This window comes from Aotus nancymaae, unplaced genomic scaffold (assembly GCF_030222135.1).
Source record: "Aotus nancymaae isolate 86718 unplaced genomic scaffold, 86718_ANA_hifiasm-v0.15.2.pri h1tg000106l, whole genome shotgun sequence".
In the NCBI taxonomy this organism is placed as follows: domain Eukaryota; kingdom Metazoa; phylum Chordata; class Mammalia; order Primates; family Aotidae; genus Aotus; species Aotus nancymaae.
The window spans coordinates 2,242,274-2,311,802 of NW_026988521.1; the positions used below are offsets into that span (position 1 = coordinate 2,242,274).

Here is a 69,529-nt window from a genome sequence, read left to right on the forward strand (position 1 = left end):
ATCCCAGGACAGAGCTGGCGCCTCGGCCCGACCAGGGCTGACAAGACTCGGGCTGTGCATTTAGCTCAGGATGGGTGGGGCAGCTCCCAAGACCCCGTGCCCTCAGCTGAGCCACCTTGAAAACCCCAGCCCCTCCAGAAGACCAGCCGGGTGTGCTGGGAAGGGGCGTGAGAGGCAAATCGTAAATAGAAACGCCAGCTCCAGCCACAATAAGGGGCTCCTGGCTGCCGGGGACCCAGCAGTCTGTGCTGCCTTATGCCAGACCCTGTTCCGAACAGGCTGTACCAAGGCCAGCAGTCACCTCCCAAACCCCAGAGGTGTCCCAGGATCGTCCCCTCCCCAGAGAGAAGCCTGCAGCCTGGAGCTGGCGTCTCCACAGGAACCCAGGAGTGGCTGTGCGCCCAGCGGCTCAGCAGCTCTGCAGAAGGCCAGCGACGGGGTGCCGGAAACCGGGTGCCAGGAAGACACCAGGTCCCTAGTCTCAGCCATGCCATGCCAGGTCCAGCAGCCGTACCCATAGGCAGGGGCTTCTTGCCACCATGCCGCACCCAGAGATGGCGGTGCGGGGGCACAGCTGATAAGGGCAGTTTGTCCGCCTCACTGCTCTGCCCACCCTGGTCTGAGCGCTCTGATGGAGCCGCAGGAGGCTGGCCTATTTCTCTTTGTACCCCTAGCTTCTGGTGAGTTGGAAGAGCCTGGGATAGAAATGATGCCCAGCCTCCGTGGGCTCCTGGGGCCGAGGCCACTGGGTCTGGCTTGGCCCCGGCAGGGCAGAGGAGTCCCCAAACGAATCCTCCCATCTGCAGGTGGAACCGCAGCTAAGGGTGTGTTCAGAGCGTGTTTGCCGACTGTCACCCCGGGAGCGTTTACAAGCCTCCCTGTAACTCTCAGCCTCCACAGAGTCACCTGGGAGTGTCGAGGTGTTGTGACCTTCCTCCGGGTAACAAAGCTAAGTGAACATGGTGTGGGTGCCGGGTGCCCGCTGCCAACCACTGCAGGTTGACCAGCCTGGGTTCTGGGCCAGTCTTGGCTGGCCAGGCCCGCTTCCCACCAGGGCCTCCCTCTCGTCACCTGTAAAATGCACAGGTGCTCTAAATGCCACGCCGGCCCTGCTGGTCTGGGATCTGAGGGTGCAGGTCTGTGAATGTCCTCCAGGAAGCAGCCCCCAGCTGTGGCTCTCAGCTGGTACAGGGACTCAGCCAGGTCCGACATTCCCAGCCCTTGAGGACAGACTTCCACCCCAAGAATGTCATGGCCAGGACAGCAGGCAAGTGAGTGCCAACTCGCTGGCAGGGGTGGCTTCCAGAAAGTTCAGTGGAGGCTGTGGGGCAGTGGGAGACTCTGCTGGCCCGGGAGGGGGTTGTGTGACTGAGGGAATGGGGCTTTCAAAGCTGCCTGGCCTGTGGACTGGTTGCAAGGGCTGCCCGTGTGACAGAACTGCAGACCCTGCTGGGGCAGGTGCTGAGCTGGCACCACCGGTGGTGGAGGGAGGGGCAGGGCCCAAGGCTTCTTCTGGAGGCTAGAGCCCTGGGGGAGGTTTGTCAACTGGCTGACGGGGTTGAAAAGGTGGCTTTGCCACAGGTGGTGGGAGACGCAGGGGCATGGGGCCAGCACAGGTACACATGGAGAGTGTGAGGGTCATGCAGAGCGGGGAGGGGTGGGCTCCTGTGGCTGAGGGAGTGCAGTGTCCCTTCTGTGGGGAGTTGCAAAGGGCCACGCTGTCCCCAAAAGGCCCCACTGGGCTAGATGCTGTGAAAGCTGCCTGTGGTGGGTGGGACGCCGAAGTGTGTCCCGGGTACTTGTGGGTGTGGCCTTGCTTGGAATCCGGGTCTTTAAGGATGTAACAAGCTCTTGGTGAGGCCATCCTGGAGTATCTGGGTGCAGGGGAGTGTCCTCGCAGGGCCTGGGGAAGGGGTGGCAGCCCAGCCTGGCCCCAGGCCTGACCTCCCGCCAGGGTGGCTGCCTGAGTGTGCTGACGCCCTTGAGGGGTTGGGGTTGGCTCCTGTAGACTCCGGACTTGCAGGATTTATAAGGGGGATGTGTTTTTCCCGTTATAAAAACAATCCCCAAGAGGCAACGTCACATGTGGTGTCCCCAAAGTCAGCCCACCCGCACATGTGGCTGCTCGCTCTGCCAGTGGCAGGTGGTGGAATTTGTGGCTGGCATCTGCTGTGTCCGTGTCTGTAGAATGGGATCAGGCCGTGCCCGGCCCACGCTCCCCGGCAGAGGTCGGCTGGTCCAGGTCACAGAGCCGGGCATGTTCACTGCTGGCTGTGATCACGATCAATGCCTTGATGGGCACATGAAGAGCAGTGGAAATTCCACTTTGTGTTTTAAAGAAACAGCGTTGGTCACCCGAAGTCCGCCACTGCCAGCGTTTCTGCACGCTGTAGCTCCCCGTGACGGGGGCTTTACCATGCCGAGGGTGCCCACCCTGCTCCCTGGCACCATGGCACCCCACTTCCCTGGGGGCTGTCACTGTCACTGTATTCCCCAGTGTGTGAGCTGCAGAGGAGGGGATACTTTCTGTCCCCATCTGCCTGTCACTTCCTCCCCGATGGATTTTTTTGTGTTTCTGTCCTGACGCAGCCAGCTTGAACCACTTCACAAACAACCCATGTTTGGTCTCAGGGCTGTGGGACCCCCTGAGGATGGAAGGAGCCATTGAGGCTTGCAGGGGTCAGTAGGTGTCGGAGCAGCCGGCCCCTGCCAGGCCTCACCAGGGTGACTTGAGGCCATCAACCCTCCGTCCTGCTGCCTGAAACCAACGCCCACCCCAGAGCTCCCACCACGCAGGATGAGCCCAAAAGCTGCCGATTCCACAGCATCTGCCGTGCACTGTGCAGCCCGGCGCCTTGCCCTGTTCTGTGACCACCGCCAGGAGCTGGGAGGAACCCCCCATGCTGCGGTAAAGCAAACCCAGGGCATAGGGACCCAGAATCATCCCATCACCCCCCAGTCACAGTGGGCTCCAGAGCCCATGCCCTTTCCCGAAAGCGCCGCAGGAAGCCGGGAAAGAACCGGGCAGGGCCCTGGCCAGCAGTCTGCGTTCGCGTCCGGACCCGCCTGTCCCGGACGCCGCGTGGACGTGGAAGCAGATAAGACGTGGCCTTTGGTGTCGGGCTTCTTTCACTTGACACGTTTCTGTGGCTCATCGGGGTTGAGGCGTGTGTGAGTGCAGCGCTTCCTTCCTCTCGAAGGCTGAATACGCCCGTCGCGCAGACGGGTCACCTGTTTACCGTTCACCGTGCAGACGTCTGGCTGTGTCTGCTCTCTGATGGCCCTGTGTGTGTGCTGGGAGCACGCGTGCGTGTGCCACCCGGGGCGTGAGCTCGTTTCTCTGGGGTGTGTTGCGTCCGCGTGTTTTCACCTACAGTGCAGCCCCCGTGGGCCCCTGGGGCCCGGTCACTCATCCATGCGCTGGGCTGTACCTGCCTCCCACGCTGCTCTGCAGGCCCCAGGACGGTCCAGACCGAGATGCAGGGTCCCGAGGGGCTCTGCTCACGCACACACCCCGCGTGCCAGCTCCCGTCCTGGGTGACGGGTTTGTCCGTTTCCTCCTGCCTCACTGTTTCTGTGTGTGAAGAGGGTGGACAGTCACTGCCATCCACCTGCCAGGCTGCATGGGGCTTAGGGATTCCCAGGTGAGGTGAGACCTGTCCATCTGCCAGCCTCCCCTCTCACACAGGACTTCCTTCCAGGCCCCGAGGACATGCAGGCAGGACAGGTCTCCACCGGAGCAGGTCTTGAATGGAGAGGCAGAGGCAGGAAACCGGCTGTCCTGTTGTAAATGCACCACCCAGGCTCCCCACCGCGAGACGGTGCCTATCGGGCCCCCGTCGGCCAGGCCGTAGGACCGAGTCGTCCGTTTCATTTCCCTGCTTCTCAGCCTCCTCATCCGTCGAATGGGAGGGAGCTAAACATCCGGGTGAAATCGGACCTCTGGGAACCCTGAGCAGCAAGTGGGGAGGGGTCGTGGTGGGGAGGCAGGGGCTTCCTGGTTTTACAGACCAGCAGCCCAGAAAGTGTCCTCTTGGACCACCCGGGCATGGCACTCCCACAGCTGTGGGCAGCCCCGTCGACTCTGGGGTGGCGCCAGGGGCCCAGTACCTTCTGCACTAGCCTGATGTGTGGCCCGGGCGAGTCAGCTTCGCCTCTTGGCCTCAGAACCTGCAGCTGTCAGCCGGGCACGGTGGCTCACACCTATAATCCCAGCACTTTGGGAGGCTGAGACAGGTGGATCACTTGAGGTCAGGAGTTCAAGACTAGCCTGGCCAACATGGTGAAACCGCGTCTCTAGTGAAAAAATACAAAAAATTTAGCTGGGCGTGGTGGCGAGCACCTGTCACGACAGCTACTCGGGAGGCTGAGGCAGGAGAATCGCTTGAACCTGGGAGGCGGAGGTTGCAGTGAGCGGAGATTGTGCCACTGCACTCCAACCTGGGCAACAGAGTGAGACTCCATCTGAAAGGAAATAAAGAAAGCAAGAGAGAGAGAGAGAAAGAGAGAGGGAGGGAGGGAGGGAGAGGGAGGGAGGGAGGGAGGGAGAGAGAGGGAGGGAGGGAGGGAGGGAAGGAGGGAGGGAAGGAGGGACGGAAGACAGAAAAGAAACTACAGCTGTAAAGTGGAGAGAAAGTGGGAAAACAGCGTGTTTGCGCTCTTGGGGTCTTTTTTGCTTCCGAGGCTTAGAATCCTCCCAGTCCCACACTGGGTAGGTGGTGGGCAGTGGGCGGGCATTCCTGCTGCCACTCATTTAGCATCCCGTGCCCAGGGAAGGACGCAAGTGCAAGGGTGGTGTGGGCACCTCGGCAAAGCGCGGGATGCATGGGCATCGCGTGTAGCGGCCCACGGAGCAAGGCATGAGCTTTCCGTTCATGGAAGGATTCCCCTGGGAGGTCAGCAAAATGGAGCCCCCCTGTCCCCTCCGCAATGGAGCCCCCCGTCCCCTCTGCAATGGAGCCCCCTTGTCCCTCTGCAATGGAGCCCCCCCGTCCCCTCTGCAATGGAGCCCCCTTGTCCCCCCTGCAATGGAGCCCCCTTGTCCCTCTGCAATGGAGCCCCCTTGTCCCTCTGCAATGGAGCCCCCCATCCTCTCTGCAACCCAGCCTGCAGTGGACCCCATTCATGCCATTTCCTGAACACCTTGGCAAGTCCTCCACCACCACAGAAGACAGACTTGGGATCCTTCTGTTTGAGACCCTCCCATTTCCTGTGCGAGACAGACTGGGGGCCCTTCTGGAAGCTCCGTTCTGAGGGGGGACAAGGAGGCTCGGGGCTGGCCTGCCTGCTGGGGCAGGAGGGGTTTCTGGAGTCCATGCCTTCCCCACTATGGAGCCACACGAGGATGCTGGACCTGAGGGTCCGTTCCCAGGAGAGTGGGAGGCGCTTGGTCAAGGGACGTTGTGCCGGGTCCTGGAGCAGTCGCCACTCAGTGTCATTCCCCGGCGCCCTCCCTGTGTCACACAGGGATGGTGACAATACTGTCTGCTGGGAGGGGGGCAGATTGGCAGCTGACAGAAGCGAAGCGCTCGAAATGGACTGGCGCGAGGCTTTACGGGCGGACTTGGTTGTTTGTGTTGTTAGGGTGGCTTTTATCCTTGTTTTTGGGGCCTCTCCGTCCGAGGCGTTGAGCTGACCTCCCCACCCCAGCCGTGCCCCCAGGGTCCGACCTGCCAGGCTCTGTGTCTTCTTGTCTGCAGTTTGTGACCCCTGACCCTTGACAGATGGCATCAGGGAAGGAGTGGCTCCGAGGTGGCCCCCTGGGCTGTCACGCCTGTGGACTGACCTGGAGCACCAGCTGCAGCCCTGCGTGGGGGGGTGGGGGTGGGGGTGGGATGCCTCACCTTGAAACACCCAGGGGCTGCCCTGGGTACCCACAGACCCTAAGGAGGGCTGGAATGGGGCGTGTGGGCAGCGGGTGGCCTTATGACCTCTCTGGTCTTGGAAACAAGGCTCTGGGTAATGTGAGCGGAGGGGAGCGGGAGCCGGGACAACGCTGCCTGTCCACTGCTGGGGTGCCACGCACCTGCGTGGGCAGAGGGTACTGCCTGGGGGCCTGGCTTACCGCAGTGCCCCTCTTTCTGCTGGGGGAGGCCCTACACGTGCAAGGAGTGTTGAAAGTGGGCTACAAGGTCAGGGCTGTGTTCCCCATCAGACCGGGACCCCTGAGTTCCCGGAAGGCCTCTCAGGAGGAAACGCCATGCTGGCTTTTCATGAGCCGCTTTGGCCCTGGCCCGGCTGTGAGCTCCATCCTGCCTGTCCAGCCCGAGGGATACGGGGGAGAGCTTGGCTGTGTCTGTCACTCCCGGCTGGCATCATTCCTGCATGGCACCGTGCTGGCCCTTCACAGAGAGCATCGCTGTGGGCTGCCCCTTCCTGAGGCACCCAGAGCTGAACCCAGCTGCTGCCCGGGGAGGCTCCGTTGCAATTATCCCCTCTCTCCTTCTGAGGACTCAACCTCTGTTAATACAGCCTGAGATGGTGGCTGCAATTTGGAGGACCTCCTTTGCAGAGAGGTGCTGCTTGGCAGACGGCTGCAGAGGCCACTCCCATGCTGCACAGCCCAGCAGTGGGCCCTGAGCCTGAGATACATGCTCTTGTGAGGCTGGCTTCTCTGAGAACAGGGGGCCACCTCTGCAGGCCTGCCAGGAGCTGCAGGGAAGAGCTCCCATTGGTGTCCTTGGACACAAGGACAGAAGGACCAACCGCAGGCCAAGCCGTGAGCGCCCCACCCCGCCACCACCTTCAGCCTCTGCGAGTGAATATACCCTGGGAGCTGGTGTTCCTTCAGGGTGCGTGGCTGGGCCACAGGGACCCCAACAGGGAAGACTGCAGTGCGGCCTGAAGGAAGGGAGGCCGGGGAGTGTCCCCACCCCTCCCACATGGCCTCCCGGTCTCCACTCACCACACGCTCCTCCAGGCTGGAAGCTTCTACCTGCCCGGCTCTCAGGCCCACTCAGCCTTGGGCCTACTGCCTCTCGGTCACCCCAAGGTCCCCAGAACAGGAACAGCTGCAGAAGGTCCCGATGGAGGTGGCATGTGGGTGGGCAGTGGGGGAGACTGAGGCTGGCTGGAGGGGTTTGGGGGAGAGTGTGGGCCTGCTGGCACCCCAGGCTCCCCACTCGGTGTCAGCAACGGCTGGTCACCCGGTCCCTGCCCTTGGCGCTCAGGTGCCCCGGGAGGCCAGAGAGAGACCTCGGTCTTGGCCCACAGCGGCCGCGTCCCCTGTTTTCTCTGGTCTTCTTCTTGGAGTTTTTGCCCACATGCCTGGCTCCTGGCTGCCCTGGAATTAGGAGGATGAGCAGGCTGGGGCCAGATGAGGACACACAGCCATGTGCCCATCTTCTCAGCCGCGTGTCCCTAGGCGGTCACGCCTAGCCGCTTCTCCCTCAGTCCCCACACCCAGAGCCCAGGAGCCTCCCCGGGAGGGCCAGGCGAGGGGCACGGGCATCACCGGGAAGAGGCCCAGGCGTGCCTGAGGACGTTCAGAACAGAGGCCAGCTCCGCGGCTTTGCAGGCGAGCGTCTGCTCCCCTGGGGGCCCAGGTTCCTGTGCTGTTTCCCGTGTGAATGCTGAGCCCCGCGTGGCAGGTTTGAGATTGCATCCACAACCCTGGCAGGCCCCTCCCTCCGGCTGTATTGCTTCCAAGTGACGGCTGCACCCCCTCACCCCTTCCCCGCCTGACCCCGCTGCCACCTGGCTGCAGCTTGCATCTGAAAATCAATCTCCTTGCCTTTGGGACAGGTGGGCGGGGTCTGGCTGGGATGTGGCGGGCCGTGCCTGCCTCAGGGACCACAGCCAGGGCCTCCTAGGGCTAGTGGGGGAGGGGTCGGCTACGGGGTGTGGGGTGGGGTGCGTACCCAGGCCAACTGACCCGGTAGCTGCTCTGAACCTTCAGTGGTGTCAGTCAGGAGACCAGGTGGACAGGGCCAGGGGACGGGCTGGCCTGGCTGGGCCCACAGGCACAGGACTCAGCTGAGGCAGCCCGGACAACACCCAGGCATGGCTCAGCGCCATGCCCTCAGCAGGGCAGGCCACTTCCTGTGCCCCTCTTGAGGTTCACCCCCTCCATGGCGGCCTTTGAAAAATGTCTCCCCAGAGGGGCGCCTGCCCTCCCCTGCACCCTCACAGCTATCTCCACAGTGCCAAGGGGATTCCAGGCACAGCGTGACCCCCAAGACCTTAGATGGGCCGTTTCCCCTCTTGGGGCCCCAGTTTCTGCATGTGTGTGTGTGATGGGGATCTCACTTTGTCACCCAGGCTGAGTGCAGTGGCGTGACCACAGCTATCAGCAGCATTGACCTCCCAGGCTAAGCGGTCTTCCCACCTCAGCTCCCGAGTAGCTGGGACCACAGGTATGTGCCATCACAACTGGCTATTTTTTTTTCAGTTTCGTAGAGATAGGATCTCGCTATGTTGCCCAGGCTGATCTCAAACTCCTAGGCTCAAGTGATCCGCCCACCTCAGCCTCTCACAGTGCTGGGATTACAGGCGTGAGCTACTGCACCCAGCCCGCTGCGTCTTTACAATGTGATGCTGACCCCTGCCCCCCACACCTCGAGAGCATTCTGAGAATCGTATCAGATGGGATAGAACACCCAAGAGGGCCTGGGGGGCTTTAGCGTCCATCCGTGCAGCAGGTGCCCTGGGAAAGCCTCTGTCCCAAGCCCCAGGGCTCCGATGCTACAGCTGAAGCGCATGCCGCGGTGCTCTGAAGAGGCTGCTGCCCCTGCAGTGGTGGTCAGGCTGCCCACATTAGCACTGGGCATTCGCTCCACCCACATACAGCAGCCTGGTTCCTTGTGCTGGTGTCTGCTCTCAGGGAGGGCATCTGTAGCTGTGGTCTCCCTGGGGTGACTCAGGAGGCCTGGGTGGCTTCCTCACAGCAGGATCCTCATGGCCACTTGCACTGGGACCTTAGCAAGTTTCTGGAATGCAAATGTATGGTATTGACATGATGGCTGCTGCCCTTTAACTGATGGCTGCTGTCCTTCCTTGGGACCCACGGACCTCTCCATCACATGTGCAAAGAACCACCTGGTTTAGGCAGAAGTATCTGTGCCGGATGTTGCTGCTGAAGGCTGGCTGCGAGCTCCTGCTTTTCTGGCCTCTGCCAATTGATGGGCACTCCAGTGGCCAGAGCCTCCTCTCCCCTCCAGTGCAGCTCGGCCCAGCCCCATCACTCGGCTGTGGGTGAGGAGGCCACACAGGCGTGGAGGGGGTTGGGGCTGGGCTCACTCTCACCTCTACAGGCGCCTTCCCCAGGGCCTCCCCGGGGCCTGGGACATCATCTCCCCTGCTCAGAGCAAGCCTTGACTTACAAACAGGGCCTGAGAGATGAATGTGGCCAGCCGAGGTCACACAGTCATTGGAGGCTGGGCTGGGCCCTTTTCCCCAGCTCTGTGGTCCCCGGGCCTCTGCAGAGGGGAGGGAGGAATTGGGCGCAGGGAGAATGAGGAGTTAGTCCCCGCTCGGTTGGATTCATTCCCAGAGCTTCAGCCTTTCCCAGAACGGAGGCAGTGTCTGCCCCTGGACGAGGCTCAGCTGAGTGTGGCCGCAGCTGATGGCTCTATGTGGCCTGACAAGGTGCCAGTGACCTTTTTTTTTACAAGAATCCCTTTATCCCAGCCTGACGGTGAGCGTCTGGGAGGGAGGCAGGGTGTGGGGAGCGCTCTGGAGGCCAGATAACCGACGGGACGGCAGCTGGGGGTGCAGGGGACCATGGGCACTGGCTCTGGGTGGGGCCCCTGAGGGGGCTGGGCTCCATGCTGCCAAACAGCTGGCCTTGGCGTGGGGTAGAGAGCATGGCCCCTCCACAGGTGTCCAGAGGCAAGCATCCTCTGGGACACAGGGCCTGCCAGGCAGGGGCAGAACCTGACCTGTTCCTCCCCTCTGCTCTGGGCTGGCACCACACAGGACCTCCTGCCCCCCAGTGGTGGGAGGGGTCTTTCATGCCACTTGTGGAAAACGGAAGGAAGAGGCTGCTCTGCCCTACACGGTAGGTGGGGGAGGGCGCGGGGGGTAAGCCCAGACAGAGCTCACTCCCTTCCTGTGCCCCCGTCTCTGTCCCCTCTGCAACTCCTAGGTGGCCCAGGAAACTCAGCAGGGTGGGAGGAAGTGGGAGCCCTGAGGAGGGGACCAGGAGGTGCCTGTGGTCAACAGGAAGGGCGGTCAAGCAGTGGCTCTGGGCGTGGGTAGGACGCTGCAGCGGGTAGGGCAGCCCCCAGGCGCTGCCACGGCTGGCGGTGTCTTAGCTGTCGCCTCAGGAGCACAGCAGCTGCATGACACCGCCATGGACCTTTGGTCCCCGAGAGCCACACGTGTCCACCTGCCCCAGGCAGCGGCAGGAGTCTGGGGCTGGCCCGAGAAGGATGCTAGGGTCTCAGGAGAGGACCTGGAAGGGGCATCCACCGCCTTGCCCAGAGGAAGGCCCCAGGAATGGCCTCTGCCCAGCTGCCACGGGTCTGGTCTGGCTCTCTGTCCCACTTGCCCCCTGGCCTTCCAGAACGTTCCCTGGTCCTCAGCAGCTCCAGCCTCTCTCAGGCCCCCTTCCAGCCACAAGTGAATTCATTCTAGAGATGCAGCATTGGGCCCTGTGTGTGCCCCGTGCCCTGCCCGACTGGGTCCAGAGTCACTTGAGTAGTCAAGGAGATTGGCGGGGCCTGTGCTCTCAGCGGAACCCACCCAGGCCAAAGTGAAGCACAGCCAGGGTGCACTTCCAGTCCCAAGAGATGGGGTCAGCTGCTCCTGAGGAGCGACTGCAGGGGAAAGGTGCCTGGGCAAAAGGGCTGGGTCTGCAAGGAAGGAGGAGCCCCTGTGGAGGGCCAGGCAGAGGCAAAAGCCCAGCTCGGGGGCTGGGGTGCAGAGAAAGGGGGGCCTTCCGTGGGCCGAGCTTCCCCGTGTGCCCCTCCAGCCTAGCGGGACCAGGGGCGAGATTGCCAGCTCTCCCAGGCTGGTGGTTGGCACAGTCCACGGACCTACACCCGGCACCCACACTCACCCCTCCCGGACCCTCGGCCTCAGCCCCTCTCTGGGTCACAGGATCACCCCCACCCCGCCCTCAAGTCCCAGCAAACCTCTGAGGAGAGCCTCTCACGCCGCCCAAGCCCAGCCTCGAGGGCTCCCGGCCCATCCCGCCTAGTGACAGAGGAGGCTCCGCTCAGAGCCCATTCTTTCTGTGGACAGTGGGTTTCCACCCCAGCCCAAGTCCGAAGTGTTCCCTTTTGGTGCCCCCCACTTTCCAAAAGGCCCAAAGAGACACAAAGTCGTGACTGAGAAGGGCGGCTGGGCAGGGCAGCCCCTAGATGGGCCAGGGACCAGCAGGGGGACGGCCTGGGGGTCAGACCTGCCTCACGTTGAGCATCACAGGCTGGCGGGTGGGGCTGGCTCACTCTGGACGAGGAAGAGCGGCCCCACCCTGGTCACCAGGTGTCCCCAACAGCTGAGCCAAACCTGGCGCTCCCCCAGGCAGGGGGCACTTGGAGAATTGGTTCCTGGGTGGCACATGCGACCCCTGTGCTCGAAGTGTGCCTGCTGGGCGGCCAGCAGATGGCAGCAGTGGCAAACGCGGCCCCTGGAGGGGCACAGGAGGCCCTTCCCATCCTGTCTGCTGGCCAGCTGGAGGCCCACGAGGCGACCCAGCACCTGACGCGATGTTGGAAGAGGAAACTTCCTCAGCCCCCGGGAGTGGAGGCTGCACGGCAGCTGGTGGCCGCTCAGGACCTGGGGTCGGGCGGTGGCTTCCAGGCTGCGCCTCTCCCTCCTCCTAGCCTTGGCCAGAGCTGGGCACTGGGGTCCACATACATCTAGTGACCACCCCCCAGCCCTGCCTTCTTCCCCAGCCGCGCCCTGTTCCCTGGCCTCCTGGCCTGGCCTCCACAGTGAGCCTCCTTGCGGTCTCAGGGCTGGGGCCCTACCAGGCAGAAACGTGACCTTTCAGACTGGAATTGCCCATGCTCCCTCTCTGGCCCCAGGGACAGTCTCACCACATGAGGGGCACTCTGGGGCTCCTTCCTCCCAGGCCCCACAGCGTCCCCTTCTGCACTTGGACATCAGGGGGCAGGTGAGACCACAGCTGGAGACAGACAGCACCGGGCACAGGGGCAGAGAAGGGTTCGGCAGCTGCAGGCTGAGGCCCAGCTGGGCACAGGTGAGCAGCGAGTCACTGGGGGTGAAGGTGCTGCTGGCATCAGGGACAGGCCAGCCCCCCAGGGCATGGAGGCTGATGACAGTGACCCTCACGTGAACCTTGGGTGGCCTCAGGCAGGCAGAATCCAGGGCCTGAGGGCTGGGCCCACAGGGTCCACCTGGAGCCCTTCGTGGCTGGAGCCTGGCCCGGGGCTTCCCTCGGGGAGTGTGGGCGTTTTGAGTTTCCCACTTGAGTGGGGTCCCAGGTCGCGTGGTCTCACCAGCATGTCTGTTTCCTTCTCCACCCATCCTTCTTTCCCTCCTCCCTCCCTCCCTCTCTCCTTCCCCTCATGGGGGGTTCCCATGGCGGGCTGTGCTCCCCGGGGCTCCCAGCCGTCAGCTTTCACTGCAGTGGGTGAAAGCCCTGCCAGCACCGAGAGGGCAGGGCCTCCTTCCTCAGCAGCTCACACCCTGCAGATGCCAACTCTCCCTTAATTCTTAGGCAATGCCTGGCGTGGCGATGGCCGGGGGATGGGAACCTCACTAGGCTTCCAGTGGAAAGCAGCCCCAAAACTAACCCTGCTCACCTCCCAGGACCGTGCCTGACCTGGAGACCTCGGGAACAGTGGGGAGGGAGGCAGGCAGCAGGTGGGTGCCCCAGGCACCTCCGCTGAAGAACGCCTGCTGCACAAGCACCCAGGGTCTCCACCCCGGGGCCGTGCGACACAGGACAGGCAGCCTGTGTGAATCCAAACACACAGGAGCACGTGCCGCGTATCCCTGCCTCGGCTGCGGGGACAGGGCTGTGATCAGTCAGACCCCGCCACCCCTCACCTGCACTGCGTCTGGTGGGGAAGAGAGTGCCTGAGGAACAAGGGAATGCAAAGTCGAGCCCGCCAAGGAATCCCAGTGCTACTGGGGAATCCAAACCAACTCCCAGGGTGGCCCAGCCCTCTGGGGAGTGACAGTTAAGCTGAGGGTGGAATTCGGGGAGGGCCCCGCCACGCGGAGATGGTGGGCAGGACTGTTCAGCAGGAACGGGCTCGGCATTTTCAGGGAACATAAAGTGGCCAGTGTGACTGGAGCAGAGTGGGTGACGGAACGGCGTGGGGAGTGGGGTGATGGGGAGGGCTTGGGGAATGGACGAGATGACACTGGATTTGTTCTAAATGCCACAGGGAACCACTGGGGAGATGTGACCTTTAAAATGAACAAGCCGGGCATGGTGGCTCACACTTGTGATCCCAGCACTTTGGGAGGCCCAGGAGGGTGGATCACCTTAGGTCAGGAGTTTGAGACCAGCCTGGCCAACATGGTGAAACTCTGTCTCTACTAAAATACAAAAATTAGCTGGATGTGGTGGCCGGCACCTGTAATCCCTACTCAGGAGGCTGAGGCAGGAGAATCGCTTGAACCCAGGGGTCAGGGGGTGGGGTGTGGGGGGTGGGCAGAGATTACAGTGAGCCAAGATCGCAGCACTTCAGTCCAGCCTGGGCAAAAGAGTGAAACTCCATCGCAGAAATAAAATTTAAAAGTAAAATAAAATGAACAAAACACCTCCTCCCACCAGATGACAGTATAGGGACTCTCAGCAGGCACCTGTCAGCTGTAGGGCATTGGGAAGTCCAAGGGAGGGGGTCTCCAGAAGGGCTCCACAGACCAGGAGGCCCTGTGATGAGAGCTGCCCCCAGCCTGTGTGAGCTGGTCAGAGGCGGTCTGCAGGGCCCGGGGCACTTGTCACTGGTCAGGGGGTGCTGGCACACAGAGCGAGAGTCCCTGGCACACGCCTGTATTGCATTTGGATTGGTGAGTGCTCCATATCAGTGGTTCAGTTGTTATTTGAATACTATCTCGGATGTGTCTGAGTGTGGGGTGAATGGGAAGGAATTGGGAATTGGGCTGGTCAACTGACTGGCTGGAAAGCTTCATGGAGGGAGCAGGGATGGCAGATTGGGGGTGGGTGAGCGGGTGGATGGAGGGATGCCTCAAAGGGAGGGAGGGCAGGTGGGTGGATGGGTGTATGGATGCCTGGGAGGGAGGGAGCGAGGGAGAATGGGAAGATGCATGGATGAATGGGTGGGTGGGTGGGTGGATGGACGGGAAGATACAGGTATATGTTGGTGGATGGGCGCAAGGGGGCCAAGGAGTGCTGTGTAGATGAGTGGATGATGTCGCTTACAGACTAACAAGTCCCACTGGCTGTCAGTGGTGCTGGGAGGAGGCATGCGGGGTCTGAGCAGAAAGGCAGCCAAAGTCGCTATGCCCTCTGCACCTTGGCCCAGGTGGAGCTGGACAGACAGCCAGACAGGGCAGCTCCGGCTGGGCTGCGAGCCCCTCTCCCTGTCCCAGGAGGTTCCAAGTGAGAGGGACCTACCTGGGCATCACCGTCACCATGCTGCCGGGGACGTCCCGGAGCTCTCCGGGTCCTGAGAGCAGGATCACGGCTGACTCAGGTTGGCCGCCCGGTGTCCAGCCCAGCCTGGGTGTCCGGAAGATCTCAGCTGGCTGGCTGAGTCAGCCCCGCCTCCGCTCCGGTGCTGGCTCCTGGCCTGAGCCACACCTGGGCAAGTAGGACACGTTTGCTGTGATTGACAAGTGGGGGCGGGACTTCCCTGCGGCAGGTTGGCTGAGCCCAGCTGAGACACTGAGCAGGCAGATGCTCAGCAGCCCGGTTTAAGGATCGGTTCCACCCGGCTCAAGGATGGGCCCTGCCAATTGTTAGCTCTGTGACCTGGGCGGAAACCCAGCCTCTCTGAAGCTGGTTTCCCTGTGTGTAAGCTGGCCAAGGTCATGAGCTGAGACAGGTGCCGAGTGAGGGAGGGGCTGGCCCAATCTGGCTGCAGCCTTGCAGCCCCTTCCCACTCTTTGGGGCTACAGAGGGGGCTCTGGGGCAGTGGACAGAGCCCAGGACCACGGACACCCTGCGCCACCCAACCCTCTCCTGAAACCACAGCAGGTGAGGCTCTGAGCGTCTGAGGCCCCCGCCCAGGAACACCCAGGGCCATGGGAGAAATGGAATACTTTGGCCCGGGCTTGGCAGGATGCCACCAGCCTGCCCAGAGACGCGGTGGGAAGCAGCCCCAGAAAATCAGGGGAGGAGGAAAATTGCTAGTGGTTTTTAAGGAGCTCATCCCTGGGGAGTGGACACAAGATTAGAAGCCGGAGGGGATGCTCTGCCAACCCCTGCCAGGTCACAATGACAGGGTGAGGCCTTCCATTCCGTGAGCCATGATTTTCTCATCTGTAAAATGGGCTGAGACCTTGGTGGGTTTCGAGCCGTCAGCGTCAAGTGCCTGCAAAGGCGTGACTGCAATCAGTTCTCCTCTGCTTGGCCCAGCACCGCTAGGGGCAGGGCTGGGGGGAATAGGACAGGAGGGGACTGCCTGTTGTCCACAGCCAACCCGCTTCTGAACCCACAGGGGAAGCCGGTGAGCGGGGCTGGGAGAGCAAGGCCGGCGGGTATCGGGGCCTGGCCGTGTGTCCTCCCTCTTTTGTGAAGCAGGAAGGAAGCTCCCACTAGGAACGCAACATCTTAGGCTGGGTGTGGACTCAGGCGCGCCTGACTGTGAGCGCCCAGAGCTCTCTGTCTTGCAGGGGTGCACGTGGGTGCGACTAAAACCGTTGGGGCACCCGAGCAGCAGGCGGGGTTGACCAGAGGTGCTCTGTGGGGAGGGGCTCCAGGGACCCCTAGGTGGATGGCGGGCCAGGCTCCCGGACTGCCCAGCCCCGGGCCAGTCCCTCCCTGGGGCTCAGGGGCCACCTGGTCTTGCCCCCACTCGTCTTCTTTATGGACAGACAGGCTCTAGACCCCTCCCACCGTAGAGCACCGTCACCTGGGAGAGAAACGGGATAGGGAAAACCTGCTTGGCTGCGGCCAGGGTCTCACAGAACCTGGGTGGGGTTCCAAGAGGAACGTCTTCCGAGGTGGGTGACGAGCCTCTGACCAGGACTCTGTCCAGCCCTCCTGCCAGGCTCCCAGGGCCCAGGCCCTCCTCACCCTGCCTCAGAAGTCCCCTGAGAGGGGACTGGTTGCCAGCTGGGGGCACCCCGCCATGCGGCTCTGAAGTCCCTCCCCGGGCGGTAACCCCGCGCTCCCCCTCCTCCTTCCTTCCAGAGGCCCCCGAGCGCCCGCAGCATGAAGGAGGAGGCCTTCCTCCGTCGCCGCTTCTCCCTGTGCCCGCCTTCCTCCACCCCTCAGAAAGTCGATCCTCGGAAGCTCGCTCGGAACCTGCTTCTCGGCGGAGATAATGAGCTCGACCCCCTCAGCCCAGGTCAGTGCGGCCGAGGCAGGGCAGTGCGGCCGAGGCAAGGCAGGTCCGTGCGGCCGAGGCAGGTCAGTGCGGCCGAGGCAGGGCAGCCTGGCCCCAGCTCGGGCTGGTGGGGTGACCCCGGGCAGCCCAGCCGCTCCGTGGGGGTCCTCAGTCTCCATGCTGGGGACTGTGAGGGTTTCTTGATCAGAGGGTTTGCAGCTTGGTAGAGCGCCAGGTGATACGGTTTCTCGGCCTGACCTTCTGGGCCAGGTGAAGCCCATCTGGTTGAGGCGGGGGCTCCCAGAGCCCAGGTTTCAGGAGTTATGTGGTGCAGTCATCCCAAACAGGCTCCAGGGACGGATGGCCTGAGCCCCAGTCCCGGCAGGGTAACCCCAAGCCAGCTACTTGACCTCTCTAGGGCTCAGTTCCCTGATCTGTACAATGGGACAGCGTTAGAACCTGCTTCCGGCTGCACGCGGGTCCTGGGCTCTGGGAGGGAACAGTCGAACCAGGCCCGCCCTCATGCCGTTGTGCATAAAGCACCCAGTGCGCAGACTCGGGACCTCTGCCCGCCAGTGCTGCCACGCTCCAGGCCCACTCCCTGGCACCTGACTATTCACAAGCCCTGCCCGGCCAAGGCTGAGCTGTGACTGCTGTCCCCCAGGAAACCCAGCTCCCCCGAGGGGTAGGAGGCAGGGGCTGGCACCGGCCTGTGGGGCCTCTCCCCAGCTCTGCCCCCCTCCTCCTACTGCCTGCTTTGGGGCTGAGGAAGTGGGACCCCCAGCTCTGCCTGGCCGTGGTCATCTGTCCTGTCCCGGGGATGGTGGGAAAGCATTGAGCGGACCCACCATCCAGGGGCCTGGGGATGGTCCCAGCCAAAGTCCCACCCAATAGTTGGAAAAACCAGGTCCCATAATAGAGATGGCTTTGCTGAAGGTGCCTTGGCAGGCAGGGGCACTGGACACCGGTGAGGTGAACCCCACACCCTGTATTCTCTGCCGTCACGCTGACCCTGGCCGGAGCCTGAGAGGCAGGGCTGGGGAAGGGAGGGGCCGGGTCCCAGCTGCTGGTCAGTTTTGGAGGGACTGGCCAGGCAGTGCAGAACGCAGGCTGGGAAGGGCCTTTTCCGAGGAACGGAGACAGCAGGTCCCAGGCCAGGGGAGTGGGGTGGGTGTGGACAGGCTTCGAGGAGAAGGACAGCATTGGCCTCCCCCTGCCCAGGACACCTGCACCCTGTCCCTTTGAGTGCTCTGAGGGCCCCCGAGCCCTCCCGGCCAGGAGGCAGCACTCACAGGGGAGTGGTTTGCTGGAGGCCGCAGGCCAAGCCCCCAGGACTGTATGAGAAAGCGCCCGAGGAAAGGGCTCCTGCTGGCCTCCCCAGCACTCCTGCTCCGGGCGCAGTACTCTGCGGGTGAGGACGCAGGGGCTCCTGGGTCGGGGAGCAGCCACCCCTGGCCAGGGCAGCCATGTTCTGTGACTGTGAGTGGCCGCGGTCCAGGACCTTCAGACAGAACCACTTCCTCAGGCCCCCGTCCTGGCTTTTCCGGTCTTCGTCCCCACCCAGTCCCCGCCCTGGGCTGTCAGGGAAGGGCAGCTGTAGGCCCCAGGCCTTCCACTGGTCTGTGGGCATCTGTCCTCACAGCCAGCCTGTTGCTGACCTGTCGCTGTGGCCTCGGCAGGATGGGGCTCACTCCAGCCCTCAGTGCCTCCGAGTCTCAGTGCCAGGGACCGGGGTGGGCCTCAGGCCTCCCCCGTGAGTGTCCCCTCCTTCCTCATGTCCATGACTCGTGCCTTGGGGAACTGGCTTCAAAGCAGACAGAGCCGGGGAAGGGGAGGCCGTTTCCCCAGGAGCAAATGCAGACACCTTGGGTCCCCTCCCTCGCCCTCCTTCCTCCTTACCTGGCCTGCCAGGGCGGGATGAGGAACAGCAGGGTGGGATGAGGGACAGGCTCTCCGTGCAAGAGCCCAGCACGCAGGGGCCACAGCATCCGGCCAGAGGGATGCACGGCCCGGGGGCCCCCAACCTGCCTTGAGCCTTTGAGACTGGATGCCACATTCTCTGTCTGAAAACGGGGGCTCTGGCCTTACAGACAAATGCACCCTGCAGCAGGCCCAGGACACCGGTTCCCGCCAGCTCCTGCCCCAGCTTCCTCCCCATAGGTCCTGGAGGCCCTGCCAGAGCTCCTGGCCGCTGGCATTTATCACACCTCTCAGGCAGTGTCCTGTTGCTGCCACCACCTCCAGCTGACTCCCTGCCCCTCCCAGGTCTGGCCCGCACCCACCCTCGCCTGCAGCACACCAGGCAGCCGGCCTGAGTAGCCCGGCCCTGCTCACCACGCCCGGTCCTCACCCCCACTGCTCTCTTGCAGGGAAGGACATGGAGCCCAATGGCCTGTTGCTGCCCAGGGATGAAGGGCCCCCGACCCCAAGCTCCGCCGCAAAGGTGCCACCGGTAAGAGCCTGGGCGTAGAAGGGTCCATGGGCCAGAGCCTGGCTTGGGGACAGCAGGAAATGGCTGGGGAAAAGGACAGCAGGGCGGCCAGCTGAGCCTGCCTTTCCGGCCCGTTCTGGGAAAACAGCTCCCAGTCGCAGGCCGCGCTGCTCAGGCTGCCGCTGGAGATCCGAGCCGTCTTCACTCCTGGCTGTGGTGAACGGTGCTTCTGTGAGCATGCATGCACGTGCATTTCAGTATCTGTTTTCAGTCCTCTCGGGTATAAACCTAGAGCGGGGTTGCTGGGTCACGTGGTCGTTCTGTACTCGTGCAGAACTCGCAGAATTCTCTGTCTAACGTTTGGAGGAACTGCCAAACTCCTTCCCAGCGGCTGCAGCATCTTCCGCGGCCACCCGCGGCCGCAGGGTTCCAGCTCCTCACCTCCTCACCAACGCTGGCTATTTTCTCATTTGTTCTTTTCTGCATTATGACGGTAGCTGTCCCAGTGGGCACGAAGTGGCCTCTCACTGTGGGTTCGGTTTGCATCTCTAATGACGGGCAACGCTGAGGTCCTCGTGCAGCTCCTGGCCATTTGTATATCCTGTTTGGAGAAATGTCTATTCCAGTTCTTTGTCCATTTTTGGAATGGGTTGTTTGCCTTTTTGGTGCTGAGCTGTAAAAGTTCTTTATGCATTCTGAATACCAGGTCCTTATCCAATGCACAGTTTGCAGTGACTTCCTCCCATTCCGTAGGTTGTTCTAAATTACATCTTTAAATAATTTTTATAGGTTGCAAAGTTCTAGTGAGATTGAAGTGCATGGTTCTGAGCAGCAATTCCGATCTGTCAGGGTGCACTGATGCACAGCAGCCTGAGGAGTGACGGAGGACCCAGCGTGCCTGGACCAGGTGCCCACCTGGCCTGCAGAAGTGCTGGGCAGGGGCTACAGTGACCAGACCCCAAAGCGCCATGCCCAGCTGGGGAGCAGGGGTTACAAGTGCTCTGTCCTGTGCCCCCCAATCTTGCCTCTCTCTTCCCCTGTTACCTGAAACAAGCACAGCTCCATTCAGCTGCATCTGGTGGGAAGCGGGGCAGAGGGGAATTGGCAGCAGGTTCATGCATCCATCCATCCATCCATCCATCCATCCATCCATCCATCCTTCCATCCATCCATCTATGCATCTATCCATCTGAGATGCTTGCCAAGCCCCAGCTGCCAGCGCGAATGGGTGCTGGGGTAGAAGCCTCCCCTGGTGGGAGCCGTAGACAGCCATCAGCTCACCACAGAAACAGCTGTGAATGGCTGTGTGGCTGTATTGCAAAAGTCCTGGGCGGGCCAAGGGTGATGTGTGTCACCGGGACCTGTGCCAGCAGGGCCATGAGCTGTCCTGCTTTTGGGGAAGCAGCTCAGGGAGCCTAAGACAGGGGCGGGGGCTACCCAGCCACAGCGAAGAGCATTCCAGACTGGGAATAGCCAAGGTAGCTAAGGGCACCGTGAACAAGACCCTGGCTCAGGGGACTACAGGAGGGCAACTTAGGATACCTTCTCTGCCGGCAGGGGTCCCTGGAGGCCCATCACCTGGCCAGGTCTGGTGCATGATAACCATCTGAGCTGTGGCATCTAACGTGCTTACACCCCCGCACAGATGGCAGAGCCACAGCACTCACTTCATCTCTGGCCCTTCCTGGCTCTGCGGGCATCCTCACTGGCATCTTTACTTTCTAAGCTTGGCGTCTAAGGCCAATCCTGGCACCCAGTGCTGCCGGACCACCGGTCCATGGAACGGTTCCATGCCCTAACCCTTGCCAGCTCTTCACCACTCTGTGCCTTGATTTCCCAGGCCATAAAATGGGACAATAACCGGGCCCACCTCATTCATGGCTGGAGAATTCAGGGGATGAATATGGGCAGTGCCTGAGCAGGACCTGGAGTGTCCCAGCGGACAAGGCTTTAGCTCTGTACTTGGCACCATTGTGACTGGGTGGTAGGTGGGCACTAGCACCTGGGGCTTCCAGCCAGGAGGAGGCCTGAGGGAGGCTTTCCTCGCCCTGGAGGTCCCACTGGAAAGTGCTGAGCTCCCCCAGACACCCAGCCAGAGCTGGGCTGGGCAGGCACACTTTCTCTGGGAAAGGCGAGACAGGCTGGAGGCCCTGCCATGACGTGGGCTCTGTTCCAGGTACTCAGTGCGCCGTTCAAGCGAGAAAGCAGCCGCAGACGACGTGTGACAGGTGGCACGCTGTGCCAGGAAAGCCTCCTTTATGGACTCCAAATGTGAATTTCATGTAATTTTCACATCTCACAAAATAGTCTTATGATATTCTTTTTCAACTTATTGAAACTGTGGAAGCTGTTCTTAGCTTGCAGACCACAGGGAAGGAGTCCGTAGGTAGGGGTTCGGGTCGTAGCTTGCTGTCCCGGACTGCAGCCTTCAGGCCTGCTTCTGTGTCCCAGCTTGCCCCTGCCAGGCCTCAGGCTCCCCATCTGTAGAAGAAGCGTGGCCCCTTCTGGCTCCAAGGTCCTGGGACTGCTGCCCCCGGCTCCCAGGGGTGGGGTGGGTGCCCCCACTGCACACCCCCTACCTGTACGTCGGCCCTGCTCAGAGCTGGGCACATACAATGGCCAGGGTGGGTATGCTGGGTACCATGGGGGAAAGGCCAGGCAGAGAAGTGGTTCTTTTGGGTGGATGCAGGGCTGGCGTCCAGAGACCCAGCCTGAACACTTGTGGCCACCATCTCATGACCGCCGCCAAGCTCCCCTGCTGCGAGCTCCGCCCTCTGGCACCCTGACGCCTTCCTCTGAGGCCTCCCAGGTGCCCCTCAAAGAGGGCTGTCCCTCAGGGCTCAGTGAGACCCATGGGAAGTCAGCCCTGAACCCTGATGTCCCCACGTTTCCCTACTTCCCGACTGCCCTGCCCCACACTGGCAGGTGCCCCAGGAGTGTGGGTCCCCTCCTGTCACCGGCATGTCCGTGGAGGGGTTCTAGTCGGCCACCCTTGTTCTTCCATCCCCCCGTGGCAGCCCTGGAAGTACTGGTGGGTGGGACAGAGTGTGCCAGGTGGGAAGGGAGCGGAGCAGCCTTCTGTGACCTCTGCCCCTCATATGCTTGGCATCAGGCCAACCTGAGCTCCTGACCCTGGACCAGCCCCGATGTACTGTCCCCTGCACCCACCTCTCTCTCTCTTGCAGGCAGAGTACAGGCTGTGCAACGGGTCAGACAAGGAGTGTGTGTCTCCCACTGCCAGGGTCACCAAGAAGGAGACTCTCAAGGTGAGCCTGGGCCCAGGGAGGGTGCAGCCATGTCATTGTCAGACCGATGGCCAACAAGCCAGGGAGGTCGCCCTCCCCGCCTGCCAAAGGGAGGGGTACAAACTGCCCTGGTCGCCTCCACGCCCCCCGATTCCTCTCCTGTCCCTGCCCCTGGACCCACCCCCTGGGCTGCAAAGGGAGGAGCTGGGGCGACCAAGTGCCTTCTCCTGTGACCCACCTCGGGCGCCCCGGGCCAGGCACAGAAGGAGAATTACCGGCAGGAGAAGAAGCGCGCTGCGCGGCGGCTGCTCAGCGCCCTGACGGACCCCAGCGTGGTCATCATGGCCGACAGCCTGAAGGTAGGCGACGCCTGGCCTCCGGCCACCCGGGACACGGCTCACCGTGCTGCTGCTGTAACAAAGGACCACACACCCGGTGTGGCCGAAAATGGTGGGCATTCACTTCCCTGCATCCGGCCGCATCACTGCAGCCTCTGCTCCGTCCTCATGAGGCCTTTCCTTATCCACCTGCGTCTCCCCCTTTTTAGAAGGACACCGGTGGTAGGAATTAGGGCCGCCTTACTCCAGTGCAGCCCCATCTTCACCTGACTATGTCTGCAAAGACCTCATTTCCAAATAAGGTGTGGCCTGGCCAGCGGGCAGAGGGTGCCAGGGAGGGAGGCATCACTCCGGCTTCTGGGAGAGGACCCCATATCAGGGCCAGGTGTCCCATGTTCAGACCTCACGGAGACTGTGGCCATTCACTCAGTCTCCGAGCCTCAGTTTCCCCTTGCACACAGTGAGGGTAAAACTTCCCAACTCCAAGGCTGCCAGGCAGTGGGTACCAGACAAGTGCGCCCGGCCCTGGAGTCTGCAGAGCCCTGGCTCAAGCAGGCTCCTTCTACCCACATACCAGAATTACGAATCAAAAGTTAGGTGCAAAAGCAAACATTTGGAATGAGAAAAGAAATGACAACTAGTTTCAGAATGTACAGAGCCGCCAGTCACAACAGCCACACCGCTCATTGCTGAGGGCCTTGATCTTGAACTTGACCCACATGAACCTTACAAGGAAATCTGTCCCTGCCGCCATGTATTTCTTTGCATTTGCTGTAGCACATGGACAAGGACCCTGCCCTGAGTTCCACTCCGAGTCCTGGGGCACTGCCCGCTGTGGCTTGGCCCTTGCCCGGGCACAAGGCAGGCACAAGACACCACCCCAGGGAGTGGGGGGGCGAGGAAGGGGCCAGTTCCGAGCTGGTGTGAGGGAGTGAGGGAAGAGAAGGGCCCCTCGGCACCCCACCCTGGTCTGTGCCCGGCTCCCCACCAAGCCATCCAGATGCCCCGGGGGTGGTGGCACCGGAGGGCGGGCATTGACAGCAGCACCCTTCCTGCAGATCCGCGGCACCCTGAAGAGCTGGACCAAGCTGTGGTGCGTGCTGAAGCCGGGGGCGCTGCTCATCTACAAGACGCCCAAGGTGGGCCAGTGGGTGGGCACGGTGCTGCTGCACTGCTGCGAGCTCATTGAGCGCCCCTCCAAGAAGGACGGCTTCTGCTTCAAGCTCTTCCACCCGCTGGACCAGTCTGTCTGGGCCGTGAAGGTGCTGTGGAGGGGTGGAGTGGAAGACAGAGGCCCTCCATGGCCAAGGGGCTCGTTCCTGGGGCCTCGGTGGAGGGTGGACCCAGCCAGTTGTCAAGTCCAAAATGGGCCCGTCGGGGCCTTGGGCAGGTCTCTCACCTTCTCTGAGCCCCACGTGGGGCCGGGGGATCAGATGTGGTTCTGGGTCCTCCATGCGAAGCACACAGGAGGCTGCACAGACGTGGCAGGGTGGCAGCAAGGTTACCCCCACCCCTCACCCAGCTGCTGTCCAGGAGGGAGGACAGTGGCCGCTCCCCAGGGGTGGCTGAGGAACAGCGCCTGGCCCTCGCCCCTCCTAAGCTGGGGCAGCCCTGCCAGGTGTAACTGGGGTTGGAAGCCAGAGAAACCCAAGCACCTGGTTACATTGAGTTTCAGAGAAACATCAGGGTTCTTTCACACAACTGTGACCCCAGCTGCGCATGGGAAAATGTAACATCAACAAGCTACTGGCGGTTTCTCTGGGATTCGAATGTCACTGGGCATCCTGGGTGTGCGTTTGCTGATTCTGGTCACCCCAGGTCAGGAGGCTCAGAGCTGGAAAGCTGAGGGCAGAGCTCCCCACTTCCCCACCTGGCAAGGTGCCTGGCCCCACCTGGTGGCCCCATGACCCTGGGGGTGTCCAGGTGGGCCTGGGTGTGGGTTTGCATGGTTCTGCCTGACCTGTCTATGCAGCCGGCCCTGGGTGTTGCCTTGGGTGACATCCTGATCTCTGTCTCTCCAGGGCCCCAAAGGCGAGAGCGTGGGCTCCATCACACAGCCCCTGCCCAGCAGCTACCTGATCTTCAGGGCCGCCTCCGAGTCAGATGGTGAGTCCCCACCAGCTTGCGCATCTCTTCAGTGTCCCCATCTGAAGTGGCTCCCTTTTGAGGTTGTAGCTCAGGTACAGATGGCCCCAGTCCAGTCCCTTCCACTGCCTGGGGCCAGCCTGAAGTCTGGCCAGGATGAGCCCAGCTCAGAGCCAAGCAGGCCTGCACTCACGGAGTCCCCACTCCTAGCCTCAGTTTCCCCACGGTAAAATGTGACATGAAAATACCACCTGTCGCCCCAGTGTTGTGAGAACCCAGTGACCTTATAAATGCACCCATATAACAATTACTGAGCTCCAGCCACATGCCAGTGTGAGCCCCAAACGTCTGAGACAGGTCTCAGTTAACTTAGAACATTTATTTTGCCAAGGTTGAGGACGCACCTGTGACGTGGCCTCAGGAGGTCCTGACCACATGTGCCCAAGGTGGTCAGAGCAGAGTTTGTTTTTACACATTTTAGGGAGACATGAGACATCAGTAAGCACATGCAAGATGAACATTGGTTTGGACAGGAAAGGCGGGACAATCAAAGTGGGGAGGGGCTTCCAGGTCATAGGGAGATAAGAGACAAATGGTTGCATTCCTTTATGTTTCTGATTAGCCTTTCATAGGAGGCAGTCAGATACGCATTTATCTCAGTGGGTAGAGTGGGAGGCAGGTTTGCCCCAAGCAGTTCCCAGCTTGGCTTTTCCCTTGTAGCTTAGTGATTTTGGGGACCCAAGATATTTTTCTTTCATATTTCCCCCCTTTTTCTTTTTTAAAATCTTTTGGAGAAAGCATTTTAGAAGAAAACGAGTCTCTGGTCTCAGGTTCCATCTGATCTCTCGTGGCTAGGAGGGTTTATTCATAGACAGGTAGGTCCCAAGTTATTAGAAAAGCTCATTTTTAGAAGGTTTGTGAAGTCTCATGTCCTGTGAAGAGAAAATAGGGGGAAGAAGGAAGAAAAACAACAGACACAAGAACAATCCTGGGAGATGAGTGTCGGCCACGTTACTCTGAAGTCCACACGTCAGCAGGCAGGTGTGCAACTGGCATGTGTGTGTAAATAGGCTGCTGTTCAAGTTGTCCAGCTTCAGTTCGCAGGCTTTATGAAAGCACAGCTTAATCTTCAGTGATTCCAAATTAGGAAAAGTAGGGGAAAAAAAAGGAAAAAATTTGAAAACAGTGGTTTGAAGACTTGTAGCCAACAAAAATTAAAATTTCATCCAAACTGTAGAAAATAACAAAAATTGAAAAACATTAGGCAAGACTAGAATCTAACAACAGCTGTACTGTAGTTTTTGAAACACAATTTTTCTCTCCAGCTTCCCATTTTAACTGAGGACGAATCATGGTAGGACTGGCTTGCTTTATTATACTTGGCCTAATTATTTATATACAGTACACCAAGAATAATTATTTTTTTTACATAGGCTTTTTAATTGGCTTTGATGGAACTTCGTTTCATAGAAGGAATCTCAGATAAGACTTTTTTAAAGCTGAATCCAGACATGGATTTGTACCATTAAATACCTATAAGTTGGGTGAATTCTTGTCTTTTTGAGGTTCAAAGATAAATTTGGAGCTCCTGGGCCTGTCAGAAAGTGACATTCTTTACTTACACAGGTCAGGAGCCCTGTACAGGGACTGTGTAGACAAAAGTATGAGGCCAGTTTTTCCAGGGGGCTTTCATTGGCTCTATAAGTCATGTTTGAATCCTTAAAGGAAAGCACATCATTCCAGTCAAAGCCTTAGTAAAATAACCAATTTCTCCAGTTGTGTCCTGTTACAAATGAAAACAGATTCTTTTTTTTTTTTTGAGACAGAGTCTCTCTCTGTTGCCAGGCGCCAGGCTGGAGTGCAGTGGCATGATCTAGGCTCACTGCAACCTCTGCCTCCCAGGTTCGAGCAATTCTCCTGCCTCAGCCTCCCAAGTAGCTGGGACTACAGGCAGGTGCCACCACGCCCAGCTAATTTTTGTGTTTTTTAGTAGAGATGGAGTTTCACCATGTTGGCCAGGATGGTCTCGATCTCCTGACCTCGTGATCTGCCCACCTCAGCCTCCCAAAGTGCTGGGATTACAGGCGTGAGCCACCGTGCCCAGCCATGAAAACAGATTCTTATTGCACTTGTGCAAATAACTGTATTGTCATAAGTCAGGAATACTCGCAAATAGTTTCCAAATTCTGTAGAAATCAGGTAGAGAGAAATAAATGTGCTCAAATTTTTTTCCATAGGAGTATACTTTACTCAATTGTTAAAAGCTGTAAATACCTGAAAGTTTTCTTGACTCTGAAAAACAAAACAAAGGATCAGCAATGTTTTAAGCAAAAAGAAGTCAAAAAGATTACTTCACATTTCTATTAGTCCATGCAGTTAATTCCTGTTCTGCTTGATATTCATGAACATTTCAACTCTCCATGAGTCCTGAAAGTTTTTCCTCTATTCTGATGTCACAGTCTCTAAAGTTATTAGAAACCAGCATTCAAGAGCACCTGTTAGAGTTTTATAGCTGATTATAAAACCACCTTCTAAAGAGGACCAAAATAAGACAATAATTGTCTGTAGATGACAAAAAGTTTTAGGGCACCCATAGTCAAAGATACAATTTACAAGGAAATTTGTCTCCTCTGTGGCACAAAATAATTTAACAGAACAATTATGATCATTACTGATAATGTACGTTAAGTCATATCAGAATTATAGGAATTTCCCATAATTTTGTAATACATACCAATGACATATTTATACAAATACACCCCAGAGAAAACCAAGCACCATTTTATATTTGATAATGCTTCCTGTATAATTTTTATACCAAATAAGCCAAATATGTCATTTTTGGACTTTAGGGAAACTTATTAATAATATCTTAAAGGATTAGGTTAGAAAAAGACATAATTTATAATTTGATTTTGGAAAGTTTGTTAAATATCAAAGGTTTAAAACATTTGATATAAAATAGGATTACAGATCATTGTAAAATAAGTCATTCATTTGACCAAAGTGATAACTCAAGGATTTCAAAAAAAAAAGTCAAAAACCTTCATTCTTTGAGACAGGAAACTTAATTTTTCAAACAATAAGCCCTAATAACATCATGAAGCCAATTAAATCTGTTTTCCAAAATTATAATCTATAAAATTTTCATCTTGATCATAAGATATAACTTCCATAAGCCTTTATAACCTTTATTAAGGAGTCAGTTATTGTTTCAAGAAAACCTTGTTAATCTGACATAGGGGCCTGTATTTGCATCAGTGTAACTTTGACATTAACGAATAATTTACAGAGAAACTGAATTTATTTTCTCTCTCAAAGTTGGCTTTTATAATCTCACATGCCTACCTCTTTTGGGATAGTCCCTGGACCTTGAGGAGTTGAATAGCTTAAATTTCTGGCCCTGTGCCTCAGGAATGCAGTTTATTTTGATTGGCATCTTCTACTGGACCTGAAGATGAGGCTTTAATTGCTGTCAATGTTTAAGATTTAGCAGGACTTGATGTTCTTTTTAGACCCAGGAGTCAAATTCCTGTAACTCAATTTTGCAAGGACTTTAAAAGCACATATGGGAAGATACAAGGATGTAGTAACCTTAATTTAAAAAAAAATTTAATCTCAGTTTTTCCTAAGCAAAACAAACTTAATAATAATGGCATAGGAATTATTTCAATAAAATATAAAATCTGTTAGGCCAGTTATCAAAAGGCAAAAGAAAGTACCTTCTGCAATGCACAGAATATCATGTTAGAAGAAAACATTTTCTTTAAGAAAACATTGTTAGTATCAGGCCACAAAAAGAAACAGAACCTAAGGAGGAAAACAGAACTTACATATGCTGAAAATAAGTTGAAGGGGAGTGTTACTATTTCATGCCTTTTAAAAGGGAAAAGAAAACTGAAACTGGTGAGAGGCAATAAAAGTAGAACTTTGAGTTAAAATTAAAAAATTAAAATCTCTTATAATCGATTAAGAGTAAATCAACCCGTTAGGAAAATGTCATTGTTCTAACCAATTCTTTAGTGTATAAGTGTTTGTTTTTTTTACATCAAACCCAATACCTATAAAGACCACTATAATTTCCCTTTAATCATGGACAACTTGATCACATAAAAGGTTTTGGTGTTTTGTTTTTTTTTTTAAAAAAAACAGACCCTCTTATTGTGACTTACACAGACCATTCATGACATGCTTGGGCCTTCTTATTTGTCCTGAGCATCCCTCTTTTGTAAACAACCAGTCATTTTACTCTAGGACTAAATTTACCATACAAGATTCTTTCTCATATGAAATTATTTCTCTTTAAGCTTTCTTATCAAAAAAACAAAAACCTTCTTTATGATTTTCTTTACATCTCTTTTACTCTTTTATTTCCTGGTTCCTTTTACCTTGTTTTATACATGACCTTTAAGCTTTGAATTAGACAAAAATTGTTCACTTTTTTAAAAGGCCACTTTTGTTTTTTAGAAAGAATATTTCCCTACAAATATATTTTTATTGGAAAATATCCAAATAGTGAAATATCTGTTATTTAATCTAACTTTAGATTCTAAATTATGATGAGTTTGTCTATAAGTATTTATCCTATTACATTTACCTAATTATTTTAAACATTTACCTAGATTATTTATAAAAACTACAATTGTCATTATTTAAAATTATGAAACCACCATTGCAAAATTATAACTGAGACAGTGAAAAAGATTGGACCTAACTGATGCAATCTTGCTTCTAACCTCCAAGGTAATCTTGTTCATTCCTGGGCATAGGTCAAACTAACTTTGGGAGAAATTTAGTTTATAGTTTAGCTGAAACAAAGACTATGACAGTCTTTCTCAAAATAAACCTTACTGCCTGTGGACTAGACCACCTAAAGCCACCAGATTAGAAATTATGGTAATCTTACTGAATTTAAAGTGTAGCTATTTTTATTAAACCAATATTAATGCCATACTTATTAAAGATTACACAAGCAAAGATCATTCTGTCTTGGGCTGGGTTTATAGTTTCATAACCCCTATGCCAAATTTTGACACCTTACGGTATTTGGCAGGGATAAGTATGAAATTGCTTGATTAATAAATGCAAACAAAGTTGTGTGCTGGAAATTCTTAAGACATTTCTAATATTACTTTGCCAATAATTTCAAAGCTAGCTTATTTATTAAAGATTTTACTTAAGTTACATAAACTTGAAAAAGCATTTAACTCATCTTTTTTCCTGATAACATATTTGATTCAAGTGTGTTTATTTTCTTAAGCCAATCAATTAGAGCCCTTTTATATATTTTCAGTAGTGAAGCATTGTGTACACAACACATAAGTCCATAGACATATTAGGCATACCAATGGAGTTACATCTCGTAGGTTTATAAAAACTTTTTTTTCCTGTCTTAGACTTTCAGATTCTTGATAACCTGTTTCAGGTTATCAAGATAGGGAGTTGTCAGCTAAAGATCCTTAAATTTGCATATGAAAGGAAACAACTTGTGGCAAAATTTGTATCATTATTAGGTACAGAGAGAAAAAGTCTGGTGGTGCTAGAGGGAGACTAAAGATGGATGCCAAGTCAAACAAAATTATAGAAATCTATCATAGGCTTGTATATGGAGACCAGTTTTATTTAGCTAGGGACTTTCTGTCTTTTAACTGGATCTCTGAGCTCTGGGAAGAGCCCACACGGAATCCTGGGTCTCCAAAAATGGAAAATTATTATGAGGTTAGACACATGATGCTATTACAGTGCACTTAAATTTTTTTTTTAAACAAAGACATTTCTAAGTGTCTAAAACACTTAAAAACCCATGAATAACCTCTGTTACAATAACTATTTTAGTCAAAAAACAACAAAAAAGCACAATACAAAAGTAGGCAATTTAAGAGCTGAGACGAACTTGTCTGTTTACATTCTTGGGGTTTCATAAGAAGAAACGACTTTCTCCCCCAAAAAGAGTCTGGTGCCTTCTCCATTTTCTTAAAGGAGCCCCAGGCTGTTATAATATATTTTAGTTCCCCATGCAGCAGAGGGCGCAAGAGAAACGGGAGACAGCAGAAGTAAATGAAGAGACAGAATTCAGTCAACTGAGAAGAAAAAAACTTTTGCTCAGAAGACAAGGTCCTAGGAGAAAACCAAAAACAAAACATGAAGGCCTTTTAAATGTAAACACACATATATGCACACACGCACACACAGTCACACACACACACACACAGTCACACGCGCACACACACATGCACACACAGTCACATACACACATATGCACACACATTCATATGCACACACACATACGCACACACTCACACATACGCACACACACACATACGCACACGCACACACATACACAGTCACACATACATACACTCACACACGCACATAGTCACACACACATGCACACACACACGCACACACATGCACACACACACACACCCCTTGGATGTTAGCTTTTAATTAAGCTGACTTTTAACTGTTGAGCTGCTTTTAAAATACGTTTTTAAATCTTATTCCGTATTTGAACTAGGACAAGTCGCTGCTATTTCAGAAGTACAGCCATTACTCTTACAGTTCGGCCTGGCTAGTGAAAACGTGGCCATGTTATATAAACAAAGCCCCCTGGTAGTCAAAATCAAAATCTTTCCTCTTCTTTCCTTTCACTGGCCCTTCTTCTCCTCCCGTGAGGGAATACAGCCACTTCAGAGGCCTCGTTCCCCATAATTTGGAACTTCCTTCGGATTTGACCAAGTCAGAGTTCAATGGGAAAAAGACCAAAACAATCAGCAGAAAAAACCATTAAGCAAAACAAACGGTCGCATAACTTAGAAGACTGCCGCGTGCTCTAATGGGAAGGGGAGATTGCGACCAGCTGGATCTTAATCTTAAGTTTAGCCAAGACAGACCGCAATTCAGTTACTTACCTAGGGATGGGTCTCAGGCTGAAGACTACTCTCCACCATCCTAGAAGCAGGAAAAGAAAAAAACGCTTCATCTTCCCTGTTGGAAGCGAGCTCAAACTCCATAAAGGAGTTGCCTGTGTTCCATCGTCACGGAAGCAGGAAAACTTTCTGCCTTGTGTTGGAAGCAGGCAAAACTCCAAACGGAGGAGTTGTACAGGAAAATAAGCTTCAGCCCTCAACAGATTTTGGGAGATCAGGGATTCTCTGGAGGGGGTGCTTCCAGGCCTCAGCAAATGGTCTTACTGGTTTGAACCATAAAGTTAGTTCAAGCTGGTACCAAGTGCCAACGGGAGACTTGGCAAACATCAGGGGCACCTCCACTCAGAACCCCTCAGTGGTCACCAAAATGTAAACCCCGAATATCTAACACAGGTCTCAGTTAATTGAGAAAGTTCCCATTGCCAAGGCTGAGGATGCGCCCGTGACGCAGCCTCAGGAGGTCCTGAGAGCACAGTGTGATTTTATACATTTTAGGGAGACAGGAGACGTTAGCCAACATATGTAAGATGAACGTTGGTTCGGTCCAGAAAGGGGACAACATCAGGCAGGGAGGGGGCTTCCCGGTCACGGTCACGGGTAGATGAGGGACAAATGGTTGCATTCTTCTGCATTTCTGGCTAGTCTAAGGAGGCAATCAGATACACATCTGTCTCAGCAGAGGGGTGACTAAATGAAATGGGAGGCAGGCTGGCCCCATGCCGTCCCGGCTTGAGTTTTCCTTTTAGCTTAGTGATTTGAGGGGCCCAAGATTTTCCTTCCACACCAGGTACCATTGAACCAACAGGTTCTACTGTTACCATCTACGTGAGGCAGATGAGGAAACTGAGGCACAGGCAAACCACCAGCAAGAAAGTGCTAGAGCCTGGACATGAATGCAGATTTCCCTGACTCCCAAATGCATTGCACGCTGTTGGGGTGTGCTGAGTGGTGGCTCGGGCAGCTGTGGCCCTGGGGATCCCGCACCTCTAGTGATTCCCTCTCCCCTGGTGCCTCGCGCTAACGTGGGGTTGGAGCCCTGCCTCACTGCGCCCTCCAGTGGCTGCTCTGGGTAAATGCGGTTGCCGCGGGATGAGGGGCTCCCATCTCACCAGTGATGCAGACCTAAAGCAGCCTGGCCTCAGCCTCGGATGCCTCTCACCTTGGAGTTGTGGTGCCACATCACCCCGGTGGTCAAATGCCACATCTGTGCTCCCTCCCGGGCCATCCTGAGTCCCCCACTCTACCAGGTCCTACAAAGGCCCCCAGATGGACGGAGCAGCCCACAGCCTCTGTGCTCATGGGTGAGGTGGATAACCCACCATCAGATAAGGCAGGTCAGGCTGAGGCATAAGCTGAGCCCCTGATAGGATGGGGGCACCATCTGGGAGGAAGGATGTCCACAGCCCCTGTGGGTATCAGGGTGGGCTTCCAGGAAGAGGAGGAAGAGGCCTTGGAATGAGCTTCAAAGGAGATGCATAATATTCAGGATGTCTCATCCTGTGGCAGCCACAAAGCTTACGTGTTTGGGCCCTGAGGCCAACTCGGCAGCTGTGACCTCTCCAGCTCCCTGCCGCCAGCCCCCGCCCCAGTGTTCAGCCCAGGCTTGACCACTGTGATGCCAACCAAGCCTGCAATGGAACCAGCAGGATCCCAGATATCTCCCCACCCCAACGAAAAGGCCAGCTCTAGAGACCCAGGAGCCACTGTCTCGGCGGAGCCCTCCCCACACTGCACCCTGGGGACGCTCCACAGAGAGCAGGATTTCATGGATCTGAAAGTGAAAGAGAGAAACTCACTGTCTCCAGGAGCTCCGAAAGGCAGAGGCTCGGAGAGGCACAGAACCGCCCCCAATGCTCTCCAGCCCCGTGCTCCCACCCATGGCCCAGAGGCCAGGCACGGTGGCTCATAATCCTGTAATCCCAGAACACTGGGAAGCTGAGGCAGACAGAACACTTGAGGCCTGGAGGTTGAGACCAGCCTGGCCAATGTGGTGAAACCCCGTCTCTACTAAAAAGACAAAAAATTACACGCAGGCACCTGTAATCCCAGCTACTTGGAAGGCTGAGGCAGGAGAATTGCTCGAACCCAGTAGGTGGAGGTTGCAGCAAGCTGAGACAGCCCCACAGCACTACAGCCTGGGTTCCAGAACGAGACTCCATCTCAAAACAAAACCAAAAAAAACCCCACACTTATTCATAGTGTGATTTGTCACAAGCCACGGCAAGACGCTCTTGTGAGTGTAGGGATCTCTGTTAGTGAACACACCGGACATGGATGTCACCCAGGTGGACACATGCCCCACAGGAGGACCGTTGGCTCAGGGCCCAGAGCAGGGCTTGGAGGAGGCCAGCTGTCGACCGGCCCCTGCCCCCACCGCTGTCCACAGACCCTCTGGGCAGCCTCAGGCAGGGCTCCTCCTTGGTGTGCCAGCCCCTCCTCAGCCCTCCCCACCGTCCTGCCTTGACTCCAGGCTCTCGGGAGCTCCCAGCACCCCGACCTCTGCTTCCCAGTGAGGGAGGACCCTCCTCCCTGACTACACCTGCAGACACCTGAGGGCAGCTGTCAGGGTGGGAAGCCGGCTCCAGTGTGACCTGGAGGGCTCATTTACCACGCCGGCCCCTCATCAGCTATGTGGGTGGTGGAGGTGGGTGAGGCTGTGCCGTGAGCATCCCCAGGCGCCTGTGCAGGACTGCCTCCCCAGCACAGCTGTCCCCAGCCTGCACCTGCCTGCTCGGGAAGTCCTCAGTCCCCAGGGGTTCCCATGTCCACCCCCACACAATCTGCAGCTGGATGTGGGTGCAGGAAGGGAGGGGACCTAGGGACCCAGTCCCTGCTGGGTCTGGGGTGGAGGGGTGGGTCCCTGAAGGGTCAGAGTGAGGGGAGCCTGCCGGTGGCTCCTTGGGGATGGGGGACGCAGAGAGGTGGGGTGGGGCCTGCTCACCCCGTGTCCCCCGCAGGCCGCTGCTGGCTGGACGCCCTGGAGCTGGCCCTGCGCTGCTCTAGCCTGCTGAGACTGGGCACCTGCAAGCCAGGCCGAGATGGGGAGCCGGGGACGTTGCCAGACGCATCACCCTCATCGCTGTGCGGGCTGCCAACCTCGGCCACCGTCCACCCAGACCAAGACCTGTTCCCGTGAGCGAGGCGAGGGCGCGGGGGGTGGTGACTCATGGGGTCTCCTTGTAGGTGAGGAAGACGGGGTGAGGACAGCCCAGCCTCCACTCTGGTGGGCTGCGGGGCTGCAGCAGGGACGTGTTCATTGCAGCATATCCTGGGAGCCTCGGCTTCTTCCTCTGTAAAACGGGGCTAATCGTGTCAAACATGGGTTGTGGAGGCAGTGACGGGCCGGAACGTAGGGGAAGCGCCGAGCAGCGAGGTCTGGGAGGCCCAGAGGGGTGTGCCGGGGTCTCACCCTCGACAGGGACCCACTGGCACCATCCACCTTCCAGACTGAACGGGTCTTCCCTGGAGAACGACGCATTCTCGGACAAGTCGGAGAGAGAGAACCCTGAGGACTCAGATGCCGAGACCCAGGACCACAGCCGGAAGAACGAGAGTGGCAGCGACCAGTCGGAGACCCCCGGGGCCCCGGCACAGAGAGGGACCACCTACGTGCAGCAGGCCCAGGAGGAGCTGGGGGAGGTGAGAGCCCCGCCAGGAGCCCCAGCCTTGGGCTGAGAGTGTTGGGGAAGCCACCAGCGGGACAGCCGAGGGGCAGAGGTGGACACCAGGCCACCTGTAGGAAAGAGCCATTGTGGGGAGAAAGCTGAGTGTACCCTGGACCCGGCTGTGATGGAGAAGGGAGAGGTGGCAGGTTCAGCGTATTTGGAAGGTGGATTGGGCAGATCCCAGCCAGATGGCAATGAGTGACGCTGCTGTGAGCCAGGCAGGGTGGGCTGCTGCAGGTGTGAGCCCAGGGCTCCGGGCAGAGACCTAGGCATGAGGGCATGGGGAGGGCAGCCAAGGGGCACCCAACCTTCAGAGGCCGAGCACAGATAAGGCTTCACAGAGGTGGGCAGGGAGGTAGGAGGAGGGGTTGTAGGGCCAGCAGTGCTGAGAACCAGGGAAGGATAAGAGGGCGTGACGGCTGGATCAGTGAGGGGCAGTGGGGACCGGCACCGAGACAGCCTCAGTGGAGAAGAGGGCAGAAGCCTGGGGGACAGGGTTCCGGAAGATGGGAGGGCGCAGACAGAGCTGGAGGGTCCCTGATAGCCGAAGCTGCCTGCCATTTCCAAGCCCCAAAGCTGGCTTGGAAATCGAAGCTACGGCACTGGGCCCCTGACCGCTCCTGGGCCAGCCCCTCACAGGGTCAGACATGGCTCCTGGGTGCCATGCATACCCTCCACTAGGCCAGTGCCACAACAATCTGTCCGTGGCCCCGAAGGCACAGAGAGGCGGAGCCACTCGCCTGAGGCATCCCTGCAGCAGGGGCGAGATCCTGACTCACAGACCGCACCCCGTCTTGCCCCCTCCCCTGGGCAGCTGTCATCAGGCTAGACATGCAGACAGCCCTGAGTTCAGATCTCACCTGTGCCATATACCAGCTGTGTGTCTTGGGCAAGCCACTTGTCCCCTGTGTGGAGGGGGAGGACCAGTGTCCCCGTATCCTGCGGCTGCGGTGAGGTGCAAGTCTGCAGTGAGAAAGCGGAGCCCTGTCACCCCAAGTCGCGTGTTCGGCAGCTGTGTAAGGGTTAGATGTCTCAGGAGGGGAGGAGATGAGGGGCCTTTGTGAGGGGCTCACAGGCTTCGGAGGGGACCAATGAGTTTATGGCACTCATGATGGTTTTGTGGGTGCAGGCTCACCTCCAAACTCATCCAGTTGTCTACATTCAATATCTGCATTCAAATTGGTATACATTCTGTATACCAATCATACCTCAATAAAGTGGTTAAAAAACAGAAAAAGAAATATGTTTTTTAAAAAATGGAAGAGCAGGCTGGGCACGGTGGCTCATGCTTATAATCCCAGAACTTTGGGAGGCTGAGGCAGGTGGATCATAAGGTCAGGAGTTTGAGACCAAGCTGTCCAATATGGTGAAGCCCCATTTCTACTAAAAGATAACAAAAATTAGCTGAGGTGTGGTGGTGCACGTCTGTAGTCCCAGCTACCAGGAGGCTGAGGCGGGAGAATCGCTTGAACCTGGGAGGTGGAGGTTGCAGTCCTGGGCGACAGAGTGAGATTCAGTCTCAGAAAAAAGGAAGAGGGTGTCAAAGCCCTGCTCCCCAGGCAGCTGTGAAGACAGGGCGGGCAGCAGCCTCTCTGTTTCCTGGGCCCCGGGTCCCACGAAGCACAGATGCATTTCAACAGCAGGTGCTGAAAGGCTGTACCCTGCCCTTTGAGGGGCGCAGAGCATGGGGTCCCTGGGCCAGGAGCAGAGACAGGAGCAGGCCTGGATCAGGGCTGGGGGTGCCCCAGGGGCAGGGCGGAGACACACTGGGAAGAGTTCACATTTGACGGGGCTGAGTTGGCCTCATGAGGCTGCGGGGACCAGGCCGGGGGATTACACCCGAAGGGGTGGCAGGTGCGGCCTCCTCCAGCCAGAGCCGCCGCTGCCCCGCCACCCTTCCTCGCAGCTCCTCCACGCAGGCCCTGACTGCCGCCTGTCTGCCGCAGCTGGGCGAGGCGTCCCAGGTGGAGACGGTGTCGGAGGAAAACAAGAGTCTGATGTGGACCCTGCTGAAGCAGCTGCGGCCGGGCATGGACCTGTCCCGCGTGGTGCTGCCCACCTTCGTGCTGGAGCCACGCTCCTTCCTGAACAAGCTCTCCGACCACTACCACCACGCAGACCTGCTCTCCAGGTGAGCGCCATGCTGGGAGGGCGCCCCACACCTCGCCCTGCATCTGCAGGAGACCCGCAGCCCCTCAGCCCCTGCCTCCCCTGTGGGGGCTTCCAGAGTCCCCTGGCTGATGTCAGCCCAGTGTTCCTGCAGCTCCTCCCTCCCAGCGGGCCCTGTCTCCAAAGAGGGCCTGGGAGGAGCTGGTGGAGAGGGAGCATTGTTCCCTCAGGGCCAGGGCCATCCGTGGTGAGAGGGGGCTCAGTCCCAAGCACCTGCCATGCGCCCTGAGCCCTGCACCCTCAAGCTGGAAGGGATGGGATACAGAGGAGGGAAGGGGATAGCAGAGTCTAGAAGCAGGTTGCACAGGATGGAAGGGGGCTGCAGAGGCTGGAAGGGGCCGTAGAGGCAGGAAGGGGGCCGCAGGCTTGGGAGCCAGGCAGAGGGAGCAGGGTGAGGACAAGAGTGAGGGCGGGGTGCTTCCTGGAGGTGGGGGCACCCTGGCACCCTATGTCAGCGGTGCCCTCTCTGCCCCAACGTGGGAGCAGCCCCGGCACTTTCTGACTAGAAGAACCCACTTCCCTGGAGAAAATTCTCCTGCTTGGAGGTGGCCAGAGGACCTGGGCCAGGCAGCCCGTTTCCAGCTGAGTGGGTGGAGGTTGGGATGGTAGGAGGGAGGGGTCAGGGAAAGGAGGGTGGCCCATGGCCCCCGGAGCGGGGGTCAGCGTTCTCCCAACTCATGGCAGGGCCGCGGTGGAGGAGGACGCCTACAGCCGCATGAAGCTGGTGCTGCGGTGGTACCTGTCTGGCTTCTACAAGAAGCCCAAGGTGAGCCCCTGCCAGCCAGGGAGGGTGGGGCTGCGGCCCACGGGTCTGTCTGCTCAGCCCTCGTCCCTTGGCACTTTCCCTTGTCCCCGGGCCACCCCCTACGCCACATGACCTTGAGGGACTCTGGTTATCCCACAGAGGGCCCAGGTCCTTGGTGATGGGGGACAGGGCCCCACTTCCCACAGGGGGGTTCTGGGTGGCTCAGGCCAGGCCCCCAAGGGTGGTCTCAGTTCCCTGAAGGGCCCAAGCTGGACCCCTTCCTTATCCCCCAAGAAAACAGCCTCAGGCCATGTTAGAGATGGTGCCAAAATACAGAGGCTTTCAACCCCGAACCTCGAGGAACCTTTGGGATCTGTGGTTTTCATAAATTTTTAGCCATGGAGCCCCCTTTTAGAACCACAAACCCCAGACTCCAATGACAGCAGGCTGCTCTGGTTATAGTGAGGGACAGGCACCCGCAGCTCCCCTGACCTCACCACAGAGCCCTGGGGCTCCAGGAAGCAAGTTTGAAAACCACGATCCTGGTTCCACTTCTTCATTGTGCAGATGGGGAAACTGAGGCTCGGCGAGGGGAAAGGATGGCCCGAGTCACACAGCAGGTGTGGGGTGGAGGCGGGACTCCTGACTGCCTGGTGCCCTCCGTGGCCCTCAGCAGGCTGTGTTCAAGCTACACCCAAGGTCCAAGGAGAGGGTGACAAGGTCGGGGTCTTGTGTCCCTCCTCCAAACTAAGAATTGGACAGGATTCCCCTGAGCTGTCCCCCAAGAATGTAAACCACAGGCAAAACAATCCCCCCAAATCAGAAGTGAAGTGCTGTTCCCAGATGCTAGCAGCAAACCAGGCCAGCAGGCAGCAGGCAGCCCACCCACACTGCCCACCAGGCCACATCCCTCACCTGCTCTGCACAGCGGGCCCCTTTCCTCACACTAGTCTCTGTTGTGTGCAGGGAATCAAGAAGCCCTACAACCCCATCCTGGGGGAAACCTTCCGCTGCTGCTGGTTCCACCCCCAGACTGACAGCCGCACGTTCTACATAGCAGAGCAGGCAAGAGCCCCTCCGCTGCACCCGGCCTGGGCGCTGGGCTCATGGGGGCAGGGCCCTGGCAGCGGGCAGGAGCAAGCATGACCCCAAGGGCCCGCTTCCTAGGTGCCCCACATCCTGCCCGGCGGAAGGGCTGTGGACCCCACTGCTGCCAACAGGGATTCTCGCAGAAGGTGCAGACACCTCCATGGCTGTGGCAGCAAACAGCATCTCCCTAGGGAGAGGACAGAGCATCCCATCTCTCAAGGGGGCCTTCTGGGGCAGTCAGGGCTTCTGAGCCCCATATTGAAGCCTGCCTGCCCTGGGCATTGTGAGCGAGAGCCGGGAAGGCCCCTACCCAAATCCTGGGACGGGGATGGGGGTGCATCCGGGACAGGGAGGGGTTTTCTTTGAAGCTGGGCTCCTGCTTCCTGGGATTACCTGTTTCTGAGCTGTTTACAGAGACGCCTCTCTGCACACAGGTGTCCCACCACCCGCCCGTGTCTGCCTTCCACGTCAGCAACCGGAAGGATGGCTTCTGCATCAGTGGCAGCATCACAGCCAAGTCCAGGTTCTATGGTGAGGAGGTCACCCCGGGCGCCCCCTGGGGCCTCAGGGAAATGCAGTGGGGGCTGCAGGAGCCAGTGGGCCGACGTCTCAGCTGGGGGCCGTGTGCCTGTCCCTCCCAACCCTCGTAGTCAGAGACCACCATGGTCAAGTGCTCACACCCGGGCATCAGGTAGAGCTTGCCCGCAGCTCCCCTGAGCTGAGAGTGGGCACCTTTTGTAGGGACGCCTTGAGAACTGAGAGAGGCATCTGCGTGGAAAGGTGTGGACCAGGGCTGAGCAGCCCCAGAGCGCTGCGTGGCTGTGTGAACCCGCTAAAATGAAACTTAAGGCCGGGCGCAGTGGTTCACGCCTGTAATCCCAGAACTTTGGGAGGCTGAGGCAGGTGGATCACCTGAGGTCAGGAATTCAAGACCAGCCTGGCCAACATGGCAAAACCCTGTCTCTACTCAAAATATAAAAATTAGCCGGACGTGGTGGTGGGCGCCTGTAATCCCAGCTACTTGGGAGGCTGAGGCAGGAGAATCGCTTGAACCTAGGAGGTGGAAGTTGCCGTGAGCTGAGATGGTGCCATTGCACTCCAGCCTGAATGACACGGTGAGACTCTGTCTCCAAAAAAAGAAAAAAATGAAACTGAAACCGAAGACTTTCTGTGGCCACATCACAGCGCTCAGTGTTGGCCCCAGAGTGGGACAGGGAGGGGATCTCTGGTCTTCACAGCAGCCCCACTGGACTGCGCTGCTCTGGGGCCTGGCAGCTGCGGGTCCGCAGAAAGTGGCCGTTTCCATGTCTTCCCATCAGTCATACGTTTCCCATCAGTTCCATCACGGGCGGGTGTGTGCCGGTTTTCCTGTGCGCCTGGCTTTCCTGGGTGTGTGGAAGTCTGGGAGGGGCCCACGTGCCGCTGCCCTCTGGTTCAGCCCACCTTTTCCACCTCTGTCCTCTCCTCACTGGCCATGCCCATGACTCGGCCCTTCCACAGGTATGTTTAAAGTCTGAGGCGGGGCTCAGGCAACTTTGAAAAGGTTTGCAGCCTCCACCCTGAGAATCTTCAGTTTTGTGACTGCAGAAAAACACTAACATCTCAGCGCAGATGTCAGATACGCACCGGACGGGGGTTTGACAGAATCTCAGGCCCAGGGAGGTTAAGTGACGCACCCGCAGTCACGCCGCTGGAGGTGCCAGGAGCGCGTTTGGCTGATGGAAGGAGCTTTGACCCCGTGACTTAGGGGCGGCCACCGGTGTGAAGGGGCTGTCTGCACTCACTGGTCCTTCTGCCTCTTGTCTCTCCAGGGAACTCGCTGTCAGCTCTGCTGGATGGCAAAGCCACGCTCACCTTCCTGAACCAAGCAGAGGATTACACCCTCACCATGCCCTACGCCCACTGCAAAGGTGAGAGGCTCAGCGACCCACCCCAAGGGCAGAGCCGGGCTCCTCCCGCAGTGACGTCGGCTGGGTAATAAACCCCTTTGCTTATTTGCTGGAAGATATCTTTACTTCACCTTCACTCGCCCATGACTTTTTTTTTTTTTGAGATGGAGTTTCACTCTTGTTGCCCAGGCTGGAGTGCAATGGCGCGATCTCGGCTCACTGCAACCTCCTCCTCCCAGCCTCAAGTGATACTCCTGTCTCAGCCTCCTGAGTAGCTGGGATTACAGGCATGCACCACTACGCTCAGCTAATTTTGTATTTTTAGTAGTGATGGGGTTTCTCCATGGTGGTCAGGCTGGTCTTGAACTCCTGACCTCAGGTGCTCCGCCCACCTCACCCTCCCAAATTACAGGCATGAGAGCCACCCCGCCCGGCCTGGCCCGTGACTTTTGAAGGTGTGTAATTCCAGGTAGATTGCTGTTTGACTGCCCTTGTAACAAGTGTTTTGTTTGCCTTCTGGCTTGCATTGCTGTTGGGGATGATCAGCTGTCAGCCCATTCGTCACAGAATCTGCTCTTCCCTGTAGCTGCTTTGAAGATACTCTCCTTGCCCTGGTGCTCTGTAGTCTTGCTATATAGTGTGTCAAAGTTTGGACTTCTTTTGATTTTTCTCATTAATAGACTTTATTTTTTATAATAGTGTTGTGTTTACAGAAGAATTGAGCAGGAATGCAGAGTTGCTGTGTGTCCCTTACACACAGTGTCCCCTGTCATTAACATCTCACACTGAGGTGCCACATTTAGTGCCATCGATGAGCCAGTGCTGATACATTGTTATTAGCTGAGTGTACAGGTCGCTTCTCTTGCGCAATGAGTTTTGACAAAGACAGAAGGACCTGTATCTGCCATTACCGTATCTCACAGAATAGTTGCACCACTCTAAAAATCTCTTATGATGAGACATGAATAGATGGATCCACATACTCCTCCATCCCCCCAGGCTCTGGCCACAACTGATCCTTTACTGCCTCCATAGTTTTGCCTTTTCCAGAATGTCATGTAGTTGGAATCATGGCGTGGAGCCTTTTCAGATTGGCTTCTTTGACTTAGCAATACGCACGTAAAGATTCCTCCACTGGGCATGCCTGCTCTTTGGGAGGCCGAGGTGGGGGAATTGCTTGATGGGGGAGTTCAAGACCAGCCTGGGCAACGTGGTGAAATCCTTTCTCTACCAAAAATACCAAAAAATTAGCCAGGCGTGGTAGTGCACTGGTGGTCCCAGCCTTGGGAGGTTGAAGTGGGAGGATTACCTGAGTCCAGGAGGTAGAGGCTGTGGGGGGCCCTCATGACACCAGTGCACTCCAGCCTGGGCAGCAGAGTGAGACCCTGTCTCAAAAACAAAATCCTCCATGTCCTTTTATGACTTGATAGCTCTGGATTTCTTTTTAATTTTTTCTGACTGAGGATTTTCGTTTGTTCGAATTCTGAACCTGAGGTTTCGTGGCATTGATCAAGTCTGGAAATTTTTAGCCATTATTATTTTTTTAAGTGCTTTACTCCTGATTTCTCCATTTTTCCTAGAACTCCAGTGAGACCGAATTTAAACCATCTCCTTCTTTGCTTCGTCTCTCTTAATGTTTCCATCATTCTTTTATTTGTTTGCATTCTAGATAATTTATTTAGATGTGTATCTTTAACTCTAATTAACTTGACCTGTGACTCATTCACTGAGTTTTCTATTTTGATATTTTGTTTCCCAAGAATTTCTACTCCTTTCAAACCTGTCTGTTCTTCTTTTTCTTTCTCTCCTTTTTTTTTTGATGGAATTTTGCTTGTACTGCCCAGGCTGGAGTGTAGTGGCACCATCTCGGTTCACTTTAACCTCCGCCTCCTGGGTTCAAGCAATTCTCCTGCCTCAGCCTCCCAAGTACCTGAGACTACAGGTGTGTGCCACCACACCTGGCTAATTTTGTATTTTTAGTAGAGACTGGGTTTCTCCATGTTGGTCAGGTTGGTCTTGAACTCCTGACTTCAGGTGATCCACCCGCATCAGCCTCTCAAAGTGCTGGGATTACAGGCGTGAGCCACGGCACCTGGCCTTTCCTGTTCTTTTATGCTGGTACCTGTTCCTTGGTCATGTTTGCAGTCCTTTCTTGCAAATCTTTGAGCACTGTAATAAACACAGTTGTTTCATTATTTCTATCTGGCCATTCTCATGGTCGAATTTGCAGCTGGGTCCCCTCTGCCCACAGTGATGCCCCCAAAGATGCTCAATGATTATTCAAAGAATGGCTGACTTCCCGTGGGAGTCTCATTTTGCTAGTGTTTTATTTGTTGTTGTTTTGCTGCCTGAAATTGTTTGACTGCCTCTCACATTTTCTTAGTAGGTTGTTTCTGGGACACAGAAGTGTAGGTTCGAATCCCAAACTCACCTTACGCATTCATGGAGAGCTGCGGGTTTCTTTTTAACCCCTAGAGCACAGGCCGATACAGGGGTCCCCTCAACTCTCTCTCTGGGACGAACGGGCTTTCTGCAGCTGTTCCTTTTGCTGATGGTGTAGCCATGTGAGAGTGCCTGCTTTGTGGAAATGTCTTAGAAAGAACTCTCCTGGTTTCTCTGACCCAAGGACCTGTCTACCACTTCCCATGGGAACCTCAGAAACCAAGATCTCAGATCAATAAATGCCCCTCCTTCTTTTCCCCCTCCTCCCACTCCCCCCTCCTCCTCCCCCTCCTCCTCCTACTCCCCCTCCTACTCCCCCTCCTCCCCCTCCTCCTCCCCCTCCCCCCCCGCCTCCTCCTACTCCTTCTACTCCCCCTCCTCCCCTTCCTCCTCCTACTCCCCTTCCTCCCCCGCCTCCTCCTACTCCCCCTCCTCCCCACCTCCTCCTCCCCTTCCTCCCCCTCCTCCTCTTCACTCCCTCCACCTCCCCCTCCTCCTCCCCCTCCTCCTACTCCCCCCTCCTCCCCCACCTCCTCCCACTCCCCCTACTCCCCCTCCTCCCCCTCCTCCTCCTACTCCCCCCTCCCTTCTCCTCCTACTCTCCCTCCTCCCCCTCCCCCTCCCCTCCTCCTCCCCCTCCCCCTCCCCTCCTCCTTCCCATCCCCCTCCCCCTTCTCATCTCCCTCCCCTCCTCCTCCTTCCCCTCCCCCCTCCCCTCCCCCTCATCCCTCTCCCCCTCATCCTCCCCCTCCCCCTTCTCCTCCCCCCTTCCTCTCCCTCTTCCCCTTCCTCCTCCTCTCCTCCCCCTCTTTATTTTTCTTCTGGGGGAGTTCTCATATTTTCTTGCATGCTCATTGACTCGCCCATGTTTCATATATTTTTTTCAACTTTTTATTATGGTGAAGTTCAAACATATATGTGCGGTCCGCCCACGAACCCACAGCACAGCAAGCCACTCACCCTCATGCTCTCCCCCCAGTTCATTGGAGGTAAATACCAGGCATCATGTCATCTGAGTATTTTATTTTATATCACTAAAAGATAAGGATTTCCCTTTTTTTTTTTTTTTTGAGACAGAGTCTCACTGTGTCACCCAGGCTGGAGTGCAGTGGCACCATCTTGGCTCACTGCTACCTCCCCCTCCCAGGTTCAAGTGATTCTCCTGCCTCCCCCTCCTGAGTGGCTGAGATTACAGGCACCTGCCACCATGCCTGGTTAATTTTTGTATTTTAGTAGACACGGGGTTTCACCATGTTGGCCAGGCTGGTCATAGATTCCTGACCTCAAGTGATCTGCCCGCCTCAGCCTCCCGAAGTGCCGGCATTACGGGCATGAGCACTGCCCCAGCCAGGATTTCCCTTCTTGACCATAACTACAGTACTATCACGAGACCAAAAAAAACCCACTCTCCCTTATCATCGAGCCTGCAGTCCACGTTCGGATCCCCGGTTGCCATGCGCCTGTGTCTTGCTGCCCCACCCTCGAGACAGCGGGCTGTTTGGCTAGGTCTCTATGTGCGGCCGTGCTCTGCGCATGGCTGCCCCGTTTATACATCTCCTTGGTCCCTCCTGTTTTCCCTGCAGTGCGTTAATGTTTCCCTCGTAGTCCCTCCAGTGAGGATTTTCCTGGCTGCATTCCTGTGCCCTGGGGATTTCCTACAAACCATCAATTGATTTGATCCCTAGATGCCTGATCATGTTCAGCACAATTTTTTCAACATGCCACTTCATCGAGGGTTTCGTGTCTTTCCACAGCGGGGCGCACAGGGCCTGCTGTTCTTTGTGATATTAGTGGACCTTGATTCTCATGCCTGCATCCGTTCCCGTATCAGGCATTGCAAGACGGTGACGTTCCATCCTCCTTCACTTAGTCACTGGAAGGCTTCTCAAAAGAGAAACTTCCCCTCGTCCACTACACAGTTACCCAACGGGACTGGTTTGTTTTAGGATAAATCCCAGGTTTCTTTATCTTTTCAAAATAATGAGGTGTTTCCCCTGCTGGCTTCCAAAGGTGACTGGCGAAGGTGATTATTGCCATGTATTTTTCGATAGGAACATATTTGATGTTCTAGAACGTTTTAATTGTTCACTTTATTGACACTGAAATTGCCCCATCTTTGGCCGCTGGGGGTCATCGTTGGCTCCGGGGCCCCCTGCACACCCCGGCAGCTCTGCCGGCGTCCTCCCTTCCACCCTGACCATGCGTGCACCCTGCTCATTGCCTACACTGGACTTCAAATCAGCCATTTCTCCAGAGAGCTCCAGTTCCTTTCACTAGGAAATAACATGTAGTGACCACAATCGGGGGGGCAGGTCTGTTTTGTTTTTCTTTCTTTCTTCTTTTTTGAGACAGACTCTCACTCTGTTGCTCAGGCTAGAGTGCAGTGGTGCGATCTTGGCTCGCTGCAGCCTTGACCCTGGACCTTCCCCTCCCTGGAGCCCACAGACCCCTCGAGGCTTCACAGAGCCGCTCCTTCGTCTTTCCAGGCGCGTGCGCGTGGCCAGGGTGTGCCCGGAGGGACTTGGGGGTGCTTCAAGCCTTTGTTGCGACAAGTAGCTTGTCGTCTGTTTTCTTCATTTTTAAGACACATATTTTGCCACACGTTTCTAAGTGGTTTTCAGAGTGCAAATATTTGGGTTTCGATGCTGGTGGCGGTGGCGGCGTTCTTTAATTGGATTAACTCCTCCAAACGCCGGAAATGGGACAGTCGTTCTTTCCTTCGTTAATTGAAAAAAGATGCATGAATTTTTTTAAACATACGGGATGCTATCCTGGGTGCTGGTGCCCACTCTGTTCTGGGTGCCAGCCTGCTGCGCAGCAGTGAGCGGGAAGACGCCTGCCCTGAGGAGCGTGACGTCAGAGCAGGAACCACGGAGTCAAGTGAAGCACACGCGTGTCTCACGGGGCTGGTGGCCTCCGGAGCCTGGAACAGGAGGCGACACCCGGACATGCAAACAGGCCCTGGCAAGGACAGAGCCCCCTTAGTGAGAAGACGGCCCCCGAGGGACCAGGCGTGCCTCCCGGGCTCCACACCCCACCAGCCTCTCCACGCGGGGCTCTGCTCCCAGCACCTCTCGTGCGCCTCGACAGGCCTCCCAGGGGTCGGTGCTGCTGGGTCGGGACTCAACAGGGCCTGGGGCTCAGCAGGGCTGGGGCAGCATAGGCCCTGACACTGGCTGCATTTCAGGACTCCTGTATGGCACGATGACCCTGGAGCTGGGTGGGAAGGTCACCATCGAGTGCGCCAAGAACAACTTCCAAGCCGAGCTGGAATTCAAACTCAAGGTAGCACTAGCCGCAGCCTGGGGGAGGCGAGGCTGGGGAGGGAACAAGGCCTTGGGGATCCTCCTGCACCCTCCCCACCCGCCAAGGAAGGTTCCCCAAGGCAGTGCACACGAGGGGAGCAGCTCTTGACATCCCACAACACAGACAGGGCCCAGAGAGGAGAGGCTGCTGCCTGCAGCCACACAGCGGAGCCAGCCCAGGCCCTGTCTCTGTGGCAGGGACCCTGCATCCTTGAGCGGAGGCCTGGGGGTCACAAAGACCTTGCTGGCTAGTGTTGGTTGGGTTCGTCCGTCCTGGGCTCCCAGGCCGTGCCCCCGTGAGGATGTGACTCTGGAGGGTCCCCAGCCCCTGCTAATGGGCTACGTTCCGGGTGTGGCCCCGCAGCCCTTCTTCGGGGGCAGCACCAGCATCAACCAGATCTCGGGAAAGATCACGTCGGGAGAGGAAGTCCTGGCGAGCCTCAGCGGCCACTGGGTAAGCGGCCCACCCTCAGGGCAGACACGGCTGGGCAGTCATCGCCAGGCCCGCCTCTGACCCCTCTGGCCATGTGGGGCAGGACAGGGACGTGTTTATCCAGGAGGAGGGGAGTGGAAGCACGGCGCTGTTCTGGACCCCGAGCGGGGAGGTTCGCAGGCAGAGGCTGAGACGGCACACGGTGCCGCTGGAGCAGCAGACGGAGCTGGAGTCCGAGAGGTGAGGCCTGCTGGCGCCCAGGGACCCTGTGGTCACAGCCTGGCGGGGCCGGGCGGGAAGGCCAGCAAGCCTACAGTGCTGTGAGCAAGGCCCCGGGATGTCCCTGGCTGGGAGGGCAGCCTGCTGGAACCCTCATAGCAGATCACATGTCCCGGAAAGGACAGATGGAGGGAGGGGGTGTGGCCTGGAGAGGAGCAGGCTCCCCCGACCCCTCACTGGTGGCGGGTGACCAACAGCTGCCCGGGGAGGTCCCTACAGGCAGGAGGTGGGAGCTCAGTGCTGGAAAAACCCATCTCATGGACAAAAGAAAAGTTCCCTTTAAGGTAGTGAGCACCCTGTTATTGGAGGCAATCAGGCAGAGGTTGCTCTGTGCCTTCCTTCCGGTGCCGAGGGGCCCTGATTCCCAGCTGCCTCAGGGGTGGTCGGGCTGTCCGGGCCTCTGGCTCAGGGTGGGTCGCTGGCCCGCAGGCTCTGGCAGCACGTCAGCAGGGCCATCGGCAATGGTGACCAGCACAGGGCCACGCAGGAGAAGTCTGCCCTGGAGGAGGCGCAGCGGCGGCGGGCCCGCGAGCGGCAGGAGAGCCTCACGCCCTGGAAGCCGCAGCTGTTCCACCTGGACCCCGTCACCCAGGAGTGGCGCTACCGCCACGAGGAGTGCGTGCTGGCACAGCCCTGGGGCCGTGGGGGTGCTGGGCTGAGAAGGGCCCAGCGGTCCAGGCGTCCCTCTCCCCTTCACCCTATCCCCTGGAGGAGTCAGTGGGGAAGGGTCAGATAGTGACACCCGCCACCACCGCCCCGCCAGTCCTTACTGCAGGCTCTGCCCGTGGGGTGTGGGCAGTGGTCACTCTCCTGGAGGTCTCTGGCCCCTGTTGGAGGAGCTGACAGCTGGGCCAGGACAGCCCCCTCGCCTGAGGCCCACTGCCTGTGCTGATGGACGCCCTGTGGACCCTCTAGCCGCAGCCCATGGGACCCCCTGAAGGACATCGCCCAGTTTGAGCAAGACGGGATCCTGCGGACCCTGCGGCAGGAGGCTGTGGCCCGCCAGACCACCTTCCTGGGCAGCCCGGGGCCCAGGCACGAGGTCAGCACCCTGCAGGCCCCGTCCAGGGTGGTCCTAGTGGCCACACCTCACTCCTCACCTGGCTCCTCCTTCCCCTCACTGTGTTCAGCCTTAGCTGGGGCACCAGCTCAGGCCCCCACGCCCTCATCCCCCAGTCCCCTCATCCCTCTCCTTCCCTCCCCTGCCCCGCGTGGGACTCAGGAACCAGAATGTGCAGGACGCTCAGTTCCAGGCCACCTCGGTGTGTGTCAGGGTCTACTGTCTCTCAGCCCACTGCCCCCAAAGCCTCCGTCTGCCAAGTTAGCGGCCGCATTATCCCGTTCCACTGATGAGGAAATGGAGGCCCAGGGCAGCCCAGGGCCCTGCCCAGGTAGGAAGAGGAGGAGCGGCACTGGCACAGATCTTGGGCCTGGAAGGGGTAAGCAGGACACAGAGAGGCTCCAGGGAGGAACTGGAGGAAGCCACCTTGGGTGTGTCCTGGTGCCTTGCCCTGGACGGCCACCAGGTGGTGCCCGACCCACATGCCCCTGTTCCAGGTGTCCTGAGCCGCACCAGCTGCACACCTACTGTGTGCAGAGCTCGGCTGGTGCTCACCCGCAGCAGGCAGGATGGGGGCATGTTCCCCAGGTGGTGCCGTCTGGGCCACACTCAGATGAGAAGCCATGCTTGCCTGGTGGCCCTAACTTCCCCAGAAAGCTGGGGGTTGCGGTATCTCCCTGGCCGCATGTCCCACACTGTCTGCCAAGGGACCAGGGAAGATGCCTCAGGAAGGCAGATGCACCCTGCATCCCCTCTGTCTGCAGCACAGTTGCCAAGTCCCCGGGCTCAGCCCAAACTGCTCGCTCCCGCCTTCCCTTGGCCCTGACTCCTCCCAGTCCCACTCCTCCTCCCCTCCCTCACCTTCTCTAGCAGATGTCCACCCCCGGTGCCCTCTGCAGTCAGGCTGGACCCCGCCAAGCCTCAAACACCATCCCAAGGAGTACCTTGTGGCCAAACCCACCGGCCCCACCTCTGACCCCACCTGTCCTGCCTCTGACCACACCTGTCCCGGCTTTGCCCCACCTGCCCCACCTCTGACCCCACCTGTCCTGGCTCTGATCCACCTGCCCCACCTCTGACCACACCTGTCACGGCTTTGCCCCACCTGCCCCAGCTCTGACCCCACCTGTCCTGGCTCTGACCCACCTGTCCCACCTCTGACCACACCTGTCCTGCCTCTGACCACACCTATCCTGGCTCTGACCACACCTGTCCCGCCTCTGACCACACCTGTCCCAGCTCTGACCACACCTGTCCTGGCTCTGACTCACCTGCCCCACCTCTGACTCCACCTGTCCTGCCTCTGACCACACCTGTCCTGGCTCTGACTCACCTGTCCCACCTCTGACCACACCTGTCCTGCCTCTGACCCCACCTGTCCTGGCTCTGACCCACCTGTCCCACCTCTGACCACACCTGTCCCGCCTCTGACCACACCTGTCCCGCCTCTGACCACACCTGTCCCACCTCTGACCACACCTGTCCCAGCTCTGACCACACCTGTCCTGCCTCTGACCACACCTGTCCCTCCTCTGACCACACCTGTCCTACCTCTGACCACACCTGTCCCGGCTCTGACTCACCTGTCCCACCTCTGACCACACCTGTCCTGCCTCTGACCCCACCTGTCCTGGCTCTGACCCACCTGTCCCACCTCTGACCACACCTGTCCCGGCTCTGACCCACCTGTCCCACCTCGGACCACACCTGTCCTACCTCTGACCACACCTATCCTGGCTCTGACTCACCTGCCCCACCTCTGACTCCACCTGTCCTGCCTCTGACCACACCTGCCCCGGCTCTGATCCACCTGCCCCACCTCTGACCACACCTGTCCCGGCTCTGACCCACTTGCCCCACCTCTGACCACACCTGTCCTGGCTCTGACCCACCTGCCCCACCTCTGACCCCACCTGTCCTGGCTCTGACCCACCTGCCGCACCTCTGACCACACCTGTCCTGGCTCTGACCCACCTGTCCCACCTCTGACCACACCTGTCCTGGCTCTGACCCACCTGTCCCACCTCTGACCACACCTGTCCTGGCTCTGACCACACCTGTCCTGACTCTGACTCACCTGCCCCACCTCTGACTCCACCTGCCCCACCTCTGACCACACCTGTCCTGGCTCTGACCCACCTGCCCCACGTCTGACCACACCTGTCCTGGCTCTGACCCACCTGCCACACCTCTGACTACACCTGTCCTGGCTCTGACCCACCTGCCCCACCTCTGACCCCACCTGTCCTGGCTCTGACCCACCTGCCCCACGTCTGACCACACCTGTCCTGGCTCTGACCCACCTGCCACACCTCTGACTACACCTGTCCTGGCTCTGACCCACCTGCCCCACCTCTGACCCCACCTATCCTGGCTCTGACCACACCTGTCCTGGCTCTGACCCACCTGCCCCACGTCTGACCACACCTGTCCCGGCTCTGACCCACCTGCCCCACCTCTGACTACACCTGTCCTGGCTCTGACCACACCTGTCCCACCTCTGACCCCACCTGTCCTGGCTCTGACCACACCTGTCCTGGCTCTGATCCACCTGCCCCACCTCTGACCCCACCTGTCCTGGCTCTGACCACACCTGTCCTGGCTCTGATCCACCTGCCCCACCTCTGACCCCACCTGTCCTGGCTCTGACCCACCTGTCCCGGCTCTGACCCACCTGCCCCACCTCTGACCCCACCTATCCTGGCTCTGACCACACCTGTCCTGGCTCTGACCCACCTGCCCCACCTCTGACCCCACCTATCCTGGCTCTGACCACACCTGTCCTGGCTCTGATCCACCTGCCCCACCTCTGACCACACCTGTCCCGGCTCTGACCCACCTGCCCCACCTCTGACCACACCTGTCCCGGCTCTGACCCCCCTGCCCCACCTCTGACCACACCTGTCCTGGCTCTGACCCACCTGTCCCAGCTCTGACCCACCTGCCCCACCTCTGACCCCACCTGTCCCGGCTCTGACCCACCTGCCCCACCTCTGACCACACCTGTCCCGGCTCTGACCCACCTGCCCCACCTCTGACCCCACCTGTCCCGGCTCTGACCCACCTGCCCCACCTCTGACCCCACCTGTCCCGTCTCTGACCCACCTGCCCCACCTCTGACCACACCTGTCCCGTCTCTGACCCACCTGCCCCACCTCTGGCCACACCTGTCCCGGCTCTGACCCACCTGCCCCACCTCTGACCCCACCTGTCCTGGCTCTGCCCCACCTGCCCCACCTCTGACCCCACCTGTCCTGGCTCTGACCCACCTGCCCCACCTCTGACCCCACCTGTCCTGGCTCTGACCCACCTGACCCACCTCTGACCACACCTAATGTGGAGTGTCCTTGGCATCTCTCTGGCCCTGAAGGCCTGCTGTCACACGGTGGTCCCACAGCCAGGCTCTGCTCTTTCCTCACAGGAGCATTGATTCCTGTCCTGGGTTCCTTGTGATCTCAAGTAAGGGCTGAATGGACGAGCCCTGCCTGCTCTCCTGGGACTGTGCACAGCCAGCTGAGTCTGGGGGTTCCCCCCTGGAGCTGTCCCTTGATGTGCGGAACCCTAGACATCTGGGTTTCCTGTGGACCCCGCCAGCTCCCACAGTGGCCTCAGCTTTCATCTGTCCTTGTGACTCAGGGGTCAGAACCACCCATGGCCCCCCATGCCATCATCTCTCCATTTATTGGGTGCAACCCCATGGTGGCACAGGGCAGGCCTGTCTGCACTGCCTCGTAGGCCTTGCTCACTGTGAGGGTCAGCAGCCCTGTGTCACCAATGAGGAAACAGACCCAAAGGGGGCATGGCTACTCCAGGCCGTCCCGGGACTGAGATGACCCCTCCAGCCAGCTCCACACCAGCAGCTGTCTTCCCTGCCGGCTGCAGCCTCTGGCACTGTCCTGGCATGAGCATGCCACATGTCCCCAGGTCTGGGCAGGGGGCATGGGTGACTCTCAGCTGCAGTGGCTCCATTTCTCTGCAGAGGTCTGGCCCAGACCAGCGACTTCGCAAGGCCAGCGACCAGCCCTCCGGCCACAGCCAGGCCACAGAGAGCAGCGGGTCCACGCCAGAGTCCTGCCCAGAGCTCTCGGACGAGGAGCAGGATGGTGACTTTGTCCCTGGTGAGCACCCTGGCCTAGCCTAAAGGTCCCTGTCTGTGTGCAGAGTGCAGCTGGCAGAATGGGGCGTGTTCCCTGGCTGATGCCATCCGGGCCAGCTGACGCCCCTCTCTGGTGGATGCCTCAGATGCCACCTGGCTGGAGGGAGTCCAGAGAAGCACCCAGCCAGGTGTAGGGCAGCCTCCCAGCAGAGGCTCCTCTGCCGCCCTGAGGGGCCCCCAGCAGGCTCTGGCCTCTCAGAGTCTGGGAGGCAGCCCAAGGGCCCATGAGGGGCAGGGTGGGGGCGGGGAAGCAAGGGAGTGGGCCCAGGCCAGGGGCTCCCCAGCGGTGGGGGCAGCATGAGGGGCAGGTTTGGTGGCGTCCTCCCCAGCCCTCTGCTCCTCTCCTGCCACCAGGAGCTTTGTCCCTGCCTCTGTAGTGGATGAACCTTGCCTTGGCCAGTCAGCCTCCTATTAGAGGCTGGTCCAGCCTGGGGGTTCCCTCCAGAAACATCCTCAGCGCCCTCCCTCATCTCTGGGTCTCCAGCTTGGCCCTGCACGTTTCCCATGAGGGGGTGGAGACCCAAGCTGGATGTGACCCCGTGACGCACATGCCAGGCCCCCAGACCTCCCGCTCATCCTCGCTTCTCCCCTCCCCTCCTATGTCTTCCTCGGGGCTGTCCCAGGCAGCGAGAGCCCCTGCCCTCGGTGCAGGAAGGAGGTGCGGCGGCTGCAGGCCCTGCACGAGGCCATCCTCTCCATCCGAGATGCCCAGCAGGAGCTGCACAGGTGGGCCAGACTCCGGGTGTCCATCCGGGCTCTGGGTCGGAAAGGACAGGGGAACTGGTGGAGCTACGGCGGGAGGTGGGGAGGCCAGGAGGCCGGGACCTGGGGTGTCACTGGAGCAGGAACCCACAGACCTGCAGGGCGCTGAAGAAAACCACCAAGGGCAGGAGAGAGGCTGTGAGAGGGGCAGGCGGTGCGGGGTGTTCAACTGGCCATGTTGGCCGTGCCTGGCAGACACCGAGCCAGAGATGTCCTGGAGCCTAGAGGAAGGTGCCAGCCCAGCATAGCCTGGGGTAGCCCCAGGAGAGACCCCGAGATGCGAGGGACGAGGTAGCAGCCTGGGCTTACTCAGTGCCCCACACCTGCGCACACTGGCTTCTCGGGAGTGGCTGAGGAAGGAGCCAATGGGATTGGCCGAGAGCCCGGGGCGTGGGCCACCAGGGCCACGTGGCCCCTTCTCGTCACCAGATACCGCCGATGGGGGCACAGCACAGGGTCCATCGCAGGTCCAAAGCTCCTGGCTCTGAGCCAGGCTGAGGGACTCCTTGGCTGTGGGAGCTTGGCTGTCACACCTTAGCCTCCCGTTTGTCAAGTGCAGTTCATAGCAGTACCCAGGGTGGAACGCAGCCAGGACACAGGCCTGGGCTCTGTGAAGCCCAAGAGCCTCTGAGAGCTGACATTATCCCTGTGATTCCGCTCTGGGTCCTGGCAGGAGAGCCCTCAGGGAAGGGCACACGCCAGCTATGGGGTTTGTATCCACGACCAGTTACAGACGCAGGCGGTGAGCGCGCCAGGGTGGGGGTGGCGCCTGCCTTTGGTGACAGTTCCCTCCCCTGTGACTCAGCAACAGAACCCCCATGCCCTTCCAGAAGGGTGCTCCCTGGTGAGGCTGTGTGGGCAAAGAAACAGGGAAGCCTGGCTCCCCAGAAGCAGGTCCACTACCAGGCAGTTGGCAGGACACAGCCAGAAGCTTCTGCAGCAAAAACCAGATGCACGTCGGAGTCCACGTTCCCCAGGGCAAAGTACTGCCAGCCAGGAGCTCAGACAGCGGCGTTCACTCCAGCTCAGGGACAGGGTCTCCACGCAGAGCACTCCAGCTCAGGGCCAGGGTCTCCACGCAGAGCACTCCAGCTCAGGGCCAGGGTCTCCACGCAGAGCACTCCAGCTCAGGGCCAGGGTCTCCACGCAGAGCACTCCAGCTCAGGGCCAGGGTCTCCATGCAGAGCACTCCAGCTCAGGATCCAGGGCCTCCATGGCAAAGCAGTGCTGGCCACAGGCTGGAACAGCAGTGTCTGCTCCCTCACAGTCCTGGAGGCTGGGGTCTGATGTCCGGGTGTCACAGGGCTGGTTTCTCTGGAGACCTCTCTCCTGCCTTGCAGATGCCACCTTCTCACCATGTCTGTCCTAATCACCTCTTCATATAGGGACCTTCGTATAAGTTCCTATGGGATCAGGGCCCACCCTAATGTTCTCAATTTAAATCAATACCTCATTAAGCACCCAATCTCCAAACACTGTCTCACCCGAGGTGGGGGGTTCCAACAGTGACTGTGGCAGAGGCATGATTCAGCCATAGCCACGGGGGTGGCGGGAGGAGGTCAAAGACCGGCTCCCCCATTCCTGGCCCTCCTCTGCCCTGGATGTGCCCAGGGAATCCCAGTAGAGCCACGGTGCCCTGGGGCCCTCCCCCTAACAAGCTCTCCACTCACACCTGCTCCGGTGTCCCTGGAGGGCAAGAGGTGCCATCCCGTCTCCATCTCGGCCCCGTGTCCAGCACCTGGTCAAGCACCCAGGGCACCGTCCTGGCCTGTGGGAGGGGCCTTGCTGGCATTGGCACAGCCCCCACGACCTCTCCTCTGTCCTTGCAGGCACCTCTCGTTCATGCTGAGCTCCACGGTGCAGGCGGCACAGGCGCCAGCCCCCGGCCTCCTGCAGAGCCCCCGATCCTGGTTCCTGCTCTGCGTGTTCTTGGCGTGTCAGCTGTTCATTAACCACATCCTCAAATAGGAGCCGTGGGGGCAGCTCCTGGCCAGGCCTGAGCCCTCGCTCCCAGGCACCCAGCACTTTAAGCCGGCTCCGTGGAGGCAGAGAGTCCAGCAAGCCCAGCCACTGTGACAGGAGGCCCAGGCGCAGGAGAGGCCTGGGGCCACCAGGGCGCTGTGGCCCGGGAGTGCTGGGCACCTCTCGTGGGGGCGCTGGCCTGTCTGCAGGGCCTTCTGCTCAGCACCAGCCTTAAAGCTAAAGCCAAATGCAGCTTCCGCTGTGCAACGCACGCCTGGCCATCTTGTCTCGCCACCCCCAGTCCAGAGGATGGATGGATTTAGGGTGGGAGGACTGTCGGGGCTCTGGACAGTCACAGCCCAGCAGCAGTGAATGGGCAGGTTTGGAGGAGCAGCCATGGAGTCCCAAGTGGCCCAGGAGCCCCCCTCATGCACAGATGCATAGGCCTGCCTTCTTGACACCCTGCCTACAAAGCCGGGGCCATCCTGGTGGGGCCACTGATGGGTGGTGGGCACAGGTGAGGGCCACTCTGGGGAGGGCATTTTGGTTTTTTATTCCACCATGTGCTGTTTGGATGGGAGCCCCACAGAGGCAGGTCCTGGAACCACCCCGCCCCCACACCTGGACGCTGGCTCCGGTGGGAAATGCGCAGGTGGAGGTGGTGGTGGGTGCAGGTGTGTAGGGGGTGCAGGGGTACGGCTTAGCTGGCCCCGCACCCAGGTCAGGGAGGCTCAACTTGGCCACTTTACTCAGACCGATGCACAGTCTTCCCATTTTACACTTTTTTAATAAACATAATTGCAATATTGGAGGCGGGCTGCGAGCCACAGTCAGCCTCTGCGTCTGGCCTCGGTCCTGTGTCTGTGCCACGCTGCGTGTGTGTGCGTGTGTGTGTGAACATCTACACATCTACGTGTACATACAGAGCTTTAAACTTCGTCACAGTGGTGCCATCTGAGCTGGGGCGGGCGGCTCGGTGCCATCTGAGCTGAAGCGGGCGGCTCGGTGCCATCTGAGCTGGAGCGGGCGGCTCGGTGCCATCTGAGCTGGAGCGGGCGGTTCGGTGCCATCTGAGCTGGAGCGGGCGGCTCGGTGCCATCTGAGCTGGAGCGGGCGGTTCGGTGCCATCTGAGCTGGAGCGGGCGGCTCGGTGCCATCTGAGCTGGAGCGAGCGGTTCGGTGCCATCTGAGCTGGAGCGGGCGGTTCGGTGCCATCTGAGCTGGAGCGGGCGGCTCGGTGCCATCTGAGCTGCAGAGGCGGTTTGGTGCCATCTGAGCTGCAGAGGCGGTTTGGTGCCATCTGAGCTGGAGTGGGTGGTTTGGTGCCATCTGAGCTGCAGAGGCGGTTTGGTGCCATCTGAGCTGGAGCGGGTGGTTCGGTGCCATCTGAGCTGGAGCCGGTGGTTCGGTGCCATCTGAGCTGGAGCGGGTGGTTTGGTGCCTTCTGAGCTGGAGCGAGTGGTTCGGTGCCATCTGAGCTGGAGTGGGCGGTTCGGTGCCATCTGAGCTGGAGCGGGCAGTTTGGTGCCATCTGAGCTGGAGCGGGTGGCTCAGTGCCATCTGAGCTGGAGCAGGTGGTTCGGTGCCATCTGAGCTGGAGCGGGTGGTTCGGTGCCATCTGAACTGCAGAGGTGGTTTGGTGCCATCTGAGCTGGAGGGGAGGGGGTGGTTCGGTGCCATCTGAGCTGCAGAGGTGGTTTGGTGCCATCTGAGCTGGAGCGGGTGGTTCAGTGCCATCTGAGCTGGAGCGGGTGGTTCGGTGCCTTCTGAGCTGGAGCGGGTGGTTCGGTGCCATCTGAGCTGGAGCGGGTGGTTCGGTGCCATCTGAGCTGCAGAGGTGGTTCGGTGCCATCTGAGCTGGAGCGGGTGGTTCGGTGCCATCTGAGCTGGAGCGGGTGGTTCGGTGCCATCTGAGCTGCAGAGGCGGTTCGGTGCCATCTGAGCTGGAGGGGGCGGTTCGGTGCCATCTGAGCTGCAGAGGTGGTTCGGTGCCATCTGAGCTGGAGCGGGTGGTTTGGTGCCATCTGAGCTGCAGAGGTGGTTTGGTGCCATCTGAGCTGGAGCAGGTGGTTTTGTTTTCCAGTGTTTGTATTCATGCCCTTGTGTTCCCTCCTCCCCCCATCTGCAGATGTGTGTGCTCCACACCTTGACATAAACAGACACATTTGTGTTCTCTTCTTGGGGCACTTCTGGAAATGAGAGGAGGGATTCCCAGGAAGACTCGAGGCCAGCATGGAGCTGTGTTGAGCTGGGTGGAGGAGCCCGGAGGGAGGAGGGCGCAGAGTTCTCAGGGAGCTGTGGGCAGCCAGCCCGCCCTGTGGAGCCAATGCTGGGAGGTCAGGGTCCTGATGAGCCAGCTGAGGACACGGAGTGACAAAGCGCACAGGCACTCCAGGCATCTCAGAGGCTGCTGGGGGCCATTGGCACAGACCCCAACACTGGTCCCCATGCTGCCAATCACTGAAGGGAACCCCAGGCTGGACCACCTGACCCGCTGCCCCTGCCTGCCCCTTGCTTCGGTCCCACTGTGGCCACCACCCCTGGTACTCAGACACCAAGGCCAATGAGTGGGCCTGTCCAGGGTGCCCCTGAAGGAGGGGTACAGAGGGAGACTGCAGCCCAACCCTCACAGCAACCAGAGGACACAGGTGACAAGAGGGAGGGCAGCCAGGCAGCGCCCAGGAGACAGGGACACAAGGGGCCTCTGCTCACCACCTCCCTCTGCAACTCCCCACCTCAACCCCCAGGGTCCCAGGAGAGGAGGGGCTGTGGCTGGGGTGGAGGGGGTCCTGACACTCAGCTTATCCAAGAAGCTGCATGTCCACCTCAGACAGAACCCCCTGAAACCACGTGGAGGATGCGGGGGGCTGCCTGGCTCCAGAACCCCTGTGTGGAGGCCACACTCCATGGGGCAAACATGAGCTCAGAGTGTGAGCCCTGAGTGCAACAGCCTTCTGCATCTTGACATTGGGGCAGGCTGCTCCAGACACCCTGCCAGGGACCCTCATCTTGTCTCCTGCACCCCAGGCCCATGCAGAGCAAAGGTGCTCAGCCAGATGGCCCTGCCTGGAGGCCGCCTACCCAGGGGTCCGCCTCCCACCAGCTCCAGGTGACCACAGGGCAGACCCTCCACTACCACCCCAGCTCCTTCACACACCCAGGGGCAAGGCTGGAATCCCCTCCGGAATTCTCCCTCTATCTTACTAGAACTATTTTTAAATTTATTTTTGAGACAGGGTCTCCCTCTGCCACCCAGGCTGAACTGCTGTGGTCTGATCGCAGGTCTGCAGCTTTGCCCTCCTGAGCTCAAACGATTCTCCTCCCTCAGCCTCCAGAGTAGCTGGGACTGCAGACACACACCACCACATCTAGCTCATTTTTTTTAGAGACAGGGGTCTCACTGTGTTGCCCAGGCTCATCTCAAACTCCTGGCCCTAAGCGGTCCTCCTGCCTTGGCCTCCCAAAGTGCTTGGATCTCAGGTGTGAGCCATGGCTCCCAGCCCCTTGCTAAGAACTGTTTTAAATCAACACGGAAGAGAAAGCAACCACCCCAAGAGGAAAAAGACTCCAGACCCTAGTGCATCCTGGGTGGGGCATAATCCTAAGGGAATAATTGAACCGGTGCCCAAAGAGGTGCCCACACAGGAGTGCAGGGAGCACCTCCCAACAGCCATTGCCTGGCCTTGGCGTGCAGCTCTGCAGGGGTGGAGGGGAGGGCACCTGACCAGCATTCCAGATGTTTTAACACAGTTCATCCTAGCCAGTCACACTCTTTGGAGCTCTTGGGGCAGAATCCATCAAACCAATGTGCCATCAAGGCTGTAAAGTTCAGAGGAAATCAAGTGTTCTGAAATGGAAAGCCAGGCTGCACTGACCGTACTGAAGAGAGGGCAGTCAGAGCTCACGGCTTATTGGAAGAAAACCCTCCCTGCTGCCGACCACGCATGCTGGTATCGCGGTTGCCGGGCTTCCTGCTGATGCCAGACTGTGACGGATTTTATGCACCAGGAGTGTTTGATCCCAGCTTTGCATTTGGCATTCTTCCTGCGTGTCGCGCTGCGCCTCTAATTGGAAGCAAGGCAGAAACCGGGACAACAGGCCGGCCGGGTGCTTACTGCTGCTTGTGATGACAAGGGCCCCATAGTTTCTTTTTTTTTCTTTTTCTTTTCTTTCTTTCTTTTTTTGTTTTTTGGAAACAGTCTCACTCTGTTGCCCAGGCTGGAGTGCAGTGGCATAATCTCGGCTCACTGCAACCTCCACCTCCTGGATTCAAGTGATTCTCCTGCCTCAGCCTCCCCAGTAGCTGGGATTACAGGTGCACACCACCACACCCAGCTAATTTTTGTATTTTTAGTAGAGACAGTGTTTCACCATGTTGGCCAGGATGGTCTCTAACTCCTGAGCTCAAGTGATCCGCCAGCCTCCGCCTCCCAAACTGCTGGGATTATAGGCATGAGCCACCGCGCCCGGCCAGGGCCCCCATATTTTCCAAATCTGTCCGTCTGGGATTCTGACCACAGAGCTACATCCACTGAAGCCCATTCTCAATCAGCCCGCACCTACATGGAGAGACTCGTGTGTGAGTTTATGGAGTATGATTTGAGTGAACTGTGTAGTGTTCTGCACGCCTTAAGAGAGACATATCTGCAAGGCTGGACTTCACTACACAGAATGTTTCCACTAGAATTGCTGGCAAAGGCATGGGGCTTACCACCTGTGATGGTGACGCTGCGTCTCCATTCCTGGGAAGTCCTGGAGAAAGGTTACAGAGGAAAGACTGGCCCGCCGGCCCTGCCGATGCACCTGCAGAGAAGGCTGGTGACCTGGGGCACATCCTGGGAAACCAGGATATATGTGCACTGCCAGGTGCACAGTGAGGAGCAGGCAGTGATTGAGCCAAAAGCTGCGGCCTGGAGGATCGGGTGCTTCAGGACTCGGTCCAGACTGGAGTTTCTTCCCAGCAACCTCACCGAAATCGCACCATGGTGTGCCCCGTTCCTGAGAGGCCTATGTACTCATTCTCCAGACATACGGGTATTGGCGCAAAGAAAATAGGGTCATTTCGGTTTAAAGACAACTGTAGAATAAAATTACGAAAAAGAAAGAAAGAAAGAAAACCCTGAACACGGTTTTTGGGTCTGTCAGTGGAGGTTCCGCAGGTGTTTTGCATGCAGACCCTGGAGAGGAAACCGGGTGGTGCCACTTGCTGATGCTGGGGTGTGCCGCGCTGTGCCTCCCGCCCCTCTGCAGCAGGGCACCTGCTTCCTGGTCTTAGTCCCTGGCCCTCCCCTGCCTGAGCCTCGCCATCTGAGGGCCCATGCCTGGCTAGGCCGCCTGGGCTTCTGTTCCACATCCCAGACGGGACAGGTGTGTGCAGGAGGACTGCGGCCCTCCCCCAGCCTGCCTCTGCCCCTGCCCCCAACTCCCTCAGAAAATACTGCCGGAAGGGAGAGGGACAGAGGCAGGGCGGGGCGGGGTTGCTGGCTGGGCACGAGAGCTGGAAGGGACCCCCAAGACATCTCGGTGCGGGGGGAACAAGGCTAGAGGTGGTGCTTGCCCTGGAGGGGCTGAGGAAGGGGAGGCCAGCAAGGAGCCCCCTTTTCTCTTCTGCTGAGCAGGGCTGGTGGAGCCTGGATCCTCTTCTGGTGCAGGGTCGGGGGTGAAAGTCGAGAGTCCTCTTCTCTCTCTAGGAAGCGGCCAGGCAGCCAGGGAAACCTCTTGGGGTGAGTGGGGTGCTGGGGAAGGGATGGGGAGGGCCCGTCCTGGGGGACACCCGAATTCCGAAGCCCAGCCAGCGGCAACCCCCCTGAGACGACCTGCGGTGAAGCCGCGCAGCCTTGGCCAGAGCCAAGCAGGGCACCCAGCGGTGCGGTGGGGGAAGGGGCGGGCGGCGCCCGGCGTTCTTCATGGCAGGTGGGACCTGAGCAGCGCGTCCTCGGGAATCCGTGTGATTTTTTTTTTTTAAGAAAAGGTGCCTCGCTGTGGGGCCCAGGCTGCAGTCCAGCTTCCGGCTCGAGGGCTCCTCCGCCTTGGCCTCCCCAGTAGCTGGGTGCGCAGGTGGGGGCCCGCGACGGTTTCCATCCCCCGCCTGAAAGCTGCAGCGGAGCCGCCGGAGGCGCGGGGTCCTGGGCCCAGCGCAGGTCCCACCGCGCCGCGGGCCCAGGCGGTCCTCCCGGGCGACCCTCCAGAGCAGCGGGGCGACTTGGGGGGCGGCTAGGGGGCGGTACACTCCTGGCCTGCAGCCTCCAGCCAGCCCTGGAGTGGGAGCTTAGCTGGGGAGGTCGCACCATCTCGGCGGAGCCTTTCTGTTTAGTCCCTGCTGCCTCCTGTTTATTTTCTCTTTATTTTTCTCCCTCATTCGTCCTAAGAAATGCAAGTAAGCATCGACGGTTTCCAGCTTCATCCATGTCCCTGCAAAGGGCATGAACTCATTCTTTGTTATGGCTGTATAGTGTTCCATGGTGCATGTGTGCCACATTTTCTTCATCCAGTCTGTCAGTAATGGGCATTTGGTCGGTTCCAAGTCTTTGTATTGTGGTTAGTGCGGCAATAAACGTATGTGTGCTTGTGTCTTTATAGTAGAATGATTTATAATCCTTTTATAGTAGAATGATTTATCATGTATACCCAGTAATGGGATTGCTGGATCAAATGGTATTGCTAGTTCCAGATCCTTGAGCAATCGCCACACTGTCTTCCACAATAGTTGAACTAATTTACACTCCCACCAACAGTGTAAAAGCGTTCCTATTTCTCCACATCCTCCCCAGCATCTGTTGTTTCCGACTTTTTAATGATTGCCATTCTAACTGGCATGAGAAGGTATCTCATTGTGGTTTTGATCTGCATTTCTCTAATGACTGAAATGAAAAATCTTATACAAAAATTAGCCAGGCGTGGTGGCAGACACCTGTAATCCCAGCTACTGGGGAGGCTGAGGCAGGAGAATTGCTTGAATGTGGGAGGCGGATGTTGCAGTGAGCCGAGATTGCACCATAGCACTCCAGCCTGGGTGACAAGACTGAAACTCCATCTCAAAAAAAAAAGTCTTAATTCACTTCTTATTTATTTTTTTGTGAATATTCTATAGCTATTTGTTTATGGTTATTGCAGGGATTACATTCAACACCCTAAAGTTAGAACATTGCCGGGGGATTGGTAGCAGCCTAACTTTAACTGTACACAAAAACTCTGCTCCTACACGGCTCCATTGCCACTCACTTTTAATCAATGATTTCACAGAAATACATCTTCAGGCATCGTATGCCCCAAAATCTAGACTAATGTTTTTATGAGTTTGTCATTTAAATCATATAGAAAATTAAAAGTGGAGTTATAACCAAAATTACAATCATACTGTCCTTTATAACGCTCATGTATTTACCTTTACCAGAGACCTTTATTTCTTCACATGGCTTTTGTTTTGTTTGGTTCTTATTTTTACCTTTAAGTTCTGGGGTGCATGTGCAGGATGTGCAGGTTCGTTACATAACTAAACGTCTGCCTTGGTGGTTTGCTGCACCTATCAACCCATCGCCTGTGTATTAAGCCCAGCATGCATTCACTTTTTCTTCCCGAAGCTCTCCCCTGCCTTCTGCCCTCTCCTGACAGGACCCAGTGTCCATGTGTTCTCATGAGTTATAACTGAGTTCAGCTCTCACTTATAAGTGAGAACATATTTTCTTCACATGGCTTTGAATTACTGTGTAGCATCTTTTTGTTTCATGCAAAAGGACTCACTTTAGCATTTCTTGCAAGATAGGTCTAGTGGTGATAAGCTCCTCCAGCTTTTGTTTATCTGGGAATGTCTTGATTTCTTCGTCATTGTTGAGGGTCAGTTTTTCCAGATGTATGATTCTTGGTTCACAGATTTTTTTTTTCCTTTTATCACCTTGAACACATCAACCCACTGCCCTCTGGCCTTCAAGGTTTCTGATGAGAAATCTGCAATATTATTAGATTCCCTGTATATGACAAGTTGTTTCTCTCTTGTTTCTTTCAAGATGCTTTTTTTTTTTTGTCTTTCGCTTCTGAGAGTCTTATTATAATGTATCTTGATGTAAGTCTGTTTGAGTTTATCCTGCTTAGAGTTTTTTGAACTTCTTTGATTTGTAGATTCATATCTTAAATTCAGTTCAGATAATTTTCAGTCATTCTTTCTTCTTTTTTTTAAAAAATTTTTTTTTTTTAAAGACGGGGTTTCACCATATTGGTCAGGCTGGTCTTGAACTCCCAACCTCAGGTGATCCGCCCACCTTGGCCTCCAAAGTGCTTGGATTACAGGCGTGAGCCGCCACCATTCTTTCTTCAAATAATGTCTCTGCCTCTTTCCCTCTCTCTTTTTCTTTAGAGATTGCAAGAATTTATATGCCGATTGCTTGATAGTGCTTCACAGGTTTCTCAAGCTCTGTTCACTTTTCTTTAATCTTCCATTTTCCTTTTCTTTAATCTTTCTTTTAATCTTTTATTCTTCCTTCTGTCCCTCAGACTCAATCGTTTCCATTATACTGTCTTCATGTTTGCTAATTCTTTCTTCTCCCTGCTTCGTCTAGTGAATTTTTCTTTTCAGTTAGTTTACTTCTCAGCTCCAGAATATCTTTTTTGTTTCTTCTTATGTTTTCTGTCACCTATTGATATGTTTGTTTCGTTCGTAGTTATTTTCCAGGCCTTCTACGTGTCTTCCTTTAGCGTGTTGAGCCTCCTTCAGACAATTGCTTTTGAGTCTTTGTCTATAAGTTTGCCATCTATTCTTCAGGGACTGTTTCTACCAATTTGATTTTTTATTTTGAATGGGCCACACTTGACTATTTTTTTATATGCCTTGCAAATTTTTTGTTGAAAAGTGGCCATCTGAATCTTATAACTCTGAAAATTGGATTATACCCTTGCCCAGGTTTTTGTTTTTGTTTTTCTTCAGGGGGGTTGTATCTGTGTTGTGAACCAGCCTGAGGTGTAAACTTAAGGCCTTCTCAGGTCTTTTCTGAGTCTGCAGTTTCCCTTAAGGATGCAAATTTGTCAGAGGTGTGTGGATCAGAACAACTCCATCTTGAATAGGAGCTGGGTAAAATAAGGCTGAGACTTACTGGGCTGCATTCCCAGATGGTTAAAGCATTCTAAGTCACAGGATGAGTTAGGAGGTCAGCACCAGACACAGGTCATAAGACCTTGCTGATAAAACAGGTTGCAGTAAAGAAGCCGGCCCAAACCCACCAAAAGCAGGATGGCGATGAGAGTGGCCTCTGGTCGTCCTCACTGCTACACTCCCACCCGTGCCATGACACAAATGCCATGGCAGCATCAGAGTTACCCTCTGTAGTCTGCAAAGGGGAGGCACGAATAATCCACCCCTTCTTTAGCATATAATCAAGAAATAACCATACAAATGGGCAGCCAGTGGCCCTCGGGGCTGCTCTGTCTGTGGAACAGCGATTCTTTTATTCTTTACTTTCCTAATCAACTCGCTTTCAGTTCACTTTACAGACTCACCCTGAATTCTTTCTTGCGTGAGATCCAAGAACCCTCTCTTGGGGTCTGGTTTGGGACCCCTTTCCTGTAACATCTCTCTGGTGCCCACTGAAGGGACTGTAGTGAGGAAACCCCCAACCCAAAGGCTAACTTTGGGTAAGTAGTGGGGTCCGGTAACATCTTTCTGGCAAATCCTGAAGAAACTAAGGAGAGCCCCCAACCCAAAGGGAGTAGACTGCAGCCCTGATCGGGCGACTCTGGGTAAGCGGTGGGGTAGGGGGTAGAGGATGGGATTGGCTTAGAGGCTCAACTTAGGGGAGTGAGAGTCTCTCCTAAGACAGAGTGGGTTAAAGGCCCCTCTTAATAAAAGGCAAGGATGCTTGACTGGCCTTGGGTCAGAGGCCCAACTTAGAGTCCCTTCTAAGATGCAGGGAGTTAGAGGCCCCTCTCGGTAATGGGTTTGGCACTATGGGATGGTAACTGTTCTTCTCTTTGGAATAATCTGCCTTGTACTCTCTGCTGATGGCTATGGGTGACAGGATTAGGCATTTACAGGATCGTGGGACATGAGGAGCTTTTCCTCCCTGCAAGGGGAAACTTGAGAAGTGACAGGACTGCTGGGAAAGACCCTTTGCTACCAACGAGCAGCGCCTGAGCTTTTCAGTGTCGCTGCAATGGGTGGGTGTTTCTCTGGCCTCCCTGAGTGCCTTATCCTCCCCACCCTGCCTCAGGCAATGCTTTCCCCTCTCTGTGCAAATGGGTTAAATAAATGGTAAACGTCACTATTTATGTCCTCTGTAAAGTTTTGATTTGTGATAACCTGCTTTTTGCCAGCTAAAACTAACTCTCTGTTTCTCAGACTAAAAGCTGCTCAGGCTTCATGTTAGCTTCCTGAGCCAGACAGACTCCATCTTAGCTTCTTCATTTTAGTTATTTTCCCACCATCGGGTATGTAGCTGGGGCGGGCTGACACTGGGCACCTCCAGGAATGCATTTGCTGGTAAGAGGCTGAGTTGAGTGTTACCAGCAGGGCCTGGGAATGCAGGTGCCGTCGAGCGCCCAGAGCCCGCGTTATCTGTAAGTTGTGTGTCTTTCATGACGGCTTTACCCCGGCACCTGGCACTGTTTTATTTCTCATGTACTAGTTTATCTTTTAACGTTTTGCTTACTCTGCGTTTGTGAAAAATTTGCTTCAGCCAGGTTCCTCCCCTTTAAAACTAGGGTATAAAAGACCTCCTAACGTTTTATTAGGGGCCGAGAGAATTTTGGGTGTCAGCCACCTCTCGGTTGCCGGCATAATAAAGGACTCATAATTCAATCTCAGAGTGTGGCGCATTCGTTGACTCGCTCGGGTACAACAGATTCACGGGAAAAAAGGATTTGTGAGGCTAATCCTAAGCTGTAGTGAATTTGGTGTCCTTTCTGTGTCCCTCTCTGTGTCCTACAGCGGAGAGGAGCGCTTCAGGGTGGAATAAGCCTGCGATTCAACATGGCCCAGCAAACGGGTCAGTTACAAACTTTGCTGCAGGTCCCTGAAAAAACTGGATCAAGTTTCCCTCTTGTCTTTTACGTCCTTAGCATCTTGACCTTGTGACCACGTGGCCATGCTTTCTCATTTCGCAATGGCAGCTGGGGTTCAGGGTTCAATTCTAAGCTTAGGGGGTAAGTCCTTTATCTTCTGTCTGTCTGTGTATTTATACGTGTTGTGTGTGTAATATAAAAGAGTTTTAGGCCAGGTGCAGTGGCTCACGCCTGTAATCCCAGCACTTTGGGAGGCCGTGGAGCGGGGATCACGAGGTCAAGAGATCGAGACCATCCTGGCCAACATGGTGAAACCCCATCTCTACTAAAAATACAGAAAAAAAAAATTAGCCGGGTGTGGTGGCACCCACCTATAATCCCAGCTACTCGGGAGGCTGAGGCGGAAGGATCACTTGAACCCGGGAGGTGGAGGTTGCAGGGAGCCAAGACTGCACCATTGCTCTCCAACCTGGTGACGGAGCAAGACTATGTCTCAAAAAAAAAAAAGAGATTTAATTAATTGGTCTAATAATGAGAGTTTAAGTCAAATATTTTCTCAGGAAAGTTAAAAGTGTAATGCTTTTTAGTTCATATGACTTAAGTATCTTGGGAAATAAAGGCAGCTTTAAGGATTGTTGGTAAAATGAAAATAGCTTCAAAAATGCAAACATTTGGTCTAAATTATGCATGTCAGATATTAAGTTTTTAAATGCTTTAAGGTCATAAACTGCTTCTTTAACTTTTGAAAATTGTTCAATTTACCTACTGTGGAGCATTAGATTCTCGATAAGGCCAGGGGACCTGTGGAGTCAGCCACACCCCCCAGCTATGCTGTAGTCTGCCCTTATCTGCACTTTTTTTTATTTTTGAAACGTCTCGCTCTGTCACCCAGGCTGGAGTGCAGTGGTATGATCTCGGCAACCTCCGCCTCCCAGGTTCAAACGATTCTCTTGCCTCAGCCTCCCGAGTAGGTGGGATTACAGGTGCCCGCCACCACGCCTGGCTAATTTTCATATTTTTAGTAGAAACAGGATTTCACCATGTAGTCTCAAATCTCAGACTCCTGACCTCAAGTGACCTGCCTGCCTCGGCCTCACAAAGTGCTGGGCTAACAGGCATGAGCCACCACACCCGGCCCCTTATCTGCACTTCTGTCTGGTGTGTTTCAGGCAGGCTTTATACCTAGTACACAATCCTGAATTTATCAAAGTTTTTCACCAAAAGGAAAAGTTGCTAAGAGTTAATGTTGTAATAATATGTAATTGAGACTACTGAAGAAACGGTTTTACATGCAAGGTATGTAAGAAAAGTGAAGTATGTTTTTGGTAAAAGAGTATAAGAAGTCATGGGAACGTGATTTTTTTTTTTTTCCTGAAGAGTTAAAGGATTGGTTTTGTTTTTGTTTTTTTTGAGAGAAGTCTCACTCTGTCACCCAGGCTGGAGTGCAATGGTGTGGTTTTGACTCCCTGCAACCTCCACCTCCCGGGTTCAAGTGATCCTCCTGCCTCAGCCTCCCAAGTAGCTGGGACTACAGGCATCTGCCACCATGCCCAGCTAATTTTGTATTTTTAGTAGACGCAGGGTTTCACCATGTTGGTCAGGCTGGTCTCGAACTCCTGACCTCAGGTGATCCAGCCGCCTCTGCCTCCCACAGTGCTGGGATTACAGGCATGAGCCACCGCACCTGGCCAACAACTCTTTTCAGTTTTTAATCATTTTATTCTTTTGCAAATTAGGAAACTCAATCCGGAAAACGTGACCAACACACAAAAAAAGAAGATAAAATTCACTTATCAGGGAATAAGCAATATTTTATTATGAAAGTTTTCAAACATGAAAATTGGAAGAAATAGAGTAGGCACCAACAGATCTTCTACTTAAGATTAAACAACCACTACTGTTTTACCACGTGCACATGCGAGTGTGCGTGTGGGCGCACGCATGTCTGTGAACCATGTGAAGACGGAGACATCACAGTATTTCACTCCCAAATACTGCTGCATGCATTTCCTAAGAATAAAGACATTCCCGCCCGGGCGCGGTGGCTCATGCCTGTAATCCCAGCACTTTGGGAGGCCCAGGCAGGCAGATCACGAGGCCAAGAGATCAAGACCATCCTGGCCAACATGGTGAAACCCCGTCTTTACTAAAAATACAAAAATTAGCTGGGTGTGGTGGTGGGCGCCTGTAATTCCAGCCTGGCAAGTTCGGAGCAGAGGGGCTGGCCTCCATACGGCCTGCAGGCTTCTCCAGCCGGCTGTCTCCCAGGCTCCTCCTACCCTTCGTTTGTGGGAGCGCCAGTGCTGCCCAGGCCCCGGCCCTCACAGCTCTCAGACACGATAGAATTGGAGTTGGGTGTGTGCTCAGGAATGGAAGTGACATGCAGTCTTGCTCTCTCGTGGGAGGGGACTGTGCAAGACCCTTGTGCATTCTGACACTGGGTTGCTGGGGATTTTCCTCTTATTTTTGATAATTATTTATAAACAATGGCGGTGATTGAAAAGCTTGGGCCCCAAGCCCTTTGCATTGCACGTAGCTCCTCCTTCTCTGTAGGGTGTATTTTATTCACTTTAAGGTGTCACGCTCTTTTTTTTTTTTTTTTAGATGGGAGTCTCGCTTTGTCTACCAGGCTGGAGTACAGTGGCGTGACCTCAACCTCCCAGGCTCAAGTGACCCTCCCACCTCAGCTTCCTCAGTAGCTGGCACCACAGGTGTGCGCCGTCACATTGGCTAATTTTTAAAACTTTTTTTGTATAGACAGGGTCTCCCCATGTTGCCCAGCTGGTCTCAAACTCCTGGGCTCAAGCAAGCCTCCTGCCTTGGCCTCCTAAAGTGCTGGGATTACAGGCATGAGCCACGGCGCCCGGCCACAGCCATCCATTTTAATGGGGTCAGTTTATGGCCACTTTCCTGTGGTCGGTGCTCTTTGTGACCTGCGGAAGAAAACTTTGCTCTCCCTCTCACGTGATCTGCCGGGCGCTTTGCTGTTTCACTTTCCTCCTGACATTCCTCAAGGAACCGGGACTGCTTTTTTTGCATGGTGTGAGGAAGGTCAGGCCCATTGTGCTTTCCCCATGGACATATGCAAATGATCCCATAGGGGAAGGCTGTCCAGGGCACTCCCAACTGGGAAGCCGGGAGAGATGGGTGCTACTTGACCCCTCTGGGAAGACCGAAAAGACC

The 69,529-nt window shown here is 56.7% G+C and overlaps 1 protein-coding gene across 1 annotated transcript; it reads left to right on the forward strand.

The window, feature by feature from the left end:
- The first annotated feature begins 9,613 nt into the window (after positions 1-9,613).
- On the forward strand, positions 9,614-55,908 carry OSBPL5 (oxysterol binding protein like 5). The gene is made up of 22 exons (XM_064370234.1): positions 9,614-9,634; positions 16,241-16,397; positions 18,746-18,828; positions 21,993-22,073; positions 22,310-22,411; positions 23,449-23,652; positions 24,412-24,496; positions 34,362-34,536; positions 34,851-35,043; positions 37,016-37,200; positions 37,923-38,004; positions 38,950-39,048; positions 39,507-39,603; positions 40,884-40,982; positions 46,591-46,688; positions 47,073-47,162; positions 47,245-47,381; positions 47,850-48,035; positions 48,336-48,462; positions 52,460-52,598; positions 53,260-53,362; positions 55,228-55,908. Exons 2-22 carry the CDS (start codon positions 16,262-16,264, stop codon positions 55,364-55,366), a joined length of 2,640 nt encoding a protein of 879 aa, XP_064226304.1. The 5' UTR covers positions 9,614-9,634; positions 16,241-16,261; the 3' UTR covers positions 55,367-55,908.
- Positions 55,909-69,529: the final 13,621 nt, after the last annotated feature.

What these genes read in the sequence shown, in the direction of transcription:
- OSBPL5 (XM_064370234.1), top strand. Translation starts at nt 16,262, where the DNA reads ATGAAGGAGGAGGCCTTCCTCCGTCGCCGCTTCTCCCTGTGCCCGCCT. An exon ending in GCTTCTACAAGAAGCCCAAG is followed by an intron (nt 38,005 to 38,949) that starts GTGAGCCCCTGC and finishes TGTTGTGTGCAG; the next exon opens with GGAATCAAGAAGCCCTACAA. An exon ending in GGATGGTGACTTTGTCCCTG is followed by an intron (nt 52,599 to 53,259) that starts GTGAGCACCCTG and finishes GGGCTGTCCCAG; the next exon opens with GCAGCGAGAGCCCCTGCCCT.